The sequence below is a fragment of the Mus musculus genome, chromosome 5 (genome assembly GCF_000001635.26).
Source record: "Mus musculus strain C57BL/6J chromosome 5, GRCm38.p6 C57BL/6J".
Taxonomy (NCBI): domain Eukaryota; kingdom Metazoa; phylum Chordata; class Mammalia; order Rodentia; family Muridae; genus Mus; species Mus musculus.
In genome coordinates, this window is record NC_000071.6 from 67,233,285 (window position 1) to 67,299,393 (window position 66,109).

Sequence of the window (66,109 nt, forward strand, 5' to 3'; positions counted from 1 at the left end):
CATGCACAGAGACCAGGAAGGGTCCCCTCCATGCCATTTTGGTAAGTCCATTTCATAGTTAAACAGGAAGCAGCACTGGGAAGCAGATAGCAAATCCTTCAGGGTTTGAGTTTGGTTTTGTTTGCTTGTTTTGTTTTGTTTTGTTTTGTTTTCAGGAAGACCAGGGTCATCCTTAGATGCACTCTGAAGAAGGGATTCCACTGACTGACTCCCTCTTTTTTCTTTCTTTCTTTCTTTCTTTCTTTCTTTCTTTCTTTCTTTCTTTTTTCTTTTTTTTTTTTTTTTAAATAAATAAATGACCTTAAAGAGTCTGGCAGTTGTGGGAGGCAGGGTTTTATGAGCTAATCACACCCCTGGGGGGAATTTGGTTGTGAGTAGTGTAGTCTCACCCTAGGGGTGTGATTAGACTCTGGTAACCACACCCACCCGTCATGCTTTATTTCTTAACTAATAAATCACTACAAATGATGCGATCCGCAGAGCTATCTATCTCAGGCCCCTCCTTGGACACACAGGCAGCCCCCTCTGGTGAAACCAGTGGAGAAGAGAGACATTCTCTGGATCGATGTGTGCCAATCTGCCCTTTGAGATAAAAATTTTTAAACTGGGGTGTGGTTTAGACATGTCTCTTTTCCCTTTCAACTACGAAGCTGTTATAAAGGGCCACTAAACACTTCGTGCCCTTTGCGATTCTATCCATATTTTGGCATCCCAGAGGAGCACCCATTCTGGCATTGAGAGGACTCTGGCTAGATTGAAACCTGACTTTTCCCTGGGAATGCTGGTCATTTGTGATGTAGGGTTAGCCAGGAGCAGGCCTTTGTGTGGTCAGTCTTTATCAGGGCATTGCTGGGGCTAGCGCACGTGCTCCTAAAGGTCTCTGCATAGATTCCATGTCACTCCTATTGTCCTTTATTCCTTTGGCCTCATTTTCTCTCCCTCACACCCTGTTCCATCTTCCTCAGGGAAGCATTCAGTTGTGTTAGCTTTACCTAGTCTAATTGACAGGCTCCATTGTTGTGTTCCTAAAACTTTTGTTCAGATGGCCTTTATCCCTCCAAACTCAGAATGCTAGGCCCATTTCAAAAAAAAAAAAAAAAAAAAAAAAAAAAAGGAAAAAAAAAAGATTTTTCAAACTGACCCCCATACAGGGCAGTGGAGAGAGAGAGAGAGAGAGAGAGAGAGAGAGAGAGAGAGAGAGAGAGAGAGAGAGAGAACACGCAATGATTAACCTAAGAAGACAGGGAAACTTACAAACACCATTCTCTTCAAATTGCTTAGGGACAAGAAAAAAAGACTCTTGCAGTTTACAAAGGGAATGAATAGATACATTAAAACAGTGATACAATCTGTACTTTTGGTCACTCCATGCAAATTTTGAAAATCTTATGCCAAATATGGGGAGATATTTATAGGGGTAGAAGGTGTACATTGGTAGAAGGAGTGAATCTCAGCTTCAATGTCACCCCTGAAAGGTTCAGCAGGGCTATCTGGACAATTTCACTCAATATCCAGAACTGATTTGGCAATTCTGAGCAGGGCTTACTTAGCAGGGCTTCCTACTCACAGGAGGTGCCCACTGCCTTTTGGAGATGAAGCTAAGGGGACCGGGTGAATTGTCACTGGAGGAGGACCAGTATGGACCTCCGTGTTTTTCCGCTAACTGGAGAATTTGGCTTCAGGGTTACTCGGCATTAGACTTGAAAGGAAAGGTCACACTGCTGGTTTCTCTAGAGAAATATTTTGGCTAACAGATGACACTGTGAATTTAAATGTTGATTATTGCTTATTCTGGGCCTTAAATTATACTCTAAGTACAAAAGTGTGCCAAACTACCCTCAGGCTCAGAGGCACACATCCTTGCTTAACAGCAATCACCATCAAGGAACTGAGAAGTGAGGGTCACACCTATTAACCTGTTATGTTTCCATGGAGATGGAATGGCTAGCCAGTTCACAAAGTACAACAAAGTAACCTGTTGTCTTTGCCTCTGTGTGGAGGGGTCGGGGGAGCTCTCCATTTGTAACAGGGATGGAAAAGTGAACATTTATATTCCTTCTTTGTTTGACTTCTCCTAGGGTGCCTCGCCTTTTAACCTCTGGTTTCCTAGAAACATACCTCTTCATGTACCTTTTGTTTAAGGCCTAATTTTTCTGTAACAGGTGCTCAGTTGTAACTGTGCTATATCCTTCCTGGGACCAACAGTGTTACCCATGGCAGCATAAGGGACACTTCGTTTGAAGATGGGAGATAGGTTCACTCATATTCCTTCAAAGATCAAAGAGGAAGAGGACTTTCATTTGGTTAGGACTGGTTTGGGGGGTTCCTTCTCAGTACAAACAAACAAACCTCTTCCCAAGGACATGACTCTACTCAGTGATGATTCAGAGCCACGCTGTCCTGAATCTACTGTGGTAGTTTATGTGTTGGAAGGTGGAATTGGGAAGATCAGGAGTTAGGTACTAATGAGTTTGAGACCCACCTGGGCAGCATAAAGTCCCGCCTCATTAAAAAAAAGAAAAGAAAAGAAAAGAAAAGAGAAGAGAAGGGAAGGGAAGGGAAGGGAAGGGAAGGGAAGGGAAGGGAAGGGAAGGGAAGGGAAGAAGGGAAGGGAAGGGAAGGGAAGGGAAGGGAAGGGAAGGGAAGGGAAGGGAAGGGAAGGGAAGGGAAGGGAAGGGAAGAGGGAAGGGAAGAGGGAAGGGAAGGGAAGGGAAGGGAAGGGAAGGGAAGGGAAGGGAAGGGAAGGGAAGGGAAGGGAAGGGAAGGGAAGGAAAGGAAAGGAAAGGAAAGGAAAGGAAAGGAAAGGAAAGGAAAGGAAAGGAAAGGAAAGGAAAGGAAAGGAAAGGAAAGGAAAGGAAAGGAAAGGAAAGGAAAAAGTGCCAAACTGAAAACAAACAGCAAACCCTTTGTCTCTACTTAGGGGCAGTGAGACCCAGCCAATGGTGGGCACTTCGTTATCTATAAAGAAAACAAAAAAGGCCAAATGCATCCATGGGATGCTATTTATGGTCCTGTTAAGGAAGCTTGCAGCAGGCACTGAAGAGGGGAAGCATACAAGGGTTCAGGTGTAGCTCAGACATTGCAGCTTCGTGAATCTGAAAAGTCTGTGGTGGTTTAAATAAGCTTGGCCCATAGGAAGGAAAGGTCACTATTAGGAGGTGTGGCCTTGTTGGAGGAAGTGCAGAACTGTGCAGGCAGGCTCTGAGGTCTCCTAGTGCTCAAGCTCTGCCCAGTGCGGAAGAAAGTCTCCTTCTGGTTGCCTTTGGATCAAGATATAGAACTTCCACTTCCCTCCCCAATAACGTGTCTGCCTACACACTGCCATGCTTCCTGCCATTATGATGATGGCTGAACCTCTGAAACGATACGCCAGCCACAATTAAGTGTTGTTCTGGTGGGCATGGTGGGCATGTGGTCATAGTGTCTCTTCACAGCAATGGAAACCCTAACTAAGACAAAGTCCTTGAGACTTTATCGGTTTTTGTTGGTTTTGGTTTTGGTTTTGGTTTTGGTTTTGGTTTTGGTTTTGGTTTTGGTTTTGGTTTTTTCCAGATGGGGTTTCCCCATGTCTGTAGCCCTGGTTGTCCTGGAACTCACTCTGTAGACCAAGCTAGACTCAAACTCAGAGATTGGCCTGCCTCTGCCTCCTAAGTGAGCCTTTATTCTTTTTTTTTTTTTTTTTAAGATTTATTTATTTATTATATGTGAGTACACTGTAGCTGTCTTCAGACAGACCAGAAGAGGGAGTCAAATCTCATTACAAATGGTTGTGAGCCACCATGTGGTTGCTGGGAATTGGACTCAGGACCTTCGGAGGAGTAGTCAGTGCTCTTAACCTCTGAGCCATCTCTCCAGCCCTGAACCTTTATTCGTGAGGGGAAAAATAAAGATAAGGCAATGTGGAGAAGAGAGTCTCTATAACACAGGATCAAATTACAACGCTGACACCGCCCCTTTGTTACCTGCATATTCTGATGCTCAGGCACCTTCCACGTGCTGTGTGGATTCTCTTATTGAACCTTTTCAAAGCCCATTGGTAGAGTACTTAGGAAGAGACCGCATGTTGAGAAGCCTTTTGTAACCTTATGACTATATGATGTAATATGATGGTGCTCTCTTGGTGGGAAGATCCAACTTAAATTGGTTTCTTCCTTATTAGCCCTTCATGGTTCTGCAAAGCTCTCCTACGCACATGCTGCCCACAGCTCATAGCCAAAAAGCAGAGACTCTAAGATTTACATTTTGCTCTTTTAATATCAATGTCTTTGACTTTTCATCTATACCGAATGGGTCCTAGTCTGTTGCGAATTAGGTTAACACATTGGTACTCAATTGACCTATAGTTTTTTTTTTGTTGTTGTTGTTGTTTTTTTAAAGATTTATTTACTCTATGTATGTGAGTACACTGTCTTCAGACACACCAGAAGAGGGCATCAGATCCCATTATAGATGGTTGTGAGCCACCATGTGGTTGCTGGGAATTGACCTTTGCAAGAGTAGTCAGTGCTCTTAACCACTGAGCCATCTCTCCAGTCCCAGACCCATAGTTCTTGCTATACAAAATGTGATCCACCACATTAGCTTCCCCCAAACTAGGGAAAATTTCAGAGTTGAAAAAAAAAAAAAAACCAACCCCCTTTTTTCTATCTCTAAGTCTGGTGTCTATATTCTGACCACTATGAGGTTCATCTCTTCCCAGGCCAGCAGTCAAACCCAGAGCCTGTGAAACGTGCTCATTTATTTAGCTTTAAAGGCCCCAGACTTGATAAAATGTGGGATGGCAATTCTAAACTTTAGGGTGTATCTCCTGAGTCCCTGTTTCTATAGCAACTGCTCTCTGTAGCACTTTTTGAAAGGGACAGGACAGGGATAACTTGTCCTCTGTACCTCTGATGAGTACCTCCTATCTGAGGGCTTGATGCTACTGCTAATTGTCATAGTTCCCTTGCATTTAAATCCTGTTCTGAACAGTAAATACAGTGCTTGTCCCGTTTGCCTTACAGAGGACCCCTCAGGACCTTGCTCATCCACCTGGCTCTGAAGCAGGATTATACATAGAGGAATACTTCTTGTGTGTCCTCTCTCTCTCAGGTCCATCTGACAGAGGTCAAGAGCAGTTATGGTGTGTGGTTGTAGCTCTAGTATAAGTTTTAGTGAAATTAAACTTAATTTCTTTAGAGGAGCTTTTTTTTTTTTTTTAATGACAGATTTTTAAAAATTTCTTAGGCCTATTTGTTCTTGGTTTCCATGAGAGGACTGCCCCCTGGTGGACAAGAATTACCAATTCACATGAAAATTTTTGCTTCAATCACCTTGAATGATTTTGTTTGTTTAATTTTTGTTTGTTTGTTTTGTCTGGGGTTGATATTAATTATATTCAAATGGACAATGGGAATTGAATACGTGGTGTGTAGATTCCATTAACATATGTCTCAAATATTCCTGTAAGTGTTTCAGAACATCCTCTGGTAGGAGGGTCTTAAAATCTTTGCACATGAAATTCTTACTGGACTGTCGTGGCTGGAGGCTTATGAGTTCTAATCTGTAGGTCAGTCACAGACACGTAGTCTCCATAGATCAACCATTGTCGCACAACCAGGACACGGTATGGAGTGGAATATATATGGATGCCAAACGCTGCTTTTTGGAATAATCATACTGAATATACACCAAGTACCCTGGGCATCTAAATTTATTTCCCTTCTCCTGTGAGACAAGCTTGGCAGCTGTCACCCTCGTGTGGTTGAAGAAACCAAGAACTGTCACGTTAGGAAATGATATCACTGGAATTTAAGGCTGGGTAATTCGGTTTTAGAATACATACTTTTGACTTTTTGCTCACGAGTCTCAGAGCACTTCAGGATTTCACAAAACCTGCATGAGAGCATCGCTGCCCATTAGGCTGTACCATCAGTGTCAGTAATGTGGCAGAGTGGAACTTAGCTATGGCAGACCTCCCCTCTGCCCTTCCTGGTGTCTCCCACCATCTTCTTCGATACTCCTCAGAGCACTGTACATATAAGGAATGCCGAGAACTGACTCTCGTCAGTGAGATTGGGTTAATTAATAGGTTTTCCAAACACTGCAGCTCTCAGCTTATCTGCTCTCCTTTCTTTTAAAAAGAAAACCGCAGTAGATCCTACACAATCAAAAGGCAAATATTTGGCTCTTTCCATTCGGAACAGCACACGCTATGTGCTATGCACTTAGAATGTATGGTTCAGCCAGGCAGTGGTGGCCCACGCCTTTAATCCCAGTCCTTGGGAGGCAGAGGCAGGCAGATTTCTGAGTTCGAGGCCAGACTGGTCTACAGAGTGAGCTCCAGGACAGCCAGGGCTACACAGAGAAACCCTGTCTCGAAAAACACATCTGGTTCACTGCAAAGCTCTCCCAAGTCAAGGAAGCTACGGGTCTACGTTCTTCTCTGAGGCAAATTTTCCTGTTTGTGTTCCTGTGAGCCAGGTCCACATTTCTACACATAATCCCTTAAAGGAGTTCCTTGAAAATGGGACTGGTGGAAATCAGAAAAGGTTTATTGAAAATCACTTAACTCAAGTGGGGCAGTGGTGGCACGTGCCTTCGGCTCCAGCACTTGGGAGGCAGAGGCAGGTCAGCCTCTGGGTTTGAGGGAAAATTGATCTACAGATTAAGTTCCAGGACAGCTAGAGAGCTATGCAGGGAAATGCTGTGTCAAAAGGAGGAGGAGGAGGAGGAGGAGGAGGAGGAGGGAGGAGGAGGAGGAGGAGGAGGAGGAAAGATGGACAGGGAGAGAAAGGGGGAGGGAGAGAGAACAAAAGAACTAAAGAATGAAAGAAGAATACTCCAATTAGCATGGCTACACCTGTAATCTCACAGGCAGGAGGCAGGAGCAGAGGAATCTTATTTGAGGCCATCCCGGATGACACAATGAGACACTGCTTAAAGAAAGAATAGGAAAGAAAGTAGAGGAAATTTACCAAACTCACGTTCCAGAATGAGTCCTGTTCAACTGGCAGTGGCTGGTGAGCGAGCGTATCCAGTCCCGAAGCATTCCCTTCCTGAGTGACTTATATCATTCCTGCCCTACACAGTCGTGATATCTGCTTGAGTCTCGGGCCCTTGAGGCCTTGCTTTCCCACCCAGAGCGGAGCCCATCCACACCACAGCTCTTGAGCTCTCTCAACCTGCTGCCTCAAGGCCTCAATCTTTTCAAGGGCGGATCTCCATTTTGAAGGGTAAGTCCTCTGTCTGGAACTAAAACCAGATCCGCTATTATATAAAATCAAGAAATTTTGGCAAGTTCCAACACTCTCTGTTTAGTACTACATGGCCTTAAATACTGGCATGTGGGCCTCCCTACCTGGAGCAGTGCTCCATCCAGTAAGTGGTAGTGAAAGATGTTGGAAGTTGCCAGGCTGTGGTAGCGCTCGCCTTCAATCCCAGCACTTGGGAGGCAGAGGCAGGCGGATTTCTGAGTTCGAGGCCAGCCTGGTCTACAAAGTGAGTTCCAGGACAGTCAGGGCTATACAGAGAAACCCTGTCTCGAAAAAAACCAAAAAAGAAAAAAGAAAGATAGCTCCGTGAGTAAAGATGCTTGCATCCACCCTGACAATCTGAGTTCAATCCACAAGACCCAAATAGTGGAGGGACAGAACAAATTTCTGGCAGTTGTCCTCTGACCTCTACACATGGTTGACAAACATGTGGCTGCACTCATACATACATGATCATGCAGGGGCACAGAGAGAGTGGGGTGGAGAAGGGGGGTGGAAGAGAGATTGTGTGTGCGTATGTGCGCGTGAACGTCTTTGTGTTTGTGTGTGTGTATGTGTGTGTGTGTGTGTGTGTGTGTGTGTGTGTGTGTGTGTGTGTGTGTAAATAAAGCTTAATTTGTGAAATTTCGAAACATTTGAAGACTGTACACACAGGCTGGGACAGTAGCTCCATCGGGAGAGATGGCTTTGATGCATAAATGAATGCCTGGGGTCAATCCCCAGCACAGTGTAAATCAGGCATGGTAGCGCACACCTATAATCCTATGGTTTTCCAGGTGGAATGTAAAACAAAGTAGACCAGCAGGAGGATCAGAAGTCCAGAGACATCCTTCGGTATGTAGTGAATTCAAGACCAGCCTAGAGTACATTAGTCCGTCTCAAAAGCAAAAGCAAAGACTCTAACCTACCAGCACACACAACAGAGGTACTTTTCACAATGTCATGAAGAAGTTCCTCAGGTGACCTAAAGCGATTGAGAGTTTCAAAATACTTTCTGGTGTCTCTGTATCTGCCTTCATTAATAATCAACATTGACCTGTCATTGCTTTTTGCGAAAGAAAACACTATTTAACTAGTATTTGTCTGTTTAGACTTTTTTTTTGTTCTCCAAGTTTAAAGCAAGCAAGCGAGCCCTTCAGCCGACAGTACGACTTGAAGGCATTTCGATTTACATTGATATGAAAAATGGAATTCTGATCCCTGTCAAGCCTGAAGTACGGAGAAACGAAGTATGGAAGTATGAAAACAGCCTTTAATGACATCTCTGGCCCCCGACTCCACCCCGTTGCCATCTGCATTCACCCACAAGTGCATGCTTGAAATCAGGCTGTCTGGGTGTCTTGGACACAAAGGGACCCTTTGAAAAGACTGATTTGAGCATATGAGTGTCAAGAACCCCCCAGAACAGAGCCAATCCAAACCATGCTACAGTGTCTCCATTCAGAGGGCATCAATGTGCCTCTTTAGTGGTTTTACAGAATCCCAGGAAATCGTGATTACATGGCATTACCTTTTCATTGGCTGAAGAATGGAGGAAAAGCTTGCAAGTCCGCCTCACCATGTGAAAAAAAGTATTTTTGGTTCTGGTCATCTACTGCTGTTCTCTGATAAAAAAATTACACAGCAAATGCCTTTAAGACGCCACACAATTTTATATACAATTGTAGCTCAGTAGCTCGGGTGCTGGAGAGAGTACAGTTTCAGGGCAGACTGAAAAGAACTCCCAAACGGCTCTTGTTTTCAGGGAACAATCACTTAGTCAAGGACGGGGATTCGCAGCCATGATATGGAGAGTTTACTTTTGTTTCTTAGTGAAATGCTTCCCTCCAAGTTGAAGTAACTTGGGATTGACAGGAAAGCTATCTCTAAGTATTAACGGTATCATTAGTTGAGAACTTGTTTCAGAAGCGACTCAGAAGGAAAGCACTCAAAACTCATTGTGCTCTGATGGTGTGTGTAACGTTAGCCTGACTGTATTCTTTGTGTGTCAAGGATTTATTAGACATGAATAAAAAATCACCTAGAGCAATACCAAATTGTCAGTGTGTTCTAAGAGTGTTCGTTCCCATGACCCTAAATATCCATCAAGATTTGTTTTTGTTTTTGTTGTTGTTGCTGTTGCTGTTGTTATTGTTTGAGATAGAATCTCATATATCTCAGGCTGGGCTTGAACTCAGTAAGTAGCTAGGATGGCCTTGAACCCCTGATCCTTTTGCCTCCACCTCCTAAATGCTGAGATTATAAGCATGCACAAACATATCAGATGTATGTCGTGCTAAAGATCAAAGCCTTTGAGGTTTTGTGCATGCCAGGCAAATATTCTACCAACTAAGCTACATCCTCAGTCCTGCCCTCCAAGGTTTAAATAAGAAACCAAGGGCTGGAGAGATGGCTCAGTGGTTAAGAGCACCAACTGCTCTTCCAGAGGTCCTGAGTTCAAGTCCCAGCAACCACATGGTGGTTTACAGCCATCCATAATGAGATCTGATGCCCTCTTCTGGTACGTCTGAGGACAGCTACAGTGTACTCATGTATATAAAATATATAAATCTTTTTAAAAAGTAAAAAAAAGAGAAAGAAACCAAGGCAGAAATCTCACACAGTTATCAATGTGTTAGCAAATGTGACATTGAATGGTATGAAATCTTATGAGACACCTTTAAATGCTCCCAGCGTGTGTCCCTTGAATTTAGTGTGCTTAAGAGTTGCTTGGGAGCCTACCTAGTGTGCTCATGGCCCCCGGATTCTGTTACCAACACTGGACACAAGAATTTCTTGGATATAAAGATGACAGACACCTTCTGTCTATACATATTGAATAATTCTCCCGAGGTGTTGTGGTGGTTTGAATACGAATGGCCCCCATAGGCTCATATATCTAAATGCTTAGTCATTAGGGAGTGGCGTTGTCTGAAATAAACTAGGAGGTGTGGCCTTGTTGGAGGAAGTATGTCAAATGGGGGTGGGGTGGGGGTGGGCTTTGAGATTTGAAAAGCTCAAACCAGGTCCAGAGTCTGTCTCTCTCTGCTGCCTGGGGATCCAGATGTAGAACTCTCAGCTACTTCTGCCTTTGCGCCACCATGCTCCCTGCCATGATGGATAATGGACTAACCCTCTGAAGCTGTAAGCCAGCCCCAGTTAAATGCTTTCTTTTAGAAGTGTCACCACTCTAAAAGTGTTGCTGTCTCTTCACAGCAACAGAACAGTGGCTAAGACAAGGGGTCTGTGGCGAATTTGTAAATATAATAAACACTTTTTATTCAACTGTACTTCTCACCACATCTGAACTTCCAGGTTGTCTCCACATTGGCGAAGTGCATTTTTCTCATCCTGGTGAAATGAATCCAGCTCAGGTTTGAATAAGTCATTCTTTCTCTTAAATGGCCACTCCGTCATCATCCAGATAAGAATGACAGAGGAGATACGCTGTGGCAAGGTTGCATCACAGCCAGACACTGAAACAGATATGGACAGCAGGAGTGTTCTTCTCTGGATTATGCAGAATGTGTAAAACCGGCCTTTAGACTGTGCCTTGCTCTGAGTGACTCCGTCTTATAAGGACCCTTTGGCCCCATGTTGAGTGCAAATGGGGAGAGAGGCAGGATGGCTGCACAGGAGGAGGCAAGGGCTGATAAGTAGCTTAGTCCTAAAATGAAAAGGGAACTTTTAAAAAGGTACCATATACAAGTTTATCAAAAGTAGGCTGGGACCATGTAAGACCTTGAGCATATTAAAACCATAGCAGAGGGGATGGAGAGATGGCTCAGCAGTTAAGAGTACTGACTGCTTTTCCAGAGGACCCAGGTTCAATTCTGAGCACCCACGTGGCAGTTTACAACTATCTGTAACTCCAACATCGGACACCCTCGCACAGACATACCTGCAGGCAAAATGCCAATGCACATAAAAATAAATTATTTTAAAAACCATAGCAGCAAAGCCAGATCCAAGAACTTAATAAAAACAACAGACCAACGTAGATTATAGCCTGACCTCCTGAACAGGACACATGTGTGGTATGGGAGCACACACACGGCTTTGATCCCATTACTGGGGAAGCAGAGGCAGGTGGATTTCTGTGAGTTCCAGGTCAGCCCAGTCTAGATAGGGAGTTCCATCCAGGAAACCTTGTCTTTAAAAACAAAAAATGGAGGCCACCTAACGGAGATACCAAAGGCTTCACCACCCTGTCATCTAACTAATTGGTGCATGTGTGCATGTGTGTGTGTGTCTGTCTGTCTGTCTGTGTTTATCTCTGTGTATCTGTTTGTTTGACTCTGTCCCTGTCTCTGTCTCCCTGTCTCTCTGTCTGTCTGTCTGTCTGTCTGTCTGTCTGTCTGTCTGTGTGTTTGTCTCTCTCTGTGTCTGCATGCCAGCAGGCAGAGAGCTCCCAATAACCCCCAGGCCTTCAGCTCAGCTTCATCACCACTGTTTGACATGGCCTGTTCAAACTACTGTCCATCCCTCTGCCCCATCCATCTATCTGGTCCTGGTCTTGCACCTCATCTCCACAGTCCTGTCCCTCTAAAGCTTGACTGACCCCTGTGCCTGCCTCTGAAACCCAAGGCCAACTCTGATCTGTGACACCAGCAGCCCTCTAACTGGATTCCTTAATGTCTTACCTAAGCACTATAGCTGCTGTCTTTGCAATCCACCTTTGCTTCCAGTTTAAAAAAAAAAATCTTTGAATTGCATGGCTCCTTTAACTGTTTTGTAACCATTCTCTAACACACACATACACGCACACACACACACTAATGGTTAATTTTTCTGTCAACTTGGCATAGCTATAGTCATCTGAGAAGAGGGACCCTCAGTTGAAAAAAATGCCTTTATAAGATTGGCCTACCGTTAGCAAGTCTGAGGGGAGTGTTCTTGATTAATGATTAAAGTGGGAGGGGCCCAGCCCATTGTGGGTGGAGCCATCCTTAGGCTGCCAGTCCCGGGTTGTATGAAAAAGCACTCTGAAAATCCATGGAAAACAAGCCGGCAAACAGCACTCCTCCACGGCTTCTGCTTCAGTTCCTGTCTTCAAGCTTCTGCCTTGCGTTCCTGTCCCGACTTCCCTTCTAGATTGACAACACTGTCACAGCGGATGACAGCTGTGGAAGACGGAAGGAGGGAGCTGTGGAAGCCCGGAAAAGGAAATTAGGCTCGAATGACAAATTACAGATTTAGCTATCAAAATACATGTTGGAAACATTTAAAATCATGTTTTCATCCTCCATTCCAATATAAAAATATTACTATTATTTGTGATTTTAATTGTTCAATGTAAGCGGAAGCCACAAGACTTACAAACAAACTGGCAATTTTCATACAAGCTACGCACCCCGTGGCTGAGCGTGTGGCTCAGTGGTCAGAGTCTTGGCCAGCCTGTGTGAGGCCCTGGCTCAGTGGCTCAGTGGCAAGACTCTTGGCTAACATGGAGAGGCTTTGGGTTTGACGCTTAGAACTGTAGAAAAAGAAGTGTTGTGATTTGAGTAAGGATGTGCCTTCCATGGGACCAGCTAGGGCTAAATCGGGTCTGATGCAGATGCTTAAAGGAGAGCCGTGGCCTCTTCCTCAAAGCTGGCTCACTTCGCCGTATTTTATAAAGAGAGGGGTTCTCGTGTTCATTCCTAACTCAGGTCTGTTCGTGGAGGCACAATGACAGGACTTAAGGTTTAGGTAGTGAGGGAGGAAGTTACCACCGCACTTTAAGCCCCGCCCTTGATGGCCTCTTTCTTATCCTGGACTTTACTGTGGAACCTGAAAATGTTCTTTCTTTCTCAGTTCTTTGCTCAGCTTTTTTTATTTTTCCAGCTAAAACCAGACAGAGATGGGTGCTTTCTGTATGGAGACTCAGGGTAGAACTGAGCCACGGAAGCACCCGGAGAAATGCCTAAGCAGGTGGTTTGATTGCGAGGACCCTGTGACTGGGGGGTGGGTGGATGTGGCTCCAGCAGAGTTACACAAACCAAGGATGGCAGCGATGGCGCATCCTAGGACGATTCCAGAGCACGGGTGGTCATCGTTCTGTCTGTGTGGTTTTCTAGCCTCGCTCTCCTGGTGAACCGTTCTTTTTCCGTGCGTTCTCTCCCTTCATCTCTCATGTCTCCTTATCCATCACCGCCCCTTAGCGACCTTCCTGCTTGAGCCTTCCGAGTGCTGAGATTACAGTTGTGTGTCACTACACCGTGCTCAATAGTCTTTTAAAAAATGTTTTTTTCTCCTGGAAACAGATTTGAAAGCCCCTGGTTGTTACTAAGAATCCCACAATTCTCATCCGAGAATATCGACTTTGAGCCTTCTTTTCTTATAAGGACTAAGTGATCTTGCAGAGACTCCCCAAATGTTGCTACTGGCTCCACCTCCTAAATCCCATCTGCACTAACTGCACCCCATGCTGTAGATTGAGAAGGGCTAAAACAGACTGTTCACAACCCCGCAGAGCAGCTGTAATTAGAGGCAAGAGGAAAATGAGGTGACCTTACAAAAATCCCAAGTCCAAGGCTTTATCTCCTAGAGTGCCTTTCATGAATGGTACTTTTGGAGGCAGGGGAGTGACTCCAACTCTTGTTCTGAAAATTGGTTATTGAACTGTAATAGGAGTGGTAATTTTGGGGGGACTCAAAAGTTTATCCACTCAACATTAGCAGAGGAATGTGAAGTGTTGTGAGCCGGAGCCAATCTCCACGCACAGCCACAAAGCAGGTGTCTACATCACAGTTTGCAGCCAGGTGGAAGGGTCCCTCAGTGTGGTGGGACACAGTTCTCAAGTGTGTCCATAGCTGTTTTCTGTATGTTAAATTACCAACTAAATCGCATTAGCATCTCTCTGTCTCTATCATTCCCAGTCTTCTCAGAGGAGCTAGGCATTAAAATACAGTGCAAAAATGTATGATGTTGAAGAAATTAATGCATTCCTCTCCACATAGCAATGCATACACTCCATATTTCAATAGCAAAGGTCACGTATACAAGCAGTTTGATAGAACTACTCATTCCGTGTGTGCATGTCATGCTATACTGTGCTTTCCATGAGAGCAGAGATTTATTTTAAGTCTGTGTCCCCAGCACATAGTAGATGTCAAGTTAAATTTCTGTAGCTAGAAAAGATGGCTGTGGGGAAGTTTTGTGGAGAGAGGATGTTTGTGATATGGACATGCTGTTATTCTAAACATAACTCAGCTGCTGTTCTTATCAGTGAGCATTTCAGGATCAAAACAGGCTACAGTCTAGTCAGTATTGGGATGTGTGTGTGTGTGTGTGTGTGTGTGTGTGTGTGTGTGTGTGTGTATGTGTGTGTGTTTGAGAGCCGGAGATTGACATTGTATGTCTTCAGTCATTCACTCTGCCTCATTACCTCTCACTGCACCTAGAGCAGCTAGACTGGCTGGTCAGGGAGTTCTGGAAATCTGCCTGTCTATGCCTCTCCAGGGTTGGTTACCAGCTATGGTGCGATGGCCCCCCTCCCCCGTATTCTCTTTGAATACGTCATCCCCAGTGATGTCACTGTTTGAGTAGGCTTAGGAGGGGTGGCCTTGCTGGGGGATAACTTTGAGAGTTTGAAAATGCATACCATTTCTCCTTTGTTCTCTCCCCCTTCATGCAGATGTGAGCCCTCAACTTCCGGTTCCGGCAGCTTGATGACACACTTCCCCGCCATGACAATCGTATCCTCTGGAAACTTGGCCCAGATAAACTTGTTCTTCTGTAGGTTGCCACGGTCAGTCATGGTGTTTTATCACAGTGATAGAAAAGTGACTAAGACAGCAGCTGAGCCACCTCCTCAGCCCCTGCGCTGCTTGTGATTTCCCGATGAAAGAGAACAAATCTGTGAGCCTTATCTCAGGGAGGTTGCGCTGATTCATTGGTCCAGTCTCCCTTGAGGTCCTTCTGGTTACAGAGGGCTTATTCATTGGCCAAGGACTTGGGTTAGGCATTCTTGAATTTCTGCATATAAGTCAATGGAGAATATGGCTTGCTTTATGATATGACAGGATGTGAAGTAATGTTTTAATCTTGAGAGTGATTTCAGTAATACATAGGGCTTTTGAAACTTCTATGATCTTTGAATATCATCTCTGCATTTGAAGCAGTATTTCAAAGTACTGCTCAGGCAATTTATTTGTCAATTTATTTGTGAGTCTGCCATCTTGTACCTTCTTTGCATAATTAATATTGTAAACAATATTAATGATGTTCTTTGATATTGGACTTGGGAAGGAAAATCTAATTTTAAATGTATTCTGCAAATAATTTGATAGTTGATTCTGTAAATGTCACTTTTAATGTACTTATAATTATTTTCCAAACAACGCCTCTGGCAATAAGCCACATTCTATAGCAAATAATTTCTTTATCTTCTTGGATTAAATAAAACAACATATTTATCTCTGTCTTTGTTTGGATTTTACTTGCTGTGACTCACTTTGCCAGCCAAGTGAATTTTAAAATAAATAATAAATTTGTATGACCTTTTGTTTTCTCACTATATATGAAAAAGGAAAAAAAAAAGACTGAATGCAGACTTAAGAATATGAAATTCCTGAAAGCATCTTATTAAAATTCCAGAAGACAGACAATGGTACTCATTTCTTAGGACCGCCGTGACAAGGCTTTGAAAACAGTGTGGCTTAACTCAGCAGAAGCGAGTTGTCTCTAGCTCTGGAAACTCAAGCTAAAATCAGGTGTCAGTAGGCTGCCATCTCTCTGTCTGAAGCCTGGAAAGGCCTCTTTCTTATTTCTTCCTGGCTTTGGCTAGTTTGTCAGCAATCCTTGACACAACTTGCTTTGTAGATACACCCCAACATTCTTCTGTCTTCACCTGGCCATCTTCCTATAGGAAGCCCAGACGTGCTTGAATTAGGGATCTACCACGCTCCACTATGACTTCCCATAGAAAATCACATTGGCAATGACCCCATTTTCAAGTCCCATCTCATTCTGAGATACTGGGAGTAGGGCTTGAGCAGATATATTTTTTGAAAGTGGCTGGTCATGGTAGCATGCAACTATGACCCCAGCACTCAGGAGAAAGCTCAGTGAATCCAAGATCAGCCTGGTCTACATAGTGGCCAACCAGGGCTACATAGTGACAGCCTATGTTTATGAAAGAAAGAAAGAAAGAGAGAGAGAGAGAGAGAGAGAGAGAGAGAGAGAGAGAAAGAAAGAAAGAAAGAAAGAAAGAAAGAAAGAAAGAGGGAGGGAGGGAGGGAGGGAGGAAGAAAGGAAGGAAGAAAGAAAACCCCAAAAGGCATCAATTTATAATAACTATTTTCTATCAAAATTTAACAAATATTTGGATCTGGAGAGATGGCTCAAAGGTTAAGAGCACTGATTCACCTGTAACTTTGAAACTCAGGTCCCCCGCTTCTCAGAACAAACATTCATATTCAGGAACCAAACCACTAATGTCTAAGTAATGGTGCTTTCCCTTAGAAATGTGGTTCTTTTAGTCATAGGGAAAAAAAATTCTGATTTCTGTTAAGTAGATAACTGTGTGTTTGTGTTTCTATTTTTCAGAAATCCAAAAGCAACAAGCCCCCTCAAAGACAACAGAAAAGAGGGGGTCTGGAAGAGAGCTCAGTTGGCGGACATGCTCGTATAGTGAGTACTCAAAATCATAATGGCCAAGTAGGGTGGCTCATACCTGCAATCCCAGCTCTCAGTAGGTGGAGTCGGGATGATTGCTGTGAACTTGAGTCTAGCCTGGGCAACAGAGAAAGATCCTGCTCAAAAATGCTTTCATAATCTCTGGTAATATTTACTACATAATAATATTGACAATATTTTGTTAAATGCAGTATTTAAATTAATTCCACATGTTTCCCTTTTTTCTTCCTTTCTTTCTTCCTTCCTGTCTCTCTCTTTCTTTCTTTCTTTCTTTCTTTCTTTCTTTCTTTCTTTCTTTCTTTCTTTCTTTCTTTCTTTCTTTCTTTCTTTCTTTCACTTTGTTCTTGTTTTGGTTTGGGTTTCAGTTTTGGCTTTTCAAGACAGGGCTTCTCTGTGTAGCCCTGGTTGTTCTGGAGCTTGCTCTGTAGACCAGGCTACCTCAGACTCACAGAGATCCACCTGCCTCTGCCTCCCAAGCAGTGGGATTAAGATGTGTGCCACCACTGGCTCATGTATTTCTTTTTATTTGCTAGGATATTTTTTTAATCATATGTGTGACTTGTATTGCCTTTCTGTTACTGATTTATAATATACTTGAGAGTATTTTTGAACAAGCTGGTGTGATTATATACTACAGGTATTTGTTCATCTTGATCTGCCTCCCACAAACTCATATTTTTGAGCTGACATTCTGAGTGTGTCATTGTTCCGAGTGCAACTACATAGTTATCCCCTTCCTATGGTAGAACTGTATGTTCCACCTCATTGATTTAGGGTTGATCATTCGATTTTCTTTGGCCAGTGAACTATGAGTTTCAGGGAGTAACAAATTCTACGCTGAGATGCTTTAAAAAAAACCTGTCATAAAGCCTACTAACTCTCTATCACTGTGTCACAAAGCAAGGTGTTTAATACAACGGGTAGCTCTTTCAGTCTGGGCACTCAAATGAAGACATCACAGATACGCAGAAGAGCCTTTGAAGAGACGCAGTCCTCATGAGAACTGTTTCCCCAGAAGATGTCAAAGGTAGGAAGAGAGGAGGATGAAGGCGGAACTAGTACAGCATCTATTTCCCCTCCAGCCACCTAGTGGGTTTTGGCTTCTCCAATTCAGCAGCTTCATGAGAGATTCTGCTTGACTCCAGCCTGAAATTCTATGAGGCGATGTGTCTCTAATTTGGTTCCCAGCATTATGTAGTATCCATTATAGCTCAGCACATACCATAGAAATGAAGAAAGACCAAGGACAGGTGCGTGTTTTCAGCGACCTGAAGTTCATATATATTTTAAAAACACCTTTTTTAATGCTTGTGATCAAAGAGCCTGGTGTGTTCTAGGGAAGCTATCTACCACTAAGTGACAGCCATCCCCAGCCCTAGGTTCTCAAGATGAGATTTCAATATCAGTGCGGGCTCTCCTCAGGCTTCCAGCTCCTCTGTTTCTACCGCTCAAGTGCTGGGGAGCTGTGAAACTGGGGCCTGATTGGACAAAACGCATTGCAGGGGTTGGAAAGGACAAACATTGTCTCAGGGCTTCTCTTTGTTGCCTGTGTGTATCCATTACACCGCAAGGTAAGTAACTATATTCACCACACTCTGCCAGAAGGCTCTGACTCACCACAGGCCCCAAAACAATGGAACTAGCCTGCCATGAAGTGAAGCTTCTTAAACCAGAACAGAACCCTGTTCTCTGTGAAGTTGTCTTTCTTGGGCATTTTGTTACAGGGATGAACAGTGACCACATATATGCCAGTCACCAAAACTGGGAGTTAAGCAAGAGGAAGTGCTATTCTTGAAGTATTCCAGGGTGCTTCAAGACTGAAATCTGTCTCCCTGAGGATAGGGCTTTTGGATATTTATAGATGATTTATGGTTTGGGGAAAGGGGAGTCTCGAAGTGAGGCGATCAGCAGCATGCTTAAGTATAACTATTGATCTCCATTGGTCACATGTTCAGAAAATGGTGGCAACCCATCAGGCACCTTTTCAGGCCCAAGGGAGGAGTCAGTGGAGTCAGGGTCCTGGCATCATAATGTCATATGCAGAATGGTAGTTTGAAGCAGAATGGCCCCATAGCATAATATAGTCCAATGCTTGCTTCCTAGCTGAAGAATTGTTTGGAAGGGTTAGGAGGTGTGACCTTGTTGGGGAGGTAAGTCAGTAGGAGTTGGCTTTGAGGTTTCAGAAGCCCATGCCAAGCCCTGTGTATGTGTGTGTGTGTGTGTGTGTGTGTGTGTGTGTGTGTAGTGGAAGTTTCTGGATTTGTCAGGTAATACAGACCCACGTGGTGTTTTGCTGAGGCAAGACCCATGGGAGGACACGTGACATTTGGAGAAAGTATAAATAGGACTCAATGGACAGTGACAGTGACAGTCATAGCTAGCTTTGAAACGCTTCATTGGTCTTGCAACTTCATCTTTGCTGACCTCTACTTCATTGAGGGAGGCACGACAGAGAACTTCTCCTGGAATCTCAGCCAGTCCTGGTTGCTCCCACTGACTCCTGTTGATTCAGGAAAGGCCTGGTGGTTTCTGCTGGATCATGCCACTGCTGCTGAATTGCCCCTAAAGAACTACTTCTAAACAGATTCCCACCCCCTTGTCCTATTTACCATCTTTTCTACCCTACCTTTGGATGGTAGGATAGAAGGGGGAGTCAATTCATTTGAGGACCCTTATTACAAGTAGGTTTAAAAAAATCTAAGTCTCTCTGTCTCTCTGTCTCTGTCTCTGTCTCTGTCTCTGTCTCTCTCTCTCTCTCTCTCTCTCTCTCTCTCTCTCTGTGTCTCTCCTCTCTCTCTCTCTGCCTGCAGGTCAGAGTGTAGTTCTCAGCTACTTCTCCAGCCGTACACCTGCCTGCTGCCATGCTCCCTGCCATGATAATCGACTTACAGTCTGAAACTATAAGCAAGCCCCCAATTAAATGTTCTCTTTTATAATAGTTACCTGGACCATGGTATCTCTTCATAGCACTAGAACAGTGACAAAGAGAGGTACCAAAGCTCTAGTGGGAGATTAATAACAAACTGTTCAACTGTATGGTGTATAAAATGAAGGATTTTTAAAGTCAACCAAAGGACAGTGAACTACAAGTAATTTCAGAAAGTTAGGAGTAGAGTTTTTAGGTTATTTTTGGTTTTAAATGCACAGATGTTATTAAAATTATAGCATGCCTAGTTGATGAAGTATTATGCAACCAGTAAAAATTTAGCAAGAGCATAGAAATTTATTTATAGAAAGAGAAAAGTAGGAGAATAGTTATTAAAATGTAGGTAGAACAACCCAAACGTAGCCATGAATAACAATGACATATTTTCTTGGGGTTGGTTATACTATGAATGACTTTCCATCTGTTTTAAAGGTTTCTGGATTTTCTATTGCATCATTTATTCTCATAATGAAAATAAGCTAGAATGTGATAAACTATTTAAAAGTACTAATAATGTTATTTGTGGTGAAGAACATTAAGAGAGTATGTGTAAATGAATACATATCAAAAATGTCCTTTGGATTTTAAACCAAACTTGTAACTATCTGTAAATATCATTTAATAAACTTAAAATGGACTTCCTCAGGCTTCTAACAAGTCTACAAACCCCATCACGTTGTAACTTCTGTTCTTTGCATTGTTATTATTATTATTATTATTAATTATTATTGCTGTTGTTATTGCTTATCCATGTTTTTATTTTGTAGTATAGCTTGTTTTACTTTGTTTTTGTTTGTTGGGACAGGGTCAACATGTAGCCAAGGCTGGCTTTGAACTCCTGATTCTCTCCTCTTCAGCTCTGGATGCTGGTGTTAAAGGCTTGTACCATCATACCTGTCTGGTTTTTTTTTGGGGGGGGGGTGTCATTTGTTTGCTTGTTTGTTTTGTCATGCTTATTGCATGCAAGATCTTGGTCTATAGAGTTGCTATCCAGTCCCCCATAATAAAATGGCAAAAGTGTTTGAGAATAGTAACCTGTTAAAGTCATCTTCCCTAGATCCTTCCAGGTGGCTTCCTGGGAACCTTTGCCCTTTACGAGGTTGTGTTGCAAAAACCAGGGTAAAATGCATAGGCAGCTACTGTGTCAGGGTTGTCTAAGGTAAACAGAGCAGAGTAACTGCCACTCAGCAGAATGGAGAAATCCATTCCAAGGGACTTGGCCAGAGTAACAGAGGATCTTACACTCTCAAGCAGACAGGCTTAATTTGTATTTAATCCCGAAGAGCACGATTTGTATATCAGTGAGTGGACATACAATGGTAGCTACTCTCCAGTTGCTTTTCTGGGTTCCAGATAAAGCCATGGGCAAAAGATTTTTTTTTTTTTAATTTCCTTAACTTGATTGTAGGGTAGTGCTGAGGAGCCTGGAGCATAGCCTAACCTCTGACTTTCAGCCATTGGCCATTACAGCTGATTTCCTGCCAAGCCCATCCTCCTCACAAGTTGAAATCTATGCAAAGGTGGAAGATTTTTAATTTTAGAAGCATTAGAATATGTCTATAATGTGTGTGTGTGTGTGTGTGTGTGTGTGTGTGTGTGTGTGTGTGTGTGTATGTATGTATACATCAGAATAGGGATCTTATATAACTCAGTAATTAAGAGAATTGGGAAAGGTGCCAGAGCTGATTAAAATGAGGAGTCAGTGGCTGAAAATTTATGTGGGAAAAAAGGAATATTTAGCCAGGCGGTGGTGATGCACACTCTTAATCTCAGCACTCAGGAGGCAAAGGTGGGTAAATCTCTGAGTTCGAGGCCAGCCTGGTCTGCAGAGTAAGTCCCAGGACAACCAGGTGTAAACAGAGAAACCCTGTCTTGAGAATCCAAAAAATGTAAAATAAAAAGAAAGTAATATTGGAGCGAATTTACAAATTGTAACAAGCTGGATTTTTATACAAGAAGAGGTAAGTAGAAAAGGCAGCAGAATCTTCAGTCAGGCGGAATTCATTTGCCTGCTTTAGACATAGTAAGTAATGCCGTTCCCCCCACCCCACCCCACCCATTATTGCGTACCCTAGTCCTCAGAACCTCTGATTGAGTCATTATGCCACAAAGGGGACTTATGGCTGCAGATGAAATGAAGATCAGCTCTGCATCGGGCTTGATTGTAGGAAGAGAACTTGGACCACTCAGATCAGATCAGTGTAATCACCACGTTCTCTAAAGAGGAAGAGGGTGGCAGAAAAGAGAGTCAAGACAGAGTTGTGACTGTAAAGTCAGGAGAGTGGACCGCCACCGGCTTCCAGGGTCTAAGAACCCACGAGGAAAGTGCACCGTGACAACTGGAAAAGGTAGGGAGTAAACTGTCCTCTGGAGTACCCAGAAAGAAGTGGAGCACTGCAGAGATCTTAGCCCAGCAAGCTCTGGGTAGGATTTCTTCTCCCCTGCACTACATTAGTAATAAATATGTTGTTTGGAGCCACCACGTGTGAGACACATTTTCATAGCAGAAACAGAATGCTAACACAGTAGAAAAGATTTGGTTACCTGCAACTTGGAGTTTAAATGGAACACCAGACAAAGGCCCAGACATGGAGACTCATACAGTCCCTAGACCCTCAGCATCCCAGCATCCCACGGGATGTATGCTTTTAAAAGGGGCGGCACATTTCATTTATTAAGACACCCATATCAAGCTGCCTTTGCAGCCCCTGCGGAGGATACTTCTGCAGGCTGCTAATAGCAGGAGCAGTGTATTCCAGCAAGGCGAGTGACTCAGCGCTTAGCAGAGATGCTTTGCCCAACACAGGGTTATTAATCACTGCTGGGAATAGGAATGTGCAAATTGATGACTTGACAGTTCGGTAGAACTCCCTGCTCCACATCCTCCCCGAAAACTGGGGAGAGCCAAGTCATCAATAACTCTGAAATCAATTCTTGCTCCCTCAGCCAGTTTCTAGGCAAAAGGAGTAATGGCCTGTTGTGAAACAACTGCTTTCGAGTTTGTGAGGTGTGTTTTTGACAAGCTTTTCTTACCTTCAATTAAAGTAAGCTGGGTAAGCCTTAGGAATTGACTCTGAGCCTGTGGGGAGGCTTATCAAGTATGAAGTAACTGCCAGGCATTGAAAAATGAATTCGTTAAAAAAAAAAAAAAAAAGCCAGGTGTGGTGGTGCACGCCTTTAATCCCAGCACTTGGGAGGCAGAGGCAGGTGAAGTTCTGAGTTCAAGGCCAGCCTGGTCTACAGAGTGAGTTCCAAGACAGCCGGGGCTACACAGAGAAACTCTGTCTCGAAAAACCAAGAAAAAAAAAGTCTAATTTTTGCCTCCTCTGGCATCCATGGTGTCTTTATAGGGACACTCTGAGATAATTCCATTAATTCCTCTTTGGTGGATGAATGTCCCAAACTTTGTTGACTATGTTTTAGGACAAGTGGCTGGCTTAGGAATTTTGTAGAAGTAAATTTGATGTCGTGAGAATGAAGTGAGATGATCATATAAAAACACAGAGCAAGGGCAAGTTGAGTGAGCTGGTCTTGCTGAGCTGGTGGAGCATGGGCTAATGTGTGGGAGAAACCAGTTTGACAATGAAATCAGCTTAGGGGGAGGCTGAGAGGAGACTAGGTCTCTTTGATGTTATTTGAACTCTTGAATGTACTTGTGACTAAAGAAGGGGTCATCTGTCTCTGCTGTGTCTCACAGTTGCTTTGTCATTGAGCCTTTGATTTCTCCTATGTTGGTTTGGATTTAATTTCTGTTATTGGACCTTTGTTGCAGTCATTTTCCTACTTCTGCATGGTGGGGGGCATACTCCAAGGTGCTCAGGGGAGGTCTAGCACTGCAATTATTAGTAGTACCTGATCCTACATATGTTGTATTTGTTACCCTGCACATACGTAACTGTAATCGAGTTTAACTTATATAGCAAGCATAGTTAGAAACACTGAGACTAAAATAGAGGAAAATCACAAGAGTATACTTCATCAGTTATATGTGTGTGTGTGTGTTCTCTCAAAATACACTACTGTGCTGCTGTACCTGTGTCTCCACTGCCATGAGGACAATACGGAGCTAGGTGTGGTGGCCCATGCCTGTAGTCCTGGCACTTGGCAAGCAAAGGCAGGTGGGTCTTTGTGAGTTCCAGGCTAGCCCAGTGCTACAGAATGAGAGCTTGGAGAGAGGTGGTGTGTGTGTGTGTGTGTGTGTGTGTGTGTGTGTGTGTGCGTGTGCGTGTGCGTGTGTGTGTGTGTGTGTGTGTGAGAGAGAGAGAGACAGAGAGACAGAGAGACAGAGAGAGACACAGAGAGAGAGAGACACACAGAGAGAGAGAGAGACACACAGAGATTGAGAGAGAGTGTGCCTATGCCAGGAGATGTGACAGACGGTGGTATCAGGCTGCTTGCTACTCACCTGACACTATGACAGGAAGATGTTCTTTGTTTTAAAGTGAGATGACACAAAGCTTGGTCACATCACTCAAAACTGAGTACAAGCTAACTAAAAATTCCCCTGGAGGTTTTCTTCTCCTTTTTAAAAACAAAACCCCACATAGCCCAGGCTGGCCTTAAACTCCCCGTGTAGCTGAGGATGACCTTATTAAACTCCTCATCCTGCTTCCTCATCTCTCAAGAACGGGGATGACAGATGTCCACCAGATTTTTCTGGAGTTTCCACTTTAGTTTTTTCTACATGGTTGGCTGCAGATTGGCGTGCAGCTTCACTGAGTGAAACCTCACATGAGGGGGACACTGCTGTATGGGTAATCCAAGCCCATGCGGTGTATTTAAAAAGATGTCTTGGGCCGTCAAGATGGCTCATCGGTAAAGGCACTTGCTGCCGAGCCTGATTACTGCTATTAGAGGGTTAGAGGTTACTTGGGGCTTCATCATGGCCACGAATACATTTTAATAAGAAGAGGCTTATTATCTAGGTACTGGTGCTCAAACCAGCATCAGGGTTGCGCCTGAGAGCACTCCCAAGATGCAGCACCTAGCCATGTCTGCCCAGGGTTTATTTATAAAGGCAAACCCACTTGATTATGTGTATTTTGACTAAGTGTAGGCAGGGTCTTATATTAACATGCATGTCTTGCTTTTGTCTTGATCATCTTTTCTAGACAGAGTTTGATTACAAAAGCAAAAATACCAGTTAGTCACATGACCTGTTATCTTGCCAGAACAGAATATTTTAGGAGCTCAGTCAATTTAAGAATAGTCTTCAACATCTGGGAAAAGGAGGAAATGGGCTGACAGGGTACAGCCTGTACACCCTGAGAAAGCTGTATGTGTGTGTGTGTGTGTGTGTTGTAATTACATTTTATTTATAGGTTAGGGCAGGCATGACATGGCATAGGTATGGAGGTCAGAGGACAACTTTCAGGAGTTGGTGATCTCCTACTGTGTGAATTCTGGGTTCATACTCACATAGGGTGATGGTTAATATTACACTTAAGGTTTTAATTACTATGCTTACGGTGCGTACAAGTTGTCCTCTGACCTCTACACACATGCTATTGCCTGCCTGCCCTAACCCATAAATAAAATGTGCTCAGAGTAATTTTCGAAGCTGGAAAGCAGTGAGGGAAGAGAAAGAGAGAACTATCAGGCGGAAGATGCAAACATTCTCTCGGCAGAATCTTTGCTTTCGTGCCTTTGCAGAGCAGCTTCAGCTTCCACTGTGGACTCAGTCTATTTTCTACTGTCCCCAAATGGCCTGGAACTGAGTTAACCGAAACTGAAATGACATCTGCTCGTACGGTTTCATCTGAAGCTTGAGGATGGACTTAGAAACAGACTCCATTTGCCTTCCAGATTTCTATATTTTAGAAGAGATAGGAACACAAGGAGAAAATCTAGCTATTATGGAGAGTGGGAAGACTGAAGGTCTAACTTTAGTATAAATCAGATGCATTGTTATCTACTTACGTATAGTTACTTATAGTCAGAAAATTCGGGAATACAGAAGAGGCAGAAGGAAATCAAATTCTGCTACTAAGAGTAAAAAGATCACTGATCTAGTCAGCAACACTAAGTCTTAGAATGAAACTCATCTTGCTGATAAAATGATTTAGAATTTCCAGGCATCTAGAACTGTGAGGAAAAAGAAGTTGCGTTGTTTAAACTACTCAGTCTGTTGTATTTGACACCCCAGGTAAACCAAGATACACATGTGTGCATGTACACACACACACACATACACACACACACAAACACACACACTACCCATACATGGTGGGAGAGCCAGATTAAACAAATAATCAAAAAGAAATATTAGACAATGATAAATATTCTAAAATAGGGGACAAATTATACTCCAGCAATGCAGAGAAGATAATGTGTTAGCTGAGCTTGGGTGATAGGGAATCTAGACTGGAGATTGTGGGGACCTGAATGTGGACATTGGCCTTAGAAGAAAAGTTTACAACATTCTACCGAGCATCCTTTGACTCCTAGACAGCAGCTGACTGGCGCCTAGGCTGCCATGAATCATAAAGGCAATTGTACTTCTGAGAGAGTAGGAGCTTAGAGATACTCGGTTCCTAAGTTGGAGTATAGATCTGTAGTCAGCTTCCTGTCCTCCACCTCTCTCTTCTGTTCTTCTTTTTCATTTTTCTCTATGCCTCTTCTCCGGGTCTCTGCAGACGACACCCCCACCCCTGCATACCTTTTATCTAGCCAGACATGAAATTATGGAAGCCACATTCAAGTCTTCTTTCCTGTTCTTTTCTCCCACACCATCACACAATTCAGGATTTCATTGCTCTCCCTAGTTGTGTGCAATGGCCTCCCTATGATCTTTCTAATATAGATGATGTCACACTTCTGCTTAAAGTTGTAGCTTGGCTCCCTAGATTGCAGAGTTAAGTTCAGAAGTTTTGGCATACATGCAGGCAGAACACTGTATACATAATAAGTCTTTAAAAATATTTTTAATTAAAATATAACTTCATCATTTCTCCCCTTTCCTTCCAACCCCTCCCGTGCCCTCATGTAATGTTTTTCTTGCCACACACCCTGCCTCTCAGCAGTTCAAATCTTTCACCCCCCCCCAGACCCATTCATTCAGTTCACACCGAACTGTCCTGATTCATTCTGTTACTTTACCTGCTCTGTTCTCTTATTTGGAACCTCCTTCCCTTTTCATATACAATTTTTCCTTTCCCTTCAAGATTTATGGCCAGAATTACTTTTCCAGAAACCCCTGATTAACTCAGCTTGTGGTCGTTTTTGCTCTATTGTCTCTGAGAAGGTCAGTGTTATGTTCTTTTTTTTTTTTTTTCCTCCAAGCGTCTGTCACATAGCCGGTTTCACTAGTGCTTGAAATAAGAAAACTAAATCACAGGGTTTGGTGAATCGCTATCTGGAGAGATCATAGATATTTCTGAAGCTTCTGTATATGGAAGTAGAGAGATTTTTGAGGTTCGGAAGCCAGCGAGGAAAATCGCCTGAGTGCCGGTTAAGACGAAAGTTGCCTCGGTGGTTTTACTTAACATTTCCGTGCCAATTGGCTCGTAGGGAAGGTGGAACCAAAACAAGGAGAAAAACTGCATTTCCCGTCATGCCTCCGGAAACCACGCCCGGTGACTCTCAACGTCCCGCCTGACTCACGTGGAAACGAAAGGATCACTTCCGGTTTTGCAACCCCGGGAACCGGCGGCGTCGATCGGCCCTTTAAGGCCTTTCTCCGAAGCTCCGCCTTCGCTTGGGTCTTTCTAGAAAGGCAGCTTCGGTCTGGACCGAGCGGGGCAGGTATTACCGGGCCGCCATAGGGGGACTTCTGCGGCTGTGTGCTGCACGCGTCCGGGAGGGCCCGTTCCTCCGGGGGTTTGGGGTTCCTGCCGGCTCTGAAAGCAGGTCGGAGGGTCGTCGCCCCGCACTGACGTTTTGCTCTTCTTTGCTGTTGCAGCGTCCCGGGCTCCCGAGTGTCTCCCATGGCGGATACGACCCCGAACGGCCCCCAAGGGGCGGGCGCTGTGGTAAGTGAGCGGCCTGGTCGCCCGGCTCCATCAGCCGGAGTTGGCGAGGAGCAGGAAGTGTTTGAGAGGGCTAGAGGGTTCTAGAAGCCGCTGCCTGCCGGACTGGGGTTAGGGAGGAGCCGAGTGGCGGCCAGAGGAGCTCCAAGTTTGTTTCAAAGGCGACAACAGGCAGTTCTGGAGCAGGCGGCTGTCACCTGTCAGCTAGGGATGTTGGCCTCCTTGCCCCTTCCCACACCGCGGTCTCCGATCGTCTTCGGCCCCCAAGGTGGAAAATACCATCTATTCAACCCACATGCCTCGTGGTGCGCGTCGTAGTATTGCCCTTTGTACCTACTTCAAGCCTTTTAAGAAATTTTGCAAAGGGGAGAGAGTGGTGTGTTTCTTTGATTAGTCGTTTACAAAGAGGAGGACTGCCCGTTTGTAAACTTTATAATTAAAAATGTTGATCTACAGGTCGACTCGAGGTAGTTTTTGTGTTTTTGCCCTTAAATTGAAGTTTTGATTTTTTTTTTTTTAAAAAGCTTTTTACAACACCCCTGTACTGTGTACACGCACTTAACTTTGCTGACCCATTTGGAGATTTTTGATAACCCAAAAATACTTAAGTATTATTTTCCACTTCATTACATTTGGGGAATTGAACATGGATGCATTTTAATCTACTTTGTAGTTCACGTGCAGATTTCCTTAACTGTCCATTGTCCCTTCCCCTCTTTGGGAAGCAGCCATTGTGTTTATTTGTTCTGCCTCTTTACTCCCAGTCAGTCCATGGAAATCCCTCTATTATCTCTGGGCTTTGAAGACACACCTAGTTTCAAAAGTCTAGACCTGTTTTACAGAAGGCTCTAGAAACTGAAATTACATTTTGATTATGCCCTTCTCAGGACACAAGAACCATTTTATGTTGATTCTTTGGGGAATTAGGTATGATCCTGAATCAACTGATTTGCCATTGTAAAAATAGATTTCACCCTTTGTAAGTAAGAAGTTGTCTGGCCTAATACTTTGAAACTGTGAATAATTTGTCCTCAAGTCTTCAGTCCCATGATCCATTAAAATATTTTGTTGTGGAACTATATATACCAGGCCGTTCACTCTACTTAAACCAGCCTCTTCAGCTCCTTGATTGTGTAATGGAGTGTACGTACGTGCAGAAGACCCAGAGGAAGGGCTGGGTAGATGGGCTCGTGTTTATAAGTGAGTGCTTCTTTTGCAGAAGACCCTAGTTCAGTTCCTAGCACCCACAGCGGGGGGTGGGGGAGGACTTACAATCACCTGTAACTCCAGCTCCAGTGGGATCCCCTGGACTCCTTGGTTACTGTATGCACCACACATACTCACAGTTAAAAATAATAAAATCAAATCTTTAGAATAGATGTCTAAAATGGACACTTCAGTGACTTGCTAAAGAATGAAAACCCTACACAAATACTTATTTCATTAGGGAGTATCATGTGTGGAGGTCGGAGGACAACGTATTCTTATAAGTTCTCTACATCTACGGTGGTCTCAGGGTTCACACCTCGGTCATCAGCCTTGGGAGCATGTGCCTTTACTGCTGGGCCGTCTTGATGGCCCAACAAATGGATTGTAAAGAGAAGGCTCTGAACAAACTGACATGGTAATCTAGATTTCATCCTTGCATTTGACTGCTGCTGTTGCCAGTCAGCTAAATTTAGTAGCATCGCAGAATTATAGATAGAATAAACTAGCAGTATATTTTATTCTTGAAATTGCTAGCATGTAACTAAAAGGCATGTAATAAAATACACTTGAATTTTAAATATACTTGCATTTTTTCCTAAAAATGTTTACATGCACAAAAACAGTGACATTGCTTAAAACTAGTATTTAAAAACCTCAGATAGATGCATGAATATGTTTCAAAATCAGCTTATTGGAAGCACCAGCTAGAAACAATGCCACCACATTTAATGAGAATGTGTATTGTGAGACTCCTTTCAGTTCACATACCCACATATGTGACGTCTTGGTATTAGAATTATTTCTGAGCATTAGAGTTAAGATACAAAAGCCCCTTTAGAAATTGGTATGAGGCGCTTGTTCGCACTAAAGCAGGTGTAAGTTCTTGCTTTCATGATAAGCTTACTCTAGGGCCACTGATACCAGGGTAAACTTGCATGGGACCTGAGAAGCAGATAGCAGTTCATATTTGATAGGCTTATTTCCAGTGACTTGGGGGTGCTAGGCACCTCTGCATATACATAGACAAATAATCGTCTATAGACGAATGAGTTCTATGCCAACTGTTGCAACGATTTTACACTTCTCTTTTTAACGGATTATTTAATCCAGACCTAATATCTGATGCTTTATTCAGTTCTGAGTCCTGACTATGTGGGTTTGAGATTTTTCTAAGAATAGACATTATAATTCTCTTGAGAGCCATTAGTCATTATTTAAAGTTGTTTTAAAGTAGATGGAGCCATTATTATAAATGTTGAAATAGCACAGAAAGTTTTACTGTCTCGATTTTTTTCTGAAAGTGTTTCTCATGCTTTCCATAGCATATGTGTGAGCAAGTGGTTAAGTAACGTGAGTTTCCACTTACTGATCTGCAAAAGCAAATATTACAAGATGGTGTTACAATATTCTTCATAGGATTATAGTGCATAATTTGTCCTTAACATAGTTTTTGGGCTTAGGGTACCATAATTTTTTTTTTTTTAATCTAGCAATTCATGATGACCAATAAATTGGACACAGCAATGTGGCTTTCTCGCCTGTTCACAGTTTATTGCTCCGCTCTGTTCGTTCTGCCTCTTCTTGGGTATGTATTATCTTGTTTCTGACTCAGAGGTGTTCGGTCAGTATCTATGACTGCTTTTTAGCTTTAGAATTGTTCAATTGTAAATGGGATTAAGACTAACACAAAGCCCACTTAACAGCAACAGTAATCTGGTAATACCAATTAGGATGTTTTATTTCTAGTTTGTGTGACTGCTCGTTGAAAAGCTGAGGAAAACTAGATGTCTTGGGTTGAGATGGATTCTGCAGGTCTTTTAAGTTGACAAAAGTATGACTGCTTTATACTAATCAGTTGGATGTGTATGTGAAGAGATGTTTCCCAGAGTGTGGAGTACATTTGTGTAATTTGTTTTCTATTGACAATTAAATGATTTAGGTGTTGTGCAATTATGATGCAATTCACAAAGGAGGAAGAGACGTGGTAGCTGTTGAAGTCTCAGAATAACTTTTCCTCTGGTAATTTGCAGGTTGCATGAAGCAGCGAGCTTTTACCAGCGTGCTTTGCTGGCCAATGCTCTGACCAGCGCTCTGAGGCTGCATCAGAGATTACCTCACTTCCAGTTGAGCAGAGCGTTCCTGGCTCAGGCCTTGTTAGAGGACAGCTGCCACTACCTGCTGTATTCACTCATCTTCGTCAACTCCTACCCTGTCACAAGTATCCTTTCATTGCTGGGACAGTGGAGTTTTCCTGTTGGAAGGATACAGTGATGATAGAGTTCATAAAGCTTGTTTTGCTTTTACTCTGTCACTTGAATTTTTGTCCCCAAAATTTGAAATATAAACTCTGTAGAGCTGTTTTGTGAATTTAAACTTCATCTCTCAATGTTCTTGGATATTTAACAGTTAACATTCAAGGCACAAGTTTATACCTGAATTCAATATTTAAATTTTTATTTCATTGACTTTATTTATATCTTGGAGGAAAGATGCAAATTTCATTTTACTTACCTGTCTGAGTGTTTTGCCTGTATATATGTATGTGTACCACATGCGTGCTGGGTGCCTGTGGAGACCAGAAGAGGATGTTACAACCCCTGCAACTGAAGTTGCAGACAGTTGTGCACTACTGTGTGGGTGATGGAAATCCGGCTCAGGTCCTCTGCAGCAGCAGCCAGTAGTCTCAATCCCCAAGCCATCTCTCCAGTCCTACCACTGTGTTACTTAAAATAAGAAAAGATCTTTGGCTCCCCCAGCTTCCGGTGAGCCAGGGACAAAAATTCACCCAGAAATAACTTAGTAAAGTACATGAAGTGAAAGTAGTCTGCTATACGTAAAACAGAAAGGACATAAGTAAGCTACTGTGGTAGTATAGGCCTGTAGGCCTAGGCGGCACAGGTAGGCTAAAAGCCAGCCTAATTTGCATAGCTCATTTCAGGCCAGCCAGGGTTTCATGGTGAGATCTTGTCTCAAAAAACAAACAAAAAAAACGTAGCAAGTTGGCCCAACAAGGTTAATTCTTAGGAAGTACTGAGCAGTAGCAAGAACCCGAACTAGTGAGTGGTAAGAATGCTAATCTAATTCATAAAGAAGTTGGGAATTACGGCAGCATGCAAAAGCGACTCAGAGTAACCCTACACATGTACTTGGGCCTTTGTTCTTAATGTGGTATATTGTCCTTGCTCCGTCAGTGACTGGCACTTAAGACTAAAATGGTAGCCTTTTCACCCCTTATCTTTTCTAAATAATTTAAAAGTGACATTGAACCAGGCATGTAATTGCAGCACTTGGAAAATCAAGGCTAGCCTGGGCTTCCATGAGATCCTGTCTCAAAAGCCAAAAATCAAGATGGGGAAAAAAGGTGACATCAAAAGCTAAGATGAATGTTGCAGAGGTTTGTGAACTGTGGGCAGTTAGGGATAAATTGCTCATAAGATCTCCTTGATCTCTGTGTAGCCATGTGGCAGAGGATGAAACTTGGCCGAGGAAGATGAGGTTTGTGAGAGCCAGGACAGGAACCCGAGCAAGGGTCTTGGCTCCTGGCAGAAGGCTATACTTTGGCATTGTCTGTTACTGAATTAGGCTTCAAGTCTGCCGCTGTCAGAGTTTACGCTGAATTATTGAAGCTTCAGCAGAGTTTCACACAGGCCTTACAAAGGAGAAGTTTGTAGTTTTCAAGGTTTAAAGGAGTCTGAGTCACTAAAGAGTTTTAAACTGGAGCCAGACATGGTGGTGTAAACCTGTAATCCCAGCACCTAGGAGGCTTCAACAAGGAGGAGGGAGAGTTTGGGGCCAGTTTAGGCTACAGAGGAAAACACAAGTTCGAATTTAGATTCTTCTAAATTTGGGCAGAGATGCTCAGTGGTGCTTGGAATGGGTTTTGGGTGCTAAGTAAGTTAAGGTTAAAATGAACTTGATACTCAGACTATTAGCACTTAGCAATTTCCATCCATGCCATACCTTTACCTAGACAGAAAAATAGAATGATTCGTTTCTTGTGCTGATCACAGAGAACATTTTTTTTTAAAGATTTATGCAGTGTTCTGCCTGCATGTATTCCTGCAGGCCAGAAGAGGGCACCAAATCTCATTAAAAGTGGTTATGAGCCACCATGTAGTTGCTGGGAATTCAGCTCAGGACTTCTGGAAGAGTAGCCAGTGCTCTCAACCTCTGAGCCATCTCTCCAGCTCTATTGAGAACATCTTCAGGCTAGTATTTTTACCACTCATGTTGATAATCTGCCATTTACTTGATAGGTATTCTATTATCCACCTAGCAAAAATTGGATGGGATTTGTTTCTATTTTTTCTTTTGAAAAGTTGAATAAAAATTTTGTATTTACCCACAGTATAAGGCCATACCATTGGACTTAGTGTAAAAATTCCTTGCTATTGTAATTAACTTGATAGAACCTGTGGTAGATTTTATGCAAGCTGAGGTATACAGTCTTCTTTTTTACAAATTCAGGTTTTTTTTCTTGAAAGTATAGTTTCTGAAAGTGACGGGACTTAAGCCATTAGCGTCTGTCAACAGTGCACCTTCATAGCGGCCCTGTGGAAGACTGGGATTAAGATCCAGTCGGTGCACTGGAGAGGTGGCTTCCATACCTGCAGCACATCCAGGTTCGGTTCAAATGCCTGTAATTCCAGTTCCAAAGGCTCCAATGCCCACTGGCCTCCTAGGACACCTGCATGTGTGTGGTGAACGTAAACTCATGCAGGCACACACAACTAAAAGTAAGAAATCAAAAAACCCAAAACGTCCATTGTGGTGTAAACACTGCACTCCGTCCTTTGGGGTGGCCTGCAGTTTAGTTTTATTTAGGAGGTTTTTATGGTGCTTTATTGAAAACGATTTTGACTTTCCAGACAGCTGGAAAGCTTTAGAAAAGAAGTTATTTCCTTCTAGGTGGCAAAACTTCATTTGATTGAAAGATGAAGGAAAAGCCATTCCACTAAGCTCAGTCAGGTGTTGCTTCAGCTCCTTTGCACGTAATACATAGCCATGTACATGTGTGCGCACCGTGCCTGGTGACATGAGGCTTTCCTTAATGGCTCTCCAGTGAGTATTTTTCCAGTCTTGTTATTTTCTTTGCTCCATGCTGCCACATACACTAAGAAGGTCCTGGACGTAAGTAAACTGTTGTTTTCGTTGCCTTGTAGATTGTAGATAGTTGGCATGAGTTTGAGTGTCAGGCAGTTCTCACCAAAGGTCCCTGCAGTCTCCACAAACTTTGATAATTTTTTTTAGATTTGAAGATTGTATGGTTAAAATGTCACAAAATAGCGTTTTATTCTTAAAATTGTCTTCCAGTTCCCTGAAGTTTGAAATATATATCTTCACTAAATGTGTTAAGTTTGATAAGGCGTCAGAGATCTTCTTCACTGTCACTAACTTATGCATCAGTAGAACCATGGGAAGTGTCTGTATAGCAACTTTAAGAGTTATTTTCATGAAATTAATTAACTAATTAATTAATTTATTTATTTATCTTGAGGCTGTCTCTTTATACAGAGTCCCTGGCTAGCCTGAAACTCTTATGTAGCCAGCCTCGGCTGCACTCACAGAGATCCACCTGTGTCTGCCTCCCGAGTGCTGGGTGTTACAAGTGTTCACCACCATGCCTGGCCCGAGTCTGTGGGTTTATTGTACTTTATTTCTCTAGCCACGGAAGCCCTAAGGACTCCAGAATCTGTAGTGTAGTTATCTGAGGGTCACAGAGATTTTAACTGTTGCTGGACAGTCAGAATTTTGTTACAACTTGGGAGAAATAACCACTGTTTTTTGTGGAGAGGGTGGAATTTAACTTTCTGTGGGAAATAAAGTAAGAATGCCAAAATGTGTTGGCGTGTTTGGGTTCTTTGGAGACATAGACTAAAGCAGGGAAGCACAATGAGCAAGTTCTTAAAGTTACGTGGAAATACTTGGCCTTTGGCTGCATTACCTGTCAAGGGTGCTACTGATAGCCTTTGGTGTTCATTAGTTCTTCAGTTTGATCAACCATAATCAAAAGAGTTTGCCAAAAAAGTGTGTCTGTACTGAACAGGCTTTTCTTGGCATTCCCTAAATGGTACAGTGAGACAACGGCACAGCTTTTGTGTCACACTAGGCTGTAGGAGATGTAGAGATGGGTTAATGTATAGAAAATGAGTGTGTTGTATGTAAATGTGGTGCCACTTTAGCAAGCATCCACATATTTTGGCACTAGGGTGACTAATTGAGTTGTTAGCGATGCCTTGTAACTTCTAATGCTTGTTTTCTTTTGTTTTAGGCAAAGGGTTCAAATAGTTTACCTCTGTTGAGATCATTCTTGGATAAATTAAGTACTAACCAACAAAATATTCTGAAATTCATCGCTTGTAATGAAATATTCTTGATGCCTGCTACAGTTTTTATGCTCTTTAGGTAAGCATTCAAATATGCTTGTTTTGAAAGATTGATGCTAAGTGAACATAAAGATGCCCGCACAGATATCATACTTTGTGAGTCAGCAGGTGTCAGCTTGTATCCTTAGGTAGAGCATCCCAGCTGCTCTAGAAGGGTCACTGAGACGCAGGGAAACTAGGGATTTCTGTTCTCCCTACCCCACAGTGTTTAACAGCTTTTAGAATTATTATTCTTTGACATTTTTATACATGTGTATTTTGAGTGCTCGTTATTTTTCCCACCCCACCGCCCCCATCACTCTCCTCTTTGCTCTTGCTGAAACCCTTCCCAACAAGCCCAGACTTGTTTGTTTGATTATTAAGTAAATGTATTAACAACTTAATGCATGTGTACAATATGTGTGACCCTCTTGTATTTCTCTCATCCTCCTCAAAATCTATTCTTCCCTACAAGTGCTTTTCCTGTAATTTTTTGTTACTCATTGAGTTTAAACCAGGGCCATCTGTGTGCCCACGGGTGTGAAACTATCCAGTGTAGCACGGTGGGCTCACCGGTGTGTGTACAGCTGAAGACAATGACTCCTTTCCCCAGCAGCCATGAATAGCCCGGGGACAGGGACTTTGTACATCATTTAACTCTTGCAAATTAACTTTACGTTTTGACAGTTAATTCCAAAAATACTCCATTTAAAAGAATGTTTTTGTCCTCGGGTTACCGTCACTGATGACATACCACAGGCAAAGAAAGCGACTTCTTGGGGAGGAAGGGATTCTTTGGCTTACGGTTCCCTATCACAGCTCATCGTCAGGAACCTGGAGGCAGGGTGCAGAGCCATGGCGGGGAGCTGCTTGCCGACTAACTACTCATGGCTTCCTTAGCCTGTTTTCTTAACCCAGAACCACCAGCCCAGGGATGGCACCACCCACAGTGGGCTGGGCCCTCCTCCACCAATCACTAATTAAGAAAATGCCCCACAGGCCTGCCTACAGCCAGATCTTCCAGAGACATTTTCTCAACCGAGGTTCTCTCCTCTGAGATGACTATAGTGTGTATCAAGTTGACATAAAATTAGCCAGCACAGTCTTGAAGTCTAATTTGATTCATTCTTGGCCATTATTGAGAAGGTATTTTTTTCTTAAACTAAAAGCAAACATTTTTTTTCATATTATCTCTTTTTTTTAATATTTTTTATTACATATTTTATTACATATTTTCCTCAATTACATTTCCAATGCTATCCCAAAAGTCTCCCATACCCTCCCCCCCACTTCCCTACCCACCCATTCCCATTTTTTTGGCCCTGGCGTTTTTTTGGCCCTGGCGTTCCCCTGTACTGGGGCATATACAGTTTGCGTGTCCAATGGGCCTCTCTTTCCAGTGATGGCCGACTAGGCCATCTTTTGATACATATGCAGCTAGAGTCAAGAGCTCCGGGGTACTGGTTAGTTCATAATGTTGGTCCACCTATAGGGTTGCAGATCCCTTTAGCTCCTTGGGTACTGTATTAGTCAGGGTTCTCTAGAGTCACAGAACTTATGGATAGTCTCTAGATAATAAAGGAATTTATTGATGACTTACAGTCGGCAGCCCAATTCCTTACAATTGTTCAGTCGCAGCTGTGAATGGAAGTCCAAGGATCTAGCAGTTACTCAGTCTCACACGGCAAGCAGGCGAAGGAGCAAGAGCAAGAGCTAGACTCCCTTCTTCCAATGTCCTTATATTGTCTCCAGCAAAAGGTGTAGCCCAGATTAAAGGTGTGTTCCACCACACCTTTAATCCCAGATGAAAGGCATAGCCCAGATTAAAGGTGTGTTCCTTAACTCGGAGATTCAATCTTCTGGAATCCATAGCCACTATGGCTCAAGATCTTCAAACCAAGATCCAGATAAGGATCTCCAAGCCTCCAGATAAGGGTCACTGGTGAGCCTTCCAATTCCGGATTGTAGTTCATTCCAAATATTGTCAAGTTGACAACCAGGAATAGCCACTACAATCCACCCCTTGTCAACTTGACACAAATAATATCTCATGTTCACATGAAACAATAACAAGGTTGTAAATACGCCTAACATGATATAACTATCCCTCGTACAATCGCAAACGCATTAGTAAATTTACAATGGGCATTCATATTACTTTATAATCCTCGTTTCTGCAACTGGTTACGTGGCCTTAATTGGTATTTATAACTACCTTCCTCTACTACCCATTCTGTATTTCCTTCACCTTCAGCCAGCACCTCAGCAGGTCTTGGCTCTTTTCCTGGAGGATTGACCCATACCTTCATTCCTGATGGGTCTGCGTCCTTTGTCATCCTGCTTGGATTAGGCTGTTGTAGTTTCCCATTGACTTTAATCACAGGACATGGTAGTACTAAGAGACGCCCTAAGGGATCTCCTGCACTCCAGACATAATCTTGCTTACCACCATTGTGAAGAGGTAATCCAATTTCCCCATGGTAATCTGGATCTATCACCCCTCCTAACACTGTTATTCCTTTTTTAGCCTGTTGGTTTAAGGGCATTAGAAGCCCAAAATGACCAGGGGGAAGTCTGAGCTTCCAGTTCAATGAAATGTTTGTTGTAGCTCCTGGTAGGAGCACTCCCCTCTCTGGAGCCAAAACTTCTAAGCCAGCAGAACCTAGAGTTATGGGGACAGGAAGCAAAAATTTTCCTAGAGGGTCACTAGGAGTGATAGTAAGTGGAACTATTCCGTTTTCCACCCCTTGATTCCTGGACCCATGAATCCTGGCTATGGGTGAAACTGTACCATATATCGAGCGCTGATTCAAAGCATATACTGCCTTCTGAAGAACTCTGCCCCAGCCTTCCAAGCTGTTACCACCTAATTGGCGCTGTAACTGCGTCTTCAAAAGGCCATTCCATCTTTCTATCAGCCCAGCTGCTTCAGGATGATGGGGAATGTGGTAAGACCAGTGAATTCCATGATCGTGAGCCCACTGTCGTACTTCTCTGGCTGTGAAATGAGTTCCTTGGTCAGAAGCAATACTGTGTGGAATACCATGACGATAGATGAGGCATTCTGTCAGTCCGTGAATGGTGGTTTTAGCAGAGGCATTACGTGCAGGAAAGGCAAATCCATAACCAGAATAAGTATCTACTCCAGTAAGAACAAAACGCTGTCCTTTCCATGAAGGAAGTGGTCCAATGTAGTCAACCTGCCACCAGGTTGCTGGCTGGTCACCTCGAGGAATGGTGCCATATCTGGGGCTCAGTGTTGGTTTCTGCTGTTGGCAGATCTGGCAATCAGCAGCAGCTGTAGCCAGGTCAGCCTTGGTGAGTGGAAGCCCATGTTGCTGAGCCCAAGCATAACCTCCATCTCGACCACCATGGCCACTTTGTTCATGTGCCCATTGAGCAATGACAGGGATGGCTGGGGAGAGAGGCTGATTGTCCACAGAACGGGTCATCTTATCCACTTGATTATTGAACTCCTCCTCAGCTGAAGTCACCTTTTGGTGAGCATTTACATGGGACACAAATATCTTCACATCCTTTGCCCATTTGGAGAGATCTATCCACATACTTCTTCCCCAGATGTCTTTCTCACCAATTTTCCAATTGTGATCTTTCCAAGTCCCTGACCATCCAGCCAATCCATTGGCTACAGCCCATGAGTCAGTGTATAATCGTACATCTGGCCATTTCTTCTTGCAAACAAACTGTAATACCATGTGTACTGCCCGAAGTTCTGCCCACTGTGAAGATTTCCCTTCACCTGTGTCTTTCAAGGTTGTCCCAGAAAGGGGTTGTAATGCTGCAGCTGTCCACTTCTGGGTGGTGCCTGCATAACGTGCAGAGCCATCAGTAAACCAGGCTCTAGTCTTCTCCTCTTCGGTCAGTTGATCATAGGGAACACCCCATGAGGCTATAGGTGCATGCTTGGCAGCAGATGGCATTGTAACAGGAGTAGAAACCATAGGCATTTGGGCAACTTCTTCATGTAACTTGCTTGTGCCTTCAGGACCTGCTCTGGCCCGATCACGTATATACCACTTCCATTTGATAATAGACTGCTGCTGTGCACGTCCCACTTTATGACTTGCAGGGTCTGATAGTACCCAGCTCATGATGGGTAGTTCAGGTCGCATAGTGACTTGGTGTCCTATTGTCAGACGTTCAGTTTCCACTAAGGCCCAATAGCAGGCCAAGAGCTGTTTTTCAAAGGGAGAATAGTTGTCTGCAGATGATGGTAGAGCTTTGCTCCAAAATCCCAAAGGCCTTTTCTGTGATTCACCTACAGGGGCCTGCCAGAGGCTCCAAACAGCATCTCTATCAGCCACAGACACCTCAAGTACCATCGGATCTGCTGGGTCATATGGTCCAAGTGGTAGAGCAGCCTGCACAGCAGCCTGGACCTGTTGAAGGGCCTTCTCCTGTTCCAGGCCCCACACAAAGCTAGCAGCTTTCCGAGTCACTTGGTAAATAGGCCTAAGTAACACACCCAAGTGAGGGATGTGTTGTCTCCAGAATCCAAATAGACCCACTAAACGTTGTGCTTCTTTCTTGGTTGTAGGAGGGGCCAGGTGCAATAACTTATCTTTCACCTTAGAAGGAATATCTCTGCATGCCCCACACCACTGGACTCCTAAGAATTTCACTGAGGTAGATGGTCCTTGAATTTTGGTTGGATTTATTTCCCATCCTCTGATACGCATATGTGTTACCAATGAGTCCAAAGTGGTTGCTACTTCCTGCTCACTTGATCCAATCAGCATAATGTCATCAATATAGTGCACCAATGTGATATTTTGTGGAAGATCCAAACGATCAAGATCCCTTCTAACTAAATTATGACACAGGGCAGGAGAGTTAATATATCCTTGAGGCAAAACTGTGAAGGTATACTGTTGGCCTTGCCAACTGAAAGCAAATTGCTTCTGGTGGTCCTTATGGACAGGTACTGAGAAGAAGGCATTTGCCAGATCAATAGCCGCATACCAGGTGCCAGGAGATGTGTTAATTTGCTCAAGTAACGAAACTACATCTGGTACAGCAGCTGCAATTGGAGTTACCACCTGATTTAGTTTTCGATAATCAACTGTCATTCTCCATGATCCATCTGTTTTCTGCACTGGCCAGATAGGAGAGTTAAACGGAGATGTGGTGGGAACCACCACCCCTGCATCTTTCAAGTCCTTGATAGTGGCAGTAATTTCTGCAATTCCTCCAGGAATACGATACTGTTTTTGATTCACTATTTTCTTTGGCAGAGGCAACTCTAAAGGCTTCCATTTGGCCTTTCCAACCATAATAGCCCTCACTCTACAGTTCAGGGAACCAATATGAGAATTCTGCCAATTTCTGAGTATATCTATCCCAATTATACATTCTGGAACTGGGGAAATCACCACAGGATGTGTCCGGGGACCTACTGGACCTACTGTGAGTCGGACATCAGTCAAAACTCCATTAATCACCTGCCCTCCATAAGCCCCTACTTTAACTGGAGGGCCACAATGTTTCTTGGGATCCCCTGGGATCAGTGTCAACTCAGAACCAGTATCCAGCAGACCCCGAAAAGTCTGATTATTTCCTTTTCCCCAATGTACAGTTACCCTTGTAAAAGGCCGTAGGTCCCTCTGGGGAAGAACTGGAGAAAGGGTAACAGCAAAACCTTTGAGTGTCTTATCAAGATCCTTCCTCAGCGGAACCTGGCCACCCCTTCATTCAAGGGGTTCTGGATCTGCAAACTGTCTCAAGTCTGGAAATTGATTCACTGGCCGAGATTGCTGTTTACCACGATCTAATGTAGCCTTTCTTTCATTTGGCTGTTTACCACGATCTAATGTAGCCTTTCTTTCATTTGTTTGAGAATTTTTCTGCTTATACAGATCAAACAAATATGCAGTAGGCTTCCTATGTATTTCATTCCTGGAAACACCATGATTGGTTAGCCAGTACCAAAGGTCCAACCGAGTCATGCCATTATAAATTTCACCTCTCCTGTGCTGACCATTACTGGGTATGTTATTATAAACATTCTTTTGTCTACGCTGTCCATTATAATAACTAGAATCACCTTGTCTCCGGCGATTCAATGCTGCCACCTGGCCCTTGTTACCTCGGAATCCAACTAAACCCAGTGAATTTAATTCATCTAATTGAGCAGAAGCATCTCCAATGCTAAGATCTGGCACAAGGAAAAGGGAAAGAACAAAACCCTTCAAATGTGCTGGTGCCCCTCTCACCAATTTGCGTCTTATAGAGCTAGTGAAAGGCATATCTTCTGGACCTTCCCATTGTGGACAATTATGCTTTACACAATATATCCACTCTAGCATTGCAATTTCCCTAAGTCTTAAAATCCCTTCATCAACACTAAGCCACGGAATATCAGGCATCTCCAAGTCATTTCCAGTAGGCCATCTTTTGATAAACACCTCAGCCAACCATTCAAACAAACTTTTGACACCTTTTTTAACTATGCGAGCTTCCGTATTAAACCTAGAATCTCTACTCAGAGGACCCATGTCAATAAACTCAGCCTGCTCTAGTCTTATGTTCCTTCCACCCTTATCCCACACCCTTAAAATCCATTCCCACACATATTCACCAGGTTTCTGCTTGAATGAATTAGCAAACTCATTAAGCTCCTTAGTAGTGTAGCGAATTTCCTCATGGACTACACTTTCTACCTCCCCTCTAGGAGCCTGTTTTGCTTTGAGTCTGGTTACAGGTCTAGAAGAAACTATTGGTGGGCCGTGAGCAGACTCTGCAAAATTAATTTCCTCATGTGGGGAAGGCATTATTTCAAGGGGTGGGGCTGAGGGTACTACTTCCTCAGGTGGGGCAAACCCTTGAGAATCTGAGGATTCAAAATTCTCAGCTTCAACATGGTCTTCCCACACATCCCCATCCCATGTTGTAGGATCCCATTCTTTGCCAATTAGAGCCCTTACTTTAACTGTCGACACACTCTGAGGCTGAGACTTGAATTTTCGCTGTAGTTCAGCCAACCTTACAATGAGAGTTTCTGTTTGATTTTCTGCAACTTGAGCTCTATTGCTACAAGAGAGAAGATTCTCCTCAAGGACACACTTAGCAACTTTTAGATCGTTTACTTGTGTCTGGAGCCTTTCGATTTTATCACACAACTCCTTCCTTTCATTCATCATTTTTTCCACAGATACTAAGAGCAGCCAGCCAGTAAAATCATTTTTCGATTTTTTCCCCATCTTGTAGAAAGCTTTGTGCACTGAATCACCTAATTCATTAAGAAAATCAAGGGCATTAGCTTCTTTAAGTTCGGAATATAGTTTCAACCATGGGTCTTCAAAATTCTCTGAGCTCCCAGGAGGGAGAGAATCTGGAGAGGTTTCAATAGTTGAAAGTGCTGGTGGATCAACAAGCCAATTCCAGAATTTTAAAAGATTCATCCTTGTACTTCTGTTACTCTAGAACCACTCCTGGTACCAACTTCTGTATTAGTCAGGGTTCTCTAGAGTCACAGAACTTATGGATAGTCTCTAGATAATAAAGGAATTTATTGATGACTTACAGTCGGCAGCCCAATTCCTTACAATTGTTCAGTCGCAGCTGTGAATGGAAGTCCAAGGATCTAGCAGTTACTCAGTCTCACACGGCAAGCAGGCGAAGGAGCAAGAGCAAGAGCTAGACTCCCTTCTTCCAATGTCCTTATATTGTCTCCAGCAAAAGGTGTAGCCCAGATTAAAGGTGTGTTCCACCACACCTTTAATCCCAGATGAAAGGCATAGCCCAGATTAAAGGTGTGTTCCTTAACTCGGAGATTCAATCTTCTGGAATCCATAGCCACTATGGCTCAAGATCTTCAAACCAAGATCCAGATAAGGATCTCCAAGCCTCCAGATAAGGGTCACTGGTGAGCCTTCCAATTCCGGATTGTAGTTCATTCCAAATATTGTCAAGTTGACAACCAGGAATAGCCACTACAGGTACTTTCTCTAGCTCCTCCATTGGGAGCCCTGTGATCCATCCAATAGCTGACTGAGCATCCACTTCTGTGTTTGCTAGGCCCCGGCATAGTCTCACAAGAGACAGCTACATCTGGGTCCTTTCGATAAAATCTTGCTAATACATCTGGGTCCTTTCGATAAAATCTTGCTAGTGTATGCAATGGTGTCAGCGTTTGGAAGCTGATTATGGGGTGGATCCCTGCATATGACAATCACTAGATGGTCCATCCTTTCGTCTCAGCTCCAAACTTTGTCTCTGTAACTCCTTCCATGGGTGTTTTGTTCCCAATTCTAAGGAGGGGCAAAGTGTTCACACTTCAGTCTGCATTCTTCTTGAGTTTCATGTGTTTAAAAGCAAACATTTTTAAAGTATATAGTCTTTCAGTAACAATTGCCTACAATTGTGAACATACTTTGTAATCTGGAAATGATGGGTGAATAAAGAAAGTTTTCTTTTGAGAGGTAGAATATCACAGCTGTACTGGTCTCTCTGTTGACAAGTTTGCATTTAATTTTAAGTGTATACATATCTACCTGGATGCTTTATAGATAAAGTAATAGGGGTAGCTAGCCTATTGGTTGGCTGTGCTGTGCTGTGCTGTCATCTGTGAATTCATGATGGAGCAAAGAAAGACTCCTGCACAATATTTTAAATAAGGTTACTGGTGTGTTGGACCTGAGCTTTGGCCTCACAGGCTCCAGGTTGGACACACTTCTCTGCTAACATAGTGTTTTACGATGCATTTTAGTCTTGGTTCTTTCTGTCTTCTCTGTCCCAGAGTAAGCAGTTTAATGGGTTTGCATGTGTAGGCCATTTAGAAAAGTACATGTCTGTAGGAAGTACACTTTGCCTGGTGTAGCTTTGTTTGTTTATTGTTTTTACTGTGCATTATAGTTATCATAATTATTTGTAGCTTGTTTTTCAGTCAGGATGTATTTTGTGGTCTGTTTGTGTCGATATCTAGAGTTAGCATTTGTTTCTTTAAAAGGTTGTACATTGTCACCTTTGGGTTAGTATCTTATTACCCTGGCGATGGGTGGTGGGTCACAGTTTTAGTTTCCCACATAGTGGTGCAGTAAACACCGTTCTTAGCTTGCTTAGATGTGTGTGCCAACAGTGCTTTCTTCAACACAGATATCAGGATTAATTTTTCTACCTTTAAGCTTAATGTATTTTGTATTTAATAGAACCACATCCAATGTTCCTTAAAATATCAGTGTGCCTGTTCAGGCCTGTAATCCCAGCATTGGGCAGGCTAAGGCAGGAGGTTCAAGTTCAAGGCCAGCTTAGGCTGCACAGTAAGATTCTTGTCTAGGAAAAGAAATCTGTTTACTTGTTTTTCATAATTTTGCTCATTTGTACAAGTTATTGTTACCAAGTATAAAACTTTATACTTTTTAAGTGTTTGTTCACTGACCAATGAGGGAGCCAGCCTTCCTCCCTCCCTCCCTCCGTCCGTCCCTTCCTTCCTTCCTTCCTTCCTTCCTTCCTTCCTCCCTTCCTCCCTTCCTCCCTTCCTCCCTTCCTTCCTTCCTTCCTTGCACTGAGGTTTAAGCCCAGGGCCTGCACTGCTTACTGAGCACTGTCTATGCCACTGAGCTGCAATAGCTTCAGTCCATTTTCCTTTTTTTTTTTTTTTCTTTCTTATTTTAAAACAAGGTCTCACTAAATTGCCTCTGCTGGTCTTGAACTTGCAACCTGTATCATCCCTCTTAAGTAGCTACCTGCAAGCCTGTACCAACAGACTGACTTTCTTTAAATTCATCTCTTTCATTTTTCTAAGTTACTTTTTTTCTCGTGAATTCTAAGGCTGCTATACACTGTTCAAGTTGTGGGACTCTGAATAGTATAAAGCTCTAGAATAAAAGTTTTCATATTTATTTGTTTGAGACAGGCTCTTTATGTAGTCCAGGCTATCCTGGAGCCTACTGTGTAGACTGGGTTGGCCTGAACTCACAGAGATCATTGTATCTCTACTTCCCCAAGTACTGGGATTCAAGGTTTGTGCCACTATACTTGGCTATAAAAATTTTAATAGGTGGTGTCTGACCTAGACTTTAGTTGATAAGACTTAACTTGTTCTGAGCCTTGAATTGCCTCATGTAGAAGGAGATACTCCCTAGCATGTGTAAGGCTTTGTGTTGAATTTCTGCCACTGTATTCATTGTAGCTACATTTATACATTACTGAGCTCCAAAGCTTACACACTAACAGAAGATCTTAGTTTAGAACTATAGTAAGTTTTAACCTCACTGATACTTAACTCAGTTGAGCTCATTAAGGCATTTATTTAACACTATGGACAAAATTGTCAACATCTTAATTTTCAAGAGTTTACCAGAAATACTTTTTTTTTTTTTTTTGGTTTTACGAGACAGGGTTTTTTTTTTTTTTTTTTTTTGTTTTTTCTTTTTTGTTTTTTCGAGACAGGGTTTCTCTGTGTAGTCCTGGCTGTCCTGGGACTCGCTCTGTAGACCAGGCTGGCCTTGAACTCAGAAATCCGCCTGCCTCTGCCTCCCAAGTGCTGGGATTAAAGGTGTGCGCCACCACGCCCGGCTAAGAAAACTTGTTTTTGTTTTTGTTTTTTTTTTTTAGTTTTTTGAGACAGGGTTTCTCTGTATAGCCCTGGCTATCCTGGAACTCACTTTGTAGACCAGGCTGGCCTCGAACTCAGAAATCAGCCTGCCTCTGCCTTCCGAGTGCTGGGATTAAAGGCATGCGCCAGCACACCCGGCCTCAGAAATACTTTTAAAGATAATTTTTTCACTAGAATTTCTTTCTTTAATTAACTAGTGTATGTGTGTGTGTGTGTGTGTGTGTGTGTATGTATGTATGTGTGTATGTGGTGATACACATGTGTATGTTTTATGTGTGTCTATAGATGCCAGAGGTTGACATTGAGTGTCTTCCATTATCATGCTCCTGAGTCACTGAACTGGGAGCTCACCATCTTGCCTCAGACTGGCTGATTAGCGAGCCCCAGGGCTTGTGAACTCAGTTCGTCAAGCCTGTGCAACGAGCACTTTAGCCTCTGAGTCATCGCTCTGGTCGGCTCCCGTTGCGGCTCTCAGCTTGTCCGTATGTCCGTATGCCTCTTCCCTCCTAGCTTCTGGTGATTAGTTTTCTACCCTCTTCTTTGAAATCAGCTTTCAGCTACTGCATTTGAGTGAGTGTTCAATCTTTCTGTCCTCTATGTTATGTGTATGAATGTTTACTCTGCATGCATGTGTACCGTGTGCATGCCTGGTGTCCAGAGAAACCTGAAGAAGCCCAGTATCTCATCCTCTTAGGACTGATTATCATTGAACCATGTATGTATAGGTAGGTATATGTAGCATGCCCATTCATCTGCTGATAGATCCTGCATTTGAGTCTGTGTATGGGCTGTGGTGAGTAGTGATGCAGTAAGCGTAGCCTGCACAGATCACTTGGTGAAGATGCTCTCATCTCCTCTGGGTACACGCCCAGAAGTGGGATGGTTGGATCCTGAGGTCCTTACATTATCTGTCCATCCCTTTTCCGTGATGTTGGTACTAGTGCACATTGCCACCACATGGATACATTAGTTTTTCTCTGCATCCTCACCACTGCTGGCTATGTTTTTCTTTTTCTTTTTTTTTTTTTTTTTCCTAATTGCTCTTCTGATGGACGAATTTGTAAACTGCTTTGGGTAACATGATGTTTTAACAATACTATTTTTTTCAATGTATAAACATGGGAGACTTTTCTGGTTTTGTGTGTATTTAATGTTGTTCATCAGTATTTTATAATTTTAATTATTTATGAAGTTTATTTGTCTTTGGGGATCAGGTTCACAGCTTTGACACGACTCTACCACTGAGGCGCCGTTCATGTGAAATAGGATTTATATATTGAATACTTAGTACCCAAACCATAAAATTAAAGTAGCCATGCTATCACTTGTCTTTATATGCCACCTTGGTGGCAGACATACACACTGTCTGATTAGTAGAGGCCGTATTACTCAGAACTCTGTATTTAAAGATAAACTGCAGTCTTAGTTTATCTTGTCTCTGCATGCACATATCTGCAAAGACACATGCTCATTGTAAGTTTGTGTACTGCTTTCCTTCCTTTTCCTTCATTCTTTTTAGTTCCTCTCTTCCCTTTCCCTTTCTGCTTTCCTACATTTCCCCCAGGTTTGGGGTTATGAAAAGCAAGGCCTTGTTTTGTAGCCCAGGTTGTTCTTGAAGCCATCCTCCCACTTGTATTTCTTGAGTACCAGGATGCTGGGGCTTCATGCACCCTGTTGTGTTTTTTGTTGGTTTTGAGAGGTTTAATCCTCAAAAAAACCCAACTCTCCAAAACGTGTGCGTATAGAATGTTTTGCATGGTAAGCAGGTGCAACCAAGCTACACTCTTAGCTATAGCATTATTGTTTTCCTTCCTTCCTTCCTTCCTTCCTTCCTTCCTTCCTTCCTTCCTTCCTTCCTTCCTTCTGTCCTTTCGTTCTTTCTTTTCTTTTCTTTTTTTTTTTTAGATTTATTATTTTATTTTTATGAGTACACTGTAGCTGTCTCCAGACACACCAGAAGAGGGCATTGGATCTCATTGCAGATGGTTGTGAGCCACCATGTGGTTGCTGGGAATTGAACTCATGACCTCGGGAAGAGCAGTCAGTGCTCTTGACCTCTGAGCCTTCTCTCCCGCCCTAGCTTTATTCTTTTAATATTTAGAATCAGTCTAAATATTCCTAAAATGAGGGAGGCTTGATACATAATAGTAGGACATAAGACTTTGGAGTGCTTGAAGCTGTAGAAGGAGTAAGATAATTGCATGCTATCTCACACATGTTACATGTTAATATAAGTTAACGTTGGTTAACAACCTACAGTGTGTTCTGATAGATTTTGGGGTATGCGCAAGGATCAGTGCATGTTTCTTTACCTCACATTCCTCTTCGTGTCAAGCCGTCAGGAGCTGGTAACTAGTGACTAGCATATGAGGAGTGTTGGGTAGTGTTAGTCAGTGTACACATGTGTATGTAAATTCCGCAAGGATAGATTGTGGAGAGTGTTGCAAAGTTTATAAAGGGCTAAGTTGGATAATGGCAAAATTGGTATGCAATGAATGTTTTCTATATTTTCTGTTAGAATTTTCAGTTTAGAAAGTTGGAAATTACTTCAGATTATTTGTTGGGCAAAAGATACATAACATTAAGTAATAAGCTTATAGTCATGTCATTCATTTGTATTAAGTTATTGTATAAATTTTGACTCCCTGCCCTCGTGGATCATTGGCCAGTATCAGTCTGTGGGCAAAGGGAGCAGAGATGGTTGAAGGGTGTCGGAAGCCCCGTGAGTATGAGTACACTAGGACCAGATGCAGGGAGGCAGAGCAACTTGACTTGGGGTGATTCAAGGCTTATAGAATTTTGGGGTAGGAATATCCAGGCGAAGGTCACCGAGGCTTAGGTTACCAAAATGCCTCATTAGCATGGGGAAGGAAGCATTTCAGGAATCTCAGGTCTTGGCTGAACGGGTTCTTATCGGGAGACAGGAAGTTGAACCTGTAATGTAACTAAGGCTATGTGACATTTTACAGGTGTGTGTGGGGTGGGGGGAGTTGAACTCCAGACAAGGTCAGAGAAGGGGAAGCCGTGCCAGTAAAGGATCTTCCACTGTGTGCCTGCTGAGCTGTCCAGACAATGACAGCTCTCTACCTTAATTAGTAGAGTTTTCCCACACAAATTAGAAGAAAAGGTTAAAAATATCCATTTAAGAGCTTATGTGATCGTATATACCTTTACATTTTACTCTTTTTTAAAAAAAATCTTTTTTGTTGTTTGGGTTTTTTTTCTGAGGGATCTCACTATATGGCTGTGGCTGTCCTGGGACTTATCATGTAGACCAGGCTGGCCTAGAACTCCAGAGATTCACCTGCCTCTGCCTCCCAAGTGCTGGGGTTAAAGGTGTGCGCCACTTCACCTAGCTTTAAAAGTTTCTTTTTATTACATTTATTTTTGTCTGTGTAAGTGTGTTGCTCATGTGTAGGGGCCATAGGTTAACTTTCAGAAGTCAGTACTCTCTTCTGTCATGTGGATCCCAGGATTCTGTCTTGGCGGCAGCACCTTACCTACTGAGCCATCACGTTTTGCTTTTCTAAAAAGTTGGCCTCTGAGCTTTTCTTTCTTTTTCCCCTTTTTGGTTTTTTAGGACAGAGTGCAGTGTAGGCAAGCTGGCCTCAAACTCACCAAATAGCTAAAACTGACCGTCTAGCCGCCATCTTTTAAGTCCTGGGATTATAGGTGTGCCACCATGTCTGGCTGTCCATTATGTATCTTTCATGGCCGAGATTTTTAAATTACTAAATACAGTATAATTTACTAACCCTACTGCTTTACTGTCCACCTGAACTTGCAGTTATAGTTCATCCTCCTCGCTAGCTAGAGCCTTGTGCCTGCCTGCTACGGACTCCACCTAGCACTGAGCCACATCCACTGCTCATTCCTGTTTGTTTTTTAGTTATTTGAATGTCATAATACAGGTAGTTTTTAAAAGAAAGAAGGTTTGGAGTTTCACAGAAAATATACATACATGCCTCTTGAAGTATTAGATTTATTTTTTTTAATCAAGAATACTAATTTAAATCAAGAATACTAATTATTATAGACTATGTCAGTATATTAATTAGTTGGTATAGTTTTGTGTTTTTATTTGCTCATATAAAATAAACCTTCCTTCGTGTGGAAGTTTTTTTTAAGATTTAGAACTTGGGTCGGACAGTGATAGTGCACGCCTTTAATCCCAGCTCTCGGGAGGCAGAGGCAGGCAGATCTCTGTCAGTTCCGTGCCAGCCTGGTCTACAGAGAAACCAGGATTTTCTTTGAGGGGGAGCGGGGGTGGGCTGTTATAAAATTTAATTTTGGGTGGCATGTGGTATGATATACGCATGTGGTCTCAGCTCTCTAAATGCTGCAGTGGGAGGCCAGACTGTGTGACATATTGAGACCCTGTCTTGAAAATCAAAACATTGAGCCTACAAGGTGATTGGCACTCGCTTGCCAATCTAACAGTCAAGAGTTTGATCCTTTGATTTGACCCCTGGAACCCATGGAAACAATAGGAGAAATCTGACTTTACAAAAGTTACCCTCTGACCTTCACACACAGATGCCTGAATCATCACACAGTCAATAAAGCTCTCTCCCTCCCTCTCCCTACCCCCTTTACACACACGAATACAAACACACATGTACACACAAATCATGAATAATTTTTAAAGTACCCATAAAACCCTTGATTTTATCAATTGTCTCTGTTAATTATAGAAATAATATCTAGTGTTTTCTGAGTTTTAGTATATAAAATTTTAATATATGGATATATCCATAAAAACTTAACTAATAAATAGCATTTTGTTCTTTTCTAGTCATCTATATTCTATTTCCTTTGTAAGAGTGATTTGTGCTTAGGTAGGTCATTGTACTGACCATTTGATGCAGACACATACTCTGCTTTTAAATTGCCTGTAATTTTTAATGTATATATGAATTAGTCATGTGTGCTCATCTCTCTTGTATTTTTTTATTTCAGTGGCCAAGGAAGTTTGCTCCAGCCTTTTATATATTATAGATTTCTTACTCTTCGATATTCCTCTAGAAGAAATCCATATTGTCGGTAAGCTGGTGACTAGCTTAAATCTCTTCTGTGTAGTATAGTGTCCAGATGTAGGATTTATAACTCTTGGGAATTTCTTTTTTTTTTTAAGATTTATTTATTTATTATATGTAAGTACACTGTAGCTGTCTTCAGACACTCCAGAAGAGGGCGCCAGATCTCGTTACGGATGGTTGTGAGCCACCATGTGGTTGCTGGGATTTGAACTCCAGACCTTCGGAAGAGCAGTCGGGTGCTCTTACCCACTGAGCCATCTCACCAGCCCTCTTGGGAATTTCTTAACTAATAGTTTAGAATTTAGAAGGAAGAAGTGTCTTTGCAATTTAGGTTTAGGCTTTTAAAGAAGTTGGGGGTGAGTGAAAAGGTAGTTTCTCAGCAGCTGACCTTTGACGCACAGGTTTCCATCCTGATCAGTGTACTCTTACCCCGGCAAACAGCTTAGCAGCATAGGGCTCCAGAGGACGCCATGGTACTGCAGCTGTCTGCTGTAACACAGCAGCACAGTAGAGATGCGCCACATAATGCTAGCCTTAGAAAAGATGCCATCTGAATGAAGTAGGCTGCTGCTGAGTGTTTGCCACTTTTGCAGCAGTCTTAAGTAAAAATACTGGAGGTTAAAACATTCGCGGATGGAGTCGCTATGTTTCTTTTTTATTGTTTAAGGCGCTGCTAGTGCTTTGGGAATATGAGACCTAAGCCCCATTCTTAAGGACTTAGTTGAAACAAATATGATTTGTAAAAATTCACAAGTCAATATACAGTAGTCTCCTTAAGCACACTGTAGCTTCCTATACTTTTGTTACATGAGCTCTAAAAAGCTCATAGCCATGCAAGGTGATGCACATCTGTAACCCGAAGGTGATGCAATCTGGAATCTCTGTCATTCTCTGCACTCACGAGGATCCCAAGCTCAGGCCCAACGAGTAACTAAAAGTATCCTTGAGGATACACCAAACTGGCTTCTAGTCCATTTTGTGTATGATGTGTATGTACATATGCATGTACAGTATGGAATGAAGGGTACTTCGTGGGTAGGAGAGGTCAGGCAAGGAAGGCCACTTAGCCTGGGGACAAACAAAGCCACACAAACAAACACACACAAAAAAAGCACTGTCCGAGCTGCAGCAGGACACAGCAAGATCACACCAGGTCGTGTGAGCTCTTGGGTAGGTTTTCATAGGAAAAGCTAGTTTGATCAGGATCCATGCTAGTAGCAGCATTGAATGTGTTCCATGTAGTCTCCATTATCTTCACTACAGCACTGAAATTCCTAGTGTCCAGAAAAGGTGTGAGAGAGCATTCACTTAAAGAAATTGTAGATTGCCCATGTCATGTAATCTTTCAGTCATTTTTAGAATAATTTGAATTTGTCTGAAAATTTGAAAACTGACTAACAGAAAAAAAGTAAATAATCCATTTTAGATATAACTGCATATTACACTTGTATGTATGGCTTTGGATGTTGTCTGTGATGAGAAGGAGTGCTCAAGCTGCCCTGGCTGGCTCTCCACCTCCTGCACTAGCAGCTGAGGGCTGGGCCTGCCAGGTGAGCGTGGGTTCTTCTTTGTATATTCCCCGCAGTGTACTCCAGATTCATCTTTTACTAAATGGTTTGGGCTTTGTTTGTTTTGAGACAGGGTGTCACTGTGTAGCTTTGGCTGTCCTGAAACTTACTATGTACACCAGGCTGGCCTCAAACTCAGAGATCTGCTTGCCTCTGCCCCTCAAGTGCTAGGATTCAATGTGTGTGCCACTTCACCCAGCTACTTCTTTAAATTCTTTTTGGTCAGCTTTTTCTTCTGCATTTCTTAGCATTGTTTGTATCTGTTGTCTTTTTCTTGTGTTTCTGAATAAAACTATTTTATCTTATAGGAACTTGTTTAATGAACTGAGGATTGTGGTTGAACACATTATTATGAAGCCCTCCTGCCCACTGTTTGTGAGAAGACTATGTCTCCAGAGCATCGCCTTTATCAGCAGACTGGCACCAACAGTTGCGTAGTTTAACATCTAGTTAAGCTGTGTTTAGAAGATTAACATTATTAGCTGGTAATTCTGATAGGGGTCCCAAATTACAGGTCTAACACTGACCTCAGTCCAATTTACATGATTTACATAAATGCATCTCAGTGCAAAAATAATAATTTTCCTGGCATGTTAAATCAAGCCTTTAACACTTTCTGAGAAAATTTTACTGTACATTACTGTTTGTGGTTATGTAAGTTTGTATTTAGTGATAAATGTTACTAAATTGTTTTAGATGCTGCTGTGCCTACATCATGAAATACATTTATTTCTTTTAAAAAGAATTCTGAAATTTGTTTTACCCTAACTATTAACCCACGTTATGTCTGTTGTGAGTTATGGTACTAGATGAGTTGAGTATGTTTGGAGACAGTGGTTTTCCATTCTGTAAGTTGGGTTGAGATTTTAGCAGAAGCACACCTCCTGCAGTTTCAGTTCACACGCTACTATGCTGCTTTCTAGGGCAGGTGTGTTTAGCCTGCACCATAACAGAGAAGTCTGTCTGCGTCTTATGACCTGTGAAGCTGTTGTTCCCATAGTGCATCTGTGGCTATGAATGATGTTTGAAAAATGGATTGCCTGTACACCTATTTTGAATTAGATCTTTGGGGCCATGTAATCATTTACTGTAGAAGACAGTAGTGACACAGAGACCTACTGACTAACTTTTATAAATGTCAACCAGTAGATTATCAGTGTTCCTATAGTTTGTAGGATTACATAGTTCCAGAATCTTGACTTTAGTTTTCTTGGTTTCTTAGGCTTGAAATTTCCTAGCCATGTGCAGCAGCAGTTCAGATGCCTTTGAAAGGATATGATTGAAGACAGCATGTGATACACTTGTATGTTCTGAAATAATGAAGAATATTCTGTAGATGCATGTTTACCCAGCAAATGTGGTTCAGAGGGTTTAATGGAAAGGGCTATGGGTAAGGCAACTCATGGGGAATGGGCCTGGGGAGTAGTTGAGGGCAGCGATGGGTGTTTCAGCCTGGTAACGCATAGATGAGTTGGGGGGATTGGATGTATAATGCATCTGTGATTGAGGCTGTGTAATATGTTCAATTCTTTTCACTCAATTCTATTCCTTTATAAAAGGCATTCTGATCCTTACTACTCACTGTTGCATGATTGGAAGTACTTAAAACACTGCACAAGTTTAATATAGAGTAATGGAATGTGGCTTTTTTTTTTAATACCCAGTTCTATCTGCATGTAATTTGGATTTTTCAAATACATTCATTAGTAACTTAAAACATCAGTTTTCTTTTTGTTTAAGTTACTAATCTATAGAAAGGTGATAGTCTTGGGGTAGATTTCCAGAAAATACTACTTGATAGCTTAGCTTTAACCAGCTACTTTTATATTTTTGTAATATTTATCCACCAAGTTGGAGAAGCAACCTCATAATATCCAGTTGATTTTTTTATGTGTGTGCCTAGCCTCCTTATCACTATGTTTTAAGAATACAACTTTGTAGAGCAATAAAGTGACTATCTTGTTATGTAAACATACTGATTTCTAATGATGTTTTAAAACATTGTCTTGAATGACATCAAGTTCTGGCAGCTAAAGGCATATTTATTTTGAAATGTGTTTTCTCCTACATTTTCCCCCCTAATCTTGGAACATTTTAGATTTATAAGAACTTCAAAAATAGTGCTGAGAGTGCCTATGCACCTCTTACTTGTCTATTTTTATATTAGCGTCTTCTTTTAATTGGTAGGACATTTATGCAAAGTAAAATACTAACTTTGGATCAGCTAAAGTACAAGATGTGTTTGTATTTCACCAACTCTTTCATTTGTGTCGTGTGTGCGCTGTGTTGGTACCTGGATTGCCTTTTATGTTTCAAGGCCTATAAGTGAGTTTGTTCTTTATGGTATTGGTACAGAAACTTTCCTTAGAAGAGCTAATTCATGCTGACTTTAACATGAATTTTTTTCTTAAAATTGTAATTTCAAATGCTTAGTGATATAATTAAGACTCTTTAATGGCATTGCAGAATTTCATTATTTCTGATAACTTGTGCATGAGTGAAAATGTATATTTGTTCCTTAAGGGAAGGTGTAATATAATTCTCAAGCCCATGAGAAGGCAAATTTTATAATTTGAACATTAATAGATGTTAGTTTGCATGAAGTTGCAGTTAGAAATATTATACTCTGTGTGAATATGTACAATCAACTGATCTCAAATCTGAAATTAGTGTTTCCATGTACACATGTCAAAAGTGAGGACATGACTAGTGCATAGAGTGGACGAGCAGGGGAACTTTAATACTGCGTAACCAAGCAGTTTAAAGGAAGTTGATTGATCAAGCAGAATATCTAGTGCTTTGGAAACTGGAATGGTGCTGGCGTGTTTTAAACCTTGTTGGACAAGTGGAAGCTTCAGACAAAGTCTGTTGTTTTCTAACAAGCATTCAATTTCTACTGCATACTTCATCTCTCACCGAGTTGGCTGTAATTTAATAGTAATCCATAGAGCAATTTCTTAAGTATAATTTGTATTTAAATTTCCTTGAAATAAAATTTCACTAAGGGAGATGCTTTTGAAAGAAAAACAAGAGAGAAAGCTAATTTTAAAGATTAAGTTGAGATCTTTGTATATATCCCTGACAGAGAATGTCAAGGCAAGCTAGTAACAAACCTGAAGTTCTGGGAAGTGAATGATGCTGTTAAATAAGAATCGCATCGTTCTCAGTCGGTATAGAGATGTAGACAGAAGTTTGAATTAGGTTTGTAAGTTTAGCGAATATCCTGGATAGGATCACGAATGCATATATAATAAGACAAAGCAGAAGCCAGGTATCTAAGCATTTCAGATGGGGAAGTGAGCACCTGTGATTGTAGTTTAAAAAACAAAACAAAAACACTCAGGTAGTGTATTGGAATTTGTATTGACTAACTCACCCAGGGAGAAATTAGCTGTGGACAGTTAGGTTTAGATCGGTAAGTGTCACTGTTTCCTTGGGTAGTCCCCATTTTCACAAGTTGGGTTAGAAGATTATGCTGTGCTACTTAAAGTGCTTAGTAGACTATAACCCTAAGTATCTTGGTTCTATGACCCCTTTAATTCAATAGTGGACAGTTATTTGCTAAGTATTTACTATGTGTGCTGTGAGATGGGGATGGGGATTGAAGCCAGGGCCCCTTGTTCTACTACTGAGCTATATTCCCAGCTTATGAGTACCATTTTATAACAGTAAAACATTCAAAAGAAGTGCGTTGTCAATACAAGCCAGGAAAACAGGGCCCAGTCTGGAGTGGCGTGTGTGTTAGTGTCTCTTCTTTTCATTTTCAGCCAGTCATCCAAGTACATAAATTGTTGAGGTTATTCTTTTCCCTTTTACAAATGTTCAAAGAAATGATAACTTTTCTAATATAGAGAGATGGAATTTTAATTTTTTCATGATTATTTTGTAGGTACACTAGATAGAATCCGTTAAATTACAATTGAGATTTATTTTTTCCCCTGTAATTTGAAAGCACTTGAGTGTTTGGAAACTACTATATCAGTAATGCTACCTAGGTTTGAAGATCGAGTGTAGTTCATAAAGACAACAAATTTTCGCTCCACCATTGGAATTCCCTGGATCAGGGAAGTTCAACACTGGCAATGTGTTGGTGTAGCTCAACAGGCACTACATAGCTTTGGAAGCCCGGAGTTGTTTCTCAGCAGCTCCTTAATGCACATGGTCTTTCATAGTTTGACTGCAAAGCCATTCTTGGAGCTGGTGTCTATCAAAGATATCAAAGGAGCTGCTGGGAATTTGAAAGGTTTCCTGTAATTAGTTAATCAGTGTGAATTTTGTGATTTTTGAGATGGCACTTAGGTGGCCCATTCAGAATGGATGGAATCTCGGGTAAAGGCTTCTCTCTGTGGCCTTCTCTTTGTGATGCGCATGCCATGTACCCAGCCCACACTGAGTGTGAGTCAGTAGTGACAGACAGCATGCAGTAAGTATTCTCTGTATCTCAAGTGGCTCTTTCTTAGAAAACCATAGGAAAAAGATTATTGATAGCTGTGTTTGCTAGAGTCTTTTAACGACGCTATTGGCTATTGTAGGAGAAAGAAGGGCACAAGAGTCATACCCTACCTTTTCCTTCCTTCCCTCCTTCCTTCCTTCCATCCATCCATCCATCCATCCATCCCCCTGAGACGGGGTTTCTCTTTGTAGACCTTTGAACCCAGGGATCCTCCTGTCTCTGCCTCCCATCTTTCCTAGTTTTTTAAAGGTACATTAAAAAAAATAGGCTCAGCATTTTTTAAACTAACGTTGTTCATAACATTTAATTCCAAACGTTTACTATTTTTTGTTACTTTAAGGACAATTCCTTTTGGCACTAGTTTTTGTCTACAAGTATCTGTAAGTTGAGACCAAAAGAGCAAACTCTTAGCCAGGCAACACTTACATTGTGTATATATTGGAACAAATATACAAGGCTTGCAGAGATTAGCAATACTCATAGGAACTGTTTGATTTATAACTGCATCGCTTCTGGTGCTTGATACAATGGGATCTATTGAGCTAAAAAAAATTGTATATACAGTACGTCAGCACTTCTTACGTCTCTTGAATCCATTTTTAATATATTGTATAGGTTGGGGAGTTATATATACTCTTCAAGCCATTATTATCCTGGCTATAAATTTATAAAATAAATTGAAAAATTTATCACTCTCCTGTATTCAAGACCAAAGCACATAATGCTAATGTAGGGCTCAGAGGGGAAAATCTAGTTCTCCTGCATATTTGAGAAAACGTGGAGTCCTTTCAAGAAAATGTAATAAACATAATAATCGTAGCCTGCTGACACTAAGGAAAAAGGCCTCATTCGCTCTTTCTTTTATGCAGCAATTTACTGGTCCCTGCTGATCTTCAAATTGGATCACTGTAGTAAATTATCCACGCTGGTACTGGTGGAAGTAAGCCCTAGGATCCATATTTGTTTTGTGTTCTGCTTAAATCAGCAAGAATGATAAATTCGATGGTGTGAAATTGGAAGTATCAAGGGCTTTCTTTGGTGACTGCACAAAGTCATGTCTCCACCTGGAATTTATTATGACCTTTTTTCACTGTATGTACTTCATATGTCTAATATTTATTTCAAAACAAATTAAATTGTTCTTCCTTCATCTATAATGTTTTATCTAACATTTTATTGATGTAAAGTCAAATTGTGTAATAAAAGTCTTCCTGGATTTAAGCAGGTTTAGAAATGCTATGTTGTACAAGAACATTTACAGTCAGAACTCAGCTTTCTTTTGTTCCTAATTGTCTGTTGTTAGAAGAAGGTGAGTCTGAATGCTTCTGTGGTCCCCACCCCAATATAGATAATAGAGATACTGTGATGTTGAAGAATGCTGTTAAATAGGAAAACTGCATGATACGCTGGGACTTGGTGAGAGATGACACTGGATAGCGCAGTTGCTTGCTTCTATATATTTTCCATCCATGAAATGGAAAGTCTGGTGGATGTAGTATTTATACTTCATTGACTCATAATATACAGTATATCCAAAGTCATTAGTCAGTATCAGATAACAATACATTTTCCTTCTAGGTAACTTCAAGTGGTAGATATTTTCTGGGTTGATTGAACAGCCTAAACTTATTCTATCAGCCAGTTATATAAGTCCTTTTCCACTTCAATAATGCAACCTAAAAGACATTATAAAGATCACTTTTGGAGCTGGAGAGATGGCTCGGCAGCTAAGAGCACTGGTTGCTCTTCTAGAAGTTCTGAGTTTAGTTCCCAGCAACCCACCTGGTAGCTCATAATGGGATCTGACGCCCTCTTCTGATGGGCAGGTGTACATGCAGATAGAACAGCCACATAATAATAAGATCAGTTTTATATAAAGGCAACTCTGTAGGTGAAAAATAGTGGATTCTTTATTCACATACAGGGGATTTAGCTCATTAGTGCAATCTCAAGAACTCTTGAGTTGATCCTCAGCTTTAAAGGGGGCAGGGGAAGCACAGCAAGGGGCAACAGGTGCAGAAAAGTCCAAAGGCAGCTATAGTTAGCTACATAAGTAGGAAAAAATGTTTGGTAACCCAGAATATAAGTGTTTGGGGGCTCTGGGGATAACTAAGCAATAACACACTTCCTTCTTAGTGTGCACAAGTGAGACCCTGGATTTGTTCTCCAACATTACATCAAAGTTAAGAAAAAATTGATTTTCTAAAGTTTTTAAAAATGTATTCTTTTATGTGTGTGGGTGTTTTGTTTGTGCATATATGTGTACCTCATCTGTGCCTGGTGCGTGTGGAGGTCAGAAGGTGTCAAATCTCCTGAACTGGAGTTACAGATGGTTGTAAGGTGCCACGTGGGCACTGGGAACTGAGCATAGGTCCTCTGGAAGAAGAGTGGGTAGGTACTCTTACCCACTGAGCTAATTCTCCAGCCCCTTCCTAAAGGTTTTATGGAAGATTATTTCAGAAACATACACATAGTCGGCTCATTATATAGCTTTGTGTGTCTGTTTTAAAACAGAGCTGAACTCTTTAGAGTTTCTCATACCGTAATTCTGAGGTTGGTTCGTTTGTTTGTTTGTTTGTTTGTTTGTTTGTTTTCAGCAGGCTGTCTTTACATAGCCCTGTCTGTCCTGGAATTTACTATGTAGACCAGACTGGCTGGTGAAACTCATAAGAGATCTGCCTGCCTTTGCCTCCCAAATGCTGGGATTAAAGATATGTGCAGCTGCACCCAGCTCCGTAATTCTGAACTTTGGGAAGGCAAGAGCTGTTCATTCCTTGGTTGAATGGTGACAGCTGAGAGCATAGAGGGAGGGGGATGTGTAACTGAGAATCCTATGAAAGGTTTATCTTCAGACTGCGGAGATGAATCAGTGGATATGAGTGCCTGCCCTGCAAGCATGGGGACCTTAATTCAGATCTGAAGAGTCCATGTAAAATGCTGGGCATGGTTACACACCTGCAGGTAACCCTGGCACTGCGAGAGGTGGAGATGAGGAAACACCTCCAGCCACCAGCTTGCTCCAAGCTTACTGAGGAAATAGGTGGGAATAAACTGAGCAGCACATCTGCATCCAGCCTCCATGCATGTACACACCACTCCTACCACACATGTATCTTAGGGCAAGCTTTAAACATGCATGTGAGTTGACAAAGTCTTCTTGCACCGAGCACAGAACTCTCTATCAGGGCCTGTTATCCCAATTACTTTTCTCTTTCTGGATTTAAATTTCACATTATATTCTGAGTAAAAATGGCCATTATGTCTCTAAAAGAATATCTCTTAAGATCAGTATTAAAAAAAATCTAAGCAATTGACATAGATACTTTAGGCTGGTTGATAGAAATAAGGCTTCTGACGATGTGCTGGCTGTTTATGTCAACTCGACACAAACTTAGTACCTAGGGAGAGAAATCTCAATGAAAACAATGCCCCCAGGGTGATTGTGGGCATCTACTTGATTAATAATTGATGTGGAAATGGTCCAGTCCATGGTGAATGGTACCATCTTTAGGCAGGTTGTCCTAGGTTATAAATGAAAGCCAGTTGAGCAAGCCATGAGGTGCAGGCCAGTCACAGTGATTTTTCATGGCTTCTGCAGACTTGCCTCCAGGTTCCTACCTTGAATTCCCTCAGTGATAGAGTGTGACCTGACCTGAGAGTTGTAAACTGAGAAAAACCTTTTCTTTCTCAAGTTGTTTGGTAATAATATTTTATCACAGTGATAGGAACCCAAAGACTGAAATTGGTGCCAGGAGTGGAGTATTGCTTTGCCAGATCTGGCCATGCTGTCTTTAGGATTGTTGGAAGACTTTACAGCTTGGGGCTGGGAAAGCCATTGAGTGCTCAGAGTTTAAAGAGCTGTTGTGAGCAGTTATGGTTGTGTTGAGAGCAGTGCAGACAGTGGAAGGCTGGTTGTGCTATTTCAGAGAGAAGTTTGAGAATCACTTAAAGTCTTTATTGGAGCATTTGATATTTGTGGTGCTGGTCAGCTAGGGCTGAAGAATAGACTGATTAACAAGAAACCTGAACCACTAAGACAAGTTTCCTCAAGATCAGCACACAAACTGTGGTCTGGGGGAGGCAAGGCTATACCGTGTACTGAAAGCTGAACTTGGTAATATGTAAGAGTCTACCAGGCGGTACTAGTTTTGAAGGTAGGAAAGGGTCACGGAGAGCAGTCGGGCTTGGCACCATGAGCGGCCATTGATGAAGGTAAAGTCTCAGTTGCGTTGGAGCCTCAGGATTGAAGGGGCCATAGAGATAAGTTGAGGCTTGGCACCATGGGTTACGGTCAGAGTCCATGAGAACTCAGAAGAGGCTGTTGGTGAAGGAGTAGTCCAGATGCATCAAGAGGCTCTAGCATTTTGGAGATGATAGTAACTTGGGACAAGTACCAAGGATAGTGGTAGCTGTGAAGTAGAGCAGGCCTGAGCCCAGGGGACACACAGTGTATGCTGTGGACGGCAGAGCCAGAGAGTAGCGTTGTTGGAGCCCAGAAGACCATGGCTCCCAGACAAACGCAGGGCTTCCATGTTGGACTCAGTTTTGCTTTTACTGGAATGTAGCTGTGCTCTTGATTTTCCCTCTTGGAGTAAGGAAGTATGTAACTTGTTCTTCATTTTATAGGAGATCAAATTTCTACAAGTGCTTGAATTTTCTAAATTATTAAAGTTATTTTTTATATTGTGATTCTAATGTCAACATGACAACCTGGGAACAAATGAGAAAAGAAAGATTATATAATTGAATGGTATTCTGTCTGTGTGTCAAGTTGACAAGAGATCAGTTATGTTAGCTAGATTTTTGTGTCAGCTTAACACAAACCTAGACTTTACTGGGCAGAGGAACCCCAGTTTAAAAAAAAAAATGCCTTCATCAGACTGACTGTAGGTAAGCCTGTGGAACATTTTCTTGATTCATAATTGATGTAGGAAGGGGCCAGCCCAGTGTGGGTGGTGCTGCCCTTGGGCGGGTGTCCTGGGTTATCAATAAAAGCAGGATGGGCAAACCACGAGGAACAAGGCTTTAGTGAGCAGCACCTGTCCTTCAGCTCTTGCTTTCAGGCTCTCTCAGAGATGGGGTGTGACCCGTGAGCTGTAACTTAAGAGTTGCTTTTGATGGGGTGTGACCCATGAGCTGAGTTGGTTTTCATGGGGTGAGACCTGTGAGCTGTAACTTAAACCTCTGCCTTCCTGAGTTGCTCTTGTCATGGTGCCTTATCAAGCAACAGGAGTCTTAATGAAGACAGATGGACATCGCGAAGGGATGTCTTAGTAAAGGGGGAGTCTCTTCGTTCTCTTGACCACCCTCAGAGCAAGAATAGAGAGGCCGCAGCAGCTCTGCCCCCTTGGGGAAGTGATTAGAACAGGAGATTTGCTTTTTTATTTATTTCTCCCCTACTCTAGTTTTCAGTAGTCCAAGCTTGAACTGCTGATTCTGCCTCCACCTCAGAAGTGCTATAGTTCCCTTCCTAAGGGATTACACTGGGTTCAGGAGGCTTTCTCTTGTATGTGTGTCCACACAAATGGGCGCACAGGCTTGTGCAGTGGTGTGCCTGTGGTCAGATGACAGCTTACAGGCTTGGTTCTCTTTTTAGTCCACTGTGTGGGTTCCAGGAGTCACACTTTGTCAGGATTAGCAGGCGGTGACTTCGCCCGCCACTGAGCTGTCTTGATGAGCCAAGTGTGGGATTCTCATTTCCAGTTTCATCAACACCAGGACGTCCTGCAGATGAAGAAAAGGCTGACATCCAAACAAGGGGGTGATTTGGAGCTCAGCCAGTGAATGAAGGTTTAATACTAAAGTACTTGTCTTGCCGGGGTTGGTAGGACATGTTTGTAATCATCGTTTGGGAGGTAGTGGCAGGAGACTTGCTGCAAATTTGAAGTCAGCATGGTATATTGAACAAGACCTTGTCTCAGAGACACCAACAAAATAGAAAATGTTTGGTTAGCCACTCTGGTGGAAGAGTAAGTAAAGGCACAGAGTTGCACATTCTTAATACTTTTGTTACTATTGAATGTTGATGGGGATTCCTAACACAATAATTAGCTATCTGACTTACTAACAGTAAGTGGAAAGGGGGTTAGAGAGATGGCTCTGAATGGGCTTGCTTGTTACCCAGTGTGGAAGACCTGAGTTTGGACTCCTAGCATCCACTTAAAAAGGCAAGTATAGGCTCCAGTGCTCATAACCCCTGCTCTCAGAAAGCAGAAACAGGTGGATTGCTGAAGCTTACTGGCCACAACCCTAGCTCAAAAAAAATACTGTGAATCCAGGTACAGTGGAAAGGCAAGAAGAGGACACTTGACGTCCTCTGGCCTCCACACTTGGGCATGCACAGAAGCGGAGTGAGTGAACTGAGCAGGAGAGTACATGTTTAACACAAAGGCCTGCAAATGTTAGGGCTGGCAGGTATAACTCAGTGCTATTGCTTAGCACGAACAAAGCCCTGGGGTTAATTTCCTAGCACCAACCTCCAAACCCCAAATACCAAAATCATACACTGTGGATCTAATTTAGCATTCCAATATTAAAACAAAGACGTTATACACACACAACCAGCAGTCATGTCAGAAATTAGGCATGGTAGCCTACAGTAATCCCAACGTTTGAGAGGTAGAGGCAGGAGTTAAAGCCTTAGATACATAGCAAATTTGTGGTTATCTTGGGCTATATGAAACCCTGTCTCAAAAATGTCAGAAATTATGATCCTAGCATTTGGATATTCTCATTTTCCTGGACCTCATTTCCTCATTTTAAAATGTGGCTAGTAGAAAAACCTTGGAAGATTGCTTGATGGGGTGTATGTGAAAGTATTTGCAGGTGGTAAGAGTTTCCAGGGGACCTTATCTACATTCTGCCTCTAGGCTGGGACTCCTGGAGATTGTAAGGAGCTACTCTCAAGAGAGACCTTGGATGAATCAGGGTTGCTTCATTTCTGTGACCCCTGTAGGAAATGAAACTCGGGACTGGGCTTGTAGCCCAGTGAAAGAGCTTGGGTTGAACATTTGCAAGACTTGGGGTTTAATCTCCAGCAAAGAAGTAAAAAAGAAACTAAACTTTGGACCTATTCAAAAATTTCCCCCATTCTAGTGTAAAAACTTGTGTCAACAGTAGGGTGTTTTAGCCTGCCAATTCCAGAAATATATGCAGCAGGTAGAATCCAGAAGTATGGTTACTTAGTGAAACTTCACACTTGTCTAAATGAAAGTGCTCTTTGCAGAAATTGTATCTTTAAAATGAGCAAATGATTAAAAGGCATCACTCTTTCGAATTATCCCCAATGAATGCACAAATAGGATGCAGAAGTAGTCTATGAACTGCTCAGGGCTCAGTGCATCAGTGACGGGCAGAGAATGTGTCTGGGTTACAGTTTTCTGACTCATAGCGGTGGGAGGCCATGTAGTCTGGCCATGGTCAGGGATCTGAAGTCAGGTCGGAGTGGTTTGAGTTGCACTTTAATTTTGTGCCTGTATCACAAAATTAAATGTGCATGTAAATTGGCATGCTGGCAACACATCATATTTTGGGATATGATAAATGAGTCAAACAATTTTATAGTGCTTTGCATACAGAACTTGGTAACTTTTGGCTGTCATTCTCACTGTAATCTATAATTTAGAGAAATTCTGCAGATTGCTTCATTGAATAAACTAACATAATTTCCTGTGTACTTATAACCCAGTCCGAAAAAAAAAGAAAAAAAAAAAAAACCCCATAGTTCTATGTAGTAATAGGTGATAGTTGTAATGATAGATATATTTTTACCTCCTTAAGTTTGAAATTTTTTTTAATTTCAAAACTTAAGTTTTAGAGCTTACAGACATGATTGATATTTTGATATAATGATAAAAGTGTCACAGGAACCCATATTTCAGCACTGTCTTATATGGCTCTGTGACCTTAGGGAATACATTTAATTACTTGAAACATCTGTTTCTCTTGGAAACATCTTAGAAAAATGTTATACAGGACCCAAGTATTAAAGTATGTATTAAGGGTATGGTTTTCTTGTCAGCCCCATTTTTTAGGGTGTTGAATCTCTAAAGGTTAATGAAATAACAAAGGGTGGTTTTTAAAAGCAGTGGCACCCAAGGAGAAAAGGAACTCAGTAAAACAGGAAAAGACTTCATTGCAGTGGATACATTTCTCTAGGCTTCATGAGGATTCTGCTCTTCTATCTCTCTGTCTCTCTGTCTGTCTCTCTGTCTCTCTGTCTCTCTCTCTCTCTCTCTCTCTCTTTCTCTCTCTCTCTCTCTCTCTCTCTCTCTCTCTCTCACACACACACACACACACACACACACACACACACACACACATTTTGAAAACTGCCCCTTGTTGATGTTAAACCAGTTGGAGGGCAGGGGAGATGGCTCACTGGGTAGGAGTGCTTGCTGTGCAAACATTAGGAAATTCACCCACCCCCAAATGTAAACACCTGGGCATGGTCACGAGCACCTGTACCCCTAGCTCTGTGGGAGGCAGGGACAGTGAGAGACCCTTCTCAAGGGGATAGTAAGGCGAGTGGTGAAGCAGAGCATCTTCTGTCCTCTTACAGCCTACACATTTAGACAGGTGTGCACACATGCCTGCTACCACCACCACTGCCATGACCACACACACACACATACACACACACATACACAACCAGTTGGAGCAGAGTAAGATTTCTTAATTCGAAGATGACTTGTAAGAGCTGACATTGAAGGAAGGAGTACCTCAAGACGACCTAGATTTAGGGGTGGTGTATGTGTGTTTAGTAGAAATGCAATGCTGCTATGTAGGTAATTTTGGGTTTTCTGCTAGCCACATTAAAAACAATAAAAAGTATGGTGGACTTGAGTTTACAGAGACCATTAGCATTGAAAAAGGTGGTGAGAAATCCCAAGCACACAGGCCTGCTGGCCTTACAGGAGGGGAAGGCAGTCAGGCTGCCTGAAAACTTAGTAAACAAATAAATAAATAAGCCAGCCAGCCAGGCTTGGTAGTATGCGCTTTGCATTACTATGTAAGAAATCTTGGGGCAAACCATCCGAGAGCCGTAAATATAATGAAAATCATTGATAAAGCTCATCTCTAATGTTTTATTTAACATAATCAAAACATTTCAGCAACTGATAGGTAAGCTAATTGGTGTATTTCATTTTTTCC

General features: G+C 42.3%; 1 protein-coding gene and 1 long non-coding RNA gene across 5 annotated transcripts; one reads left to right on the top strand and one right to left on the bottom strand.

Annotated features, from left to right (window-relative positions):
- Positions 1 to 10,517: 10,517 nt before the first annotated feature.
- Gm40314 lies at positions 10,518 to 16,950 on the bottom strand. Of its 2 annotated transcripts, none has more exons than XR_868467.1 (3): positions 16,891 to 16,950; positions 12,103 to 12,378; positions 10,518 to 10,899 (listed from the first exon to the last, which is right to left on the bottom strand). It is a non-coding gene; the product is annotated as a predicted gene, 40314 (long non-coding RNA). The 2 variants fall into 2 exon arrangements; XR_868466.1 differs by lacking the exon at positions 16,891 to 16,950 and adding an exon at positions 14,818 to 15,088.
- A 10,330-nt stretch (positions 16,951 to 27,280) lies between these two features.
- Positions 27,281 to 58,177, top strand: Tmem33 (transmembrane protein 33). 3 transcript variants are annotated; one of them, NM_030108.2, is made up of 9 exons: positions 27,281 to 27,522; positions 27,680 to 27,749; positions 30,446 to 30,540; positions 30,986 to 31,173; positions 34,018 to 34,085; positions 35,227 to 35,360; positions 50,856 to 50,939; positions 52,812 to 52,932; positions 53,726 to 58,177. In NM_030108.2, exons 2-9 carry the CDS (start codon positions 27,705 to 27,707, stop codon positions 53,729 to 53,731), a joined length of 741 nt encoding a protein of 246 aa, NP_084384.1. In that variant the 5' UTR covers positions 27,281 to 27,522; positions 27,680 to 27,704; the 3' UTR covers positions 53,732 to 58,177. The 3 variants fall into 3 exon arrangements, with proteins under 3 accessions (NP_084384.1, NP_083251.2, NP_001272381.1); NM_028975.4 differs by having other exon boundaries at positions 52,812 to 58,177; NM_001285452.1 differs by having other exon boundaries at positions 27,281 to 27,749; positions 52,812 to 58,177.
- The last annotated feature ends 7,932 nt before the right edge of the window (positions 58,178 to 66,109 follow it).

Bases quoted from the DNA above. Each gene is read 5' to 3' on its own strand.
- Tmem33 (NM_001285452.1), top strand. From the start codon at position 27,705: ATGGCGGATACGACCCCGAACGGCCCCCAAGGGGCGGGCGCTGTG. The intron at 31,174-34,017 runs GTATCCTTTCAT...ATGGCTCTCCAG, and splicing joins CAACTCCTACCCTGTCACAA to TGAGTATTTTTCCAGTCTTG. The intron at 34,086-35,226 runs GTAAGTAAACTG...CTTTTGTTTTAG, and splicing joins ACACTAAGAAGGTCCTGGAC to GCAAAGGGTTCAAATAGTTT.